This window comes from Marmota monax, unplaced genomic scaffold (assembly GCF_021218885.2).
Source record: "Marmota monax isolate L192 unplaced genomic scaffold, Marmota_monax_Labrador192_F-V1.1 WCK01_AAM20220418_F8-fsc00147, whole genome shotgun sequence".
Lineage (NCBI taxonomy): Eukaryota > Metazoa > Chordata > Mammalia > Rodentia > Sciuridae > Marmota > Marmota monax.
Window position 1 is genome coordinate 661,947 of NW_026693552.1, and position 64,505 is coordinate 726,451.

At 38.4% G+C, this 64,505-nt stretch overlaps 1 protein-coding gene across 2 annotated transcripts; it reads left to right on the forward strand.

Moving 5' to 3' along the window:
* The first annotated feature begins 2,037 nt into the window (after positions 1-2,037).
* On the forward strand, positions 2,038-31,171 carry Ca13 (carbonic anhydrase 13). 2 transcript variants are annotated; one of them, XM_046458642.2, is made up of 7 exons: positions 2,038-2,352; positions 6,258-6,455; positions 11,102-11,220; positions 17,309-17,404; positions 18,682-18,744; positions 19,256-19,411; positions 29,465-31,171. In XM_046458642.2, exons 1-7 carry the CDS (start codon positions 2,316-2,318, stop codon positions 29,582-29,584), a joined length of 789 nt encoding a protein of 262 aa, XP_046314598.1. In that variant the 5' UTR covers positions 2,038-2,315; the 3' UTR covers positions 29,585-31,171. The 2 variants fall into 2 exon arrangements, with proteins under 2 accessions (XP_046314598.1, XP_058439692.1); XM_058583709.1 differs by lacking the exon at positions 2,038-2,352 and adding an exon at positions 4,265-4,375.
* The last annotated feature ends 33,334 nt before the right edge of the window (positions 31,172-64,505 follow it).

The window sequence follows — 64,505 nt, forward strand, 5'->3', positions numbered from 1 at the left end:
TCTGTGGTAAAGCTCCTTTGGGTTCAATCCTTGGTACCCGCTCCCCTCAAAAAAGTGTATAGGAGGATACCCATAGGTTGTATTTAACTACTTTGCAGTTTGAGCACCCTCACATTTTGGGGTCAGAAGAGGGTCCTGAATCAATCCCTACAGATACTGAGGGATATCTGTTTATATTATTCTATGATGAAAGTAAATATAAATCAGAATCATTCTTAAAAGTTTGGCTTCTACTACATTCATGGCATAAATGAATCCAACTGTACTAGATAATATGTTAAAAAAAGCGAGAGCCTTCCCCTGGTTTTAAAAGAAGGTTAAAGTTTATTGTTCTTATGTTGTATTAAAATGTTTTTCTTTTATTGCAGTCTAGCCTTACTTAATACTATACAAACAGAGGCTGCAGTAAGGGATATTTAAAACAGGTCTAAAGAGGGATAGTTTAAGTGGATTTTAATTTAGTGGTGCCTAAACAATACAGCCATTAGCAGGAGATTGGATTCCTACTCCATGTAGAAGCTGTATGGATAGCAAGGGGAAAAATTAAAGAAAAGTAAATAAATAAAATAAAGAGGTGATACTTAAAACAGTCACCTTTTTTTTTTTAATGGAAGGCTTGTGCCCATTAAGAAACTCTTCACATTAGCTGACCACAGATAACACTGCACAGTTCAATTGAAAATTTCAAATTGACCTCAATTCAACTTCAGTCAAATAAAACAGTAATTACAATCCAGGCAAGTCACACAGTTGACCACTATATTTTGCCGGGAGCCAACTCAAAACACCCACTACATCCACAGCTAGTTCTGCCTTCTGTCTAGGGCAGCAGGCCTGCCAGGCATCCAGAGAAAGATGGTCGGAAACCTCCCTTCTTGTGGCCTAGGAAGGGCAGTAGAATTCAGGGACTGAGTGTCAACAAGCGGTTTCCTCCTATAATCACAGGCCTGTAGGGTGCAGGAGTAAGCCCTAGGCATCGGGATGGAGCCAGCTCAGACTGGGGCAGGGGTCTCTATTCCTCTTCCTGAGGGAGCTCCTGCCCCTATTAGCTAGGTGAACCAGGAGGAGTCACTTAGCATTTTTAAGTCTCATTTCTCCTAATTTGGGACTTGTATAATATCTTCTCAAGGGAATGCTGAAAAGGATCTCAATGAAAAAAAAATGTGGTTAAGACCCTGCCCTATGGTAATCCCTTAATAAATAGTAGTAGCTATTGAAGCCAGATTTACAGATAGGTAGTTAGTGTAGTTAGGTAAATCGGGTATAATATTGAGTAAGATAAATAAAATGGAGGCATTATGGAGAAAGGAGTCCAGGAAAGCAGAACAGCACTTACGGAAATGGAAATGTTAATGTCCCCAAGGCCGGGAGCTGAGCCCATCCTAAGGAAAAGTTAATGAAGCAGCTCCCAGCAAACAGGGAAGTGCTAATCAAAAGCTACCCCAGGCCCTTCCTGCCCAGATTACTCCTTCAGCCCACCTATCTCCCACCTTTTTGGCCTTTCCACCTGCATTCTATCACTGCAAGAGAAAGGGAAACAAAAGACATGAGTGTGGGAAAGCTGAAAGAAGACCTTAGCTATAAGAGGTAAGACCTTCCCCTTCCACGGATTCCACCTCTTGGGTCCCCTTCATTCAGGGAGAAGTCTTTTCTGCTGTCCTTTAATAAAGCTTCCACTTTCCACTCTAAACTTGCCTCGGGGTGCTTCTCTGGTGTTATACTTCAGCATTGGGGGAACCAAGGATTCGTCATGGGTGAACAGCAGTAACAGTATTTTAAAGCGGTGGTTATTGCCATGGTTCTTGTGTGCGTATTTGGAATCACCACCAATCTGTTCACATTTCCACTAGGACTCCCACCTCGCAGCCGGGTAGATGCAGGCTGGGTCATTCATTTCCAGTATAGCCTTTAGGCAACTTTCCCCTGGGTGACTTCCCAGAAGGCAGGAAATCCCCTCTGGAAACGCGTGTTGTGTGTGTGGGTGGCGGGTACTTCTCTTTCTCCATGCCTAACCCAGTTTCTCATTCCTGAGCCCAAAGTAAGAGCAGCAGGGACTGTGCCCCAGGATGCAGCCAAGCTGTGCCAACTCCCTATCACGCTCCTGCGCTGGGCGCCTTCCTGCTTGAGCCACCGCCCCCTGGAGGACGAAATCGGAGCGCCTGACCCTGGGGTTCGAGGGTTGCAACTGCTGAGCTCTGCGCCCGCGGTCCCGCCCTCGGCTGGGTCCCGCCCGCGTCCGCGCCCGCGCCCGCAAGCAACCCTCCCTGCTCTTGCTGTCCAGCCACATCTTCCACAGCCTGCCACCCTGAGGGACCATGTCGAGGCTCAGCTGGGGATACGGCGAACACAACGGTGAGTGCTTTTCACTGATGGGAGGGGGCTCTGCGCGGGGCACCACCGAGGGGCCGGCGGATGCCCCCGCGCTGATCTCACACTTGCAAGAAACTTTTAGGTTCCTCTTTAAACTGAGCGGCGCTCCCTGGAGCCCAAAGCAGGAAGCTGAGGGCAGATTTCGTCCTGTGTAGACGGGACGTTGGAGGGTGTTGGTAGTGGGGAGTGTTGGGGAGTCCAACACTGGGGACTTTGTCACGTGTCCCCAGATCCCAACTCTTCATATATATTCATTGCCTCGATATATATATATATATTCATTGATTTGAAAAGCCGAGAACTTCCCTAGTAATAACCACTTATCAATTAAGGCTTGGAGATTAGAAGTCAGAGTGAAATGAGGACAAGTTCGCTTTCGGTCTTTAAGCTGTTCACTTAGTAGAAACAAATCATGGAAAATCTTTGAAAAGCTCCTCAAGAAATTTTAATAACTTGCATGTTGACACTGAAGATTAAGTTGACTTCTTGGCTGTTACTATAAAATATTGCCACAGCAATTTTCAGTTGGTTGACTGCTACTTTTGGATTCTGTAATGAGGCTTCAAATTCTTTCTGGGAAATGAAGTTATACTTCGGGCTCTTCTCCATTCTTTCTGCCTCTCCTTCCACACTCATCCTTGCAGAGACTGAGGATTAGCATTATTGGAGTTATAATACAGTGATAAAATTTATTAATTGATAAGAGCGATAATGATAAGACATAAGACATGAACTTTTCTTTTGGTGCTGGTGCGTGCGGTACTCGCAATTGAACCCAGCGGCGCCCTCTACCATTGAGCTTCATTCTCAGCCCTTTTTACTTGAGACCTGGCCTCTTCTATTGCCCAGGCTGGCCTTGAACCTGTCATCCTCCTTCTGCCTCAACCTCCCAAGTAGCTGGCGTTACGGGCATGGTCCATTGGTCTGGCCACTTTTCTTCTTACATATCCTAAATTATCAGAAGTCAAACATTTTTCTTGTTTGTATGTTAAACTGAACTGATTGTTTCAAGCAATGATTTTTCCAAGTAACTGCAAAAATGACATCAAGAAAACCTTACAGTAGATAAGTGTCAAAATGAGGGCTATGAATAATAAAACTTTGATTAACATGCACATTATTGAACAGTACTGAAGAATAACTTTTCTAGAAAGTTTGCTTTCACAAATAAACAGAAAAGTTTCATTTCAAACCATAGCTTGAGGTTATGAATATTGAAATATGAGCCTCAAAATGGAAGCAGATATAGAATTTTAATAATGAAAGAAAATTTAGGCAGATTTCTGAGGCCATAATTATAATCTTACATCTTGCTAATTTCTAATTTATGTTTTGAAAAAACAAACCTCACAAAACGAATTTCTTTTCATCTGTCTGCTTGAATCATTGTTATCATTGCTTAATAGTAAGTGGCAACAGTGCCCACATTGTGATTTGGAAAAAGGGTATTTCAATCAATGGGTATTGATTATACTTTAAGATTAGAAAATTTTGTCTCTAATGAAGCTCATTTTCAGAAATTTAGAAAATTCATCTCAGTGAAGGCATTAACATGAAATGACTTTGTATTTTAGCTAGGATTTTTTTGGCCATTCCTGTCTTTTAGGTGCAGTGGTTTTCTGAGAACCACACCCTTAAGTAGATTAATTTGGCCGAATACCTCAGGACATGTTTTGAATCCTGACTAGGCAAATTTTGTTGCCCTTTTTTTTTTTTTTTTTTTTAATGTTAAGACATTGGCAAAACCAGTGATTTGAGGAGACTTAAGGAAACTTAAACTGGGAATAGCAGATTTGATAAGAGGGGACGTTAGGAGTCTTAAGTCAGGGAAATGAACCAACAATACTAGTTAATAGATTATGCTGGATATGGTGCCTAATCACTAAGTCACATCCTCAGCACTTTTTTTTTAAATATTTTTTTTCGTCGCAGATGGACACAATATATTTATTTATTTATATTTATGTGGTGCTGAGGATCGAATCTAGTGCCTCACATGTGCAAGGTAGGTACTCTGCCACTGATCCACAACCCCAGCCCTCCTCAGCACTTTTTATTTTTTATTTTGAGTCAGGGTCTTGCTAAGTTGCTTAGGGCATCGCTAAGGTGCTGAGGCTGGCCTCAAACTTGTGATTCTCTTGCCTCAGCCTCCTGAGCTGCTGGGATTATAGGCACGCTCCACCGTGCCCAGCGAATATTGGATATTTGACACCATAGTTTTATTTTATTTTGGCTTGACTCTTCTAAAAATGGCTTTAGTTATAAAGGATTAGAAATAGGAGAGGAAAGGAATTGAGAGAGAAGCTCCTTGCTGATTGTAAAAAGAGTCAACAGCATGTTGTGACACTTGCATTGCATGTTTGCGATCTGATTCTCGTTGGGTTAACTCAACCTTACTGGTAGTGATGATAGAAAGCTCCGTCTGCATTAAAAAAGAGGATGATATTGTGTACAGAAAGAGTACTCAGAAAAGTAAATAGAAGTGTTTAATAAATAAGGAAATAGATGCCTTTTCTGTAATATTATCTAAGGACTCTCAAATGCTCAAGTTGCTTTGAAGTCCCAAGTGTCAGGCAGCTCTTCAGTGTTTAGTTATGTTTAGGTATGTATTTATGCTATGACATTTTTGTACCTGAAGTATATGTGAAAGAAATAATATATACTTTCTCCTTCGCAATAATAAAAAGTAAAAAGCAGCATTAGTTTTACTGGTTCAAACTGTTGATGATTATGATATATTGCATTCCTTTAAATCTCACTCTTAAGTTTTATCATTTAAAGATAATTTTTGTAACGAATATCTAATAACTGTCATGCTATTTTGTTTCAATCAGTACTTGATTTCTAGAGAAAAAGTGGTTAGCAAAGTAGGGAAAAGCTTAGTCAGTAACCCTATGCCCTATTTACCTGGTGAGTAAATTGCATTCATAGTAGAGAGGAGAAAATAAGAGCCTGTGACCTGTACAGTGACTCACATCTGTAGAATGACTTAGAGCTTATGTGAGCTGCAACTTGGATGTTGATTTTGAGGGTCAGAACTTGATTGGAATCTCCCAGAGAAATGAAGAGGATAGATAAGGGAACAGCTGGTTTATCGACTTACTTCAATGTACCTATGAATATTTGATTTGTAAACTTGATGCAATTTTGACTTTTTCAATAGAGGATCAGGATGACAGTTGTCCCTTGTGTTGGAATTAAAATGTAGCATTGGCAAAGAAACCCCTGAGGGACCTTCTGAAGTGTGAAAAAGAGAAATAAACTGTGACCTGACTATTGCAGATAATCAACAATACTGTATTTCCTGACATGGGTACAGCCATTTTATTGGGATTATTGTATATAAAAGATTATGTAGGTTCTTAGTCTGCTTGTTGCATATTACAGCTAGTTAAGCTGAGACCTGGATGATACTAAAATATACCAGCAAGTGGTAGAAAAAAGAAGAAAATGAAGAAAATTCTTGAGGATGACACCCTTTCCTTTTTTGCTTAGATTTCTCAGCAACTTTGACTCTTTCCACTCTGTAAACTTGTTGACCTCTGGAGCAACCAGAGCACATTCTTGAATCTAAGACTGAATCTCTTTGTTTTTGGTGGTGAATTGTACTGTTGTTTTTAGTTTGATTTATGAGTACCTTTGGAAAGTACTTTAAAAAAATTTACATGTTCTTTTATGTACAAAGGGTAATTGATTCTGGAAAGGACTTTAGGCAAACCAGGTGTTTTCCAAACCCATTAAAAAATAATCTTGTTTTAAAAATTAGATGCTAAATTCCTGAGAATGAGGATATTATTAATTGTTTAATCTCAGACATACTGCATTGCACTTAAATGTTTATTGAATCAAAGAACTTAGTCCTTTTCTTTGGGATTTTTATATTTAAGGTCCTATTCACTGGAATGAATTTTTCCCCATTGCTGATGGTGATCAGCAATCTCCAATTGAGATTAAAACCAAAGAAGTAAAATATGACTCTTCACTCCGACCTCTTAGTATCAAGTATGATCCCAGCTCAGCTAAAATCATCAGTAATAGTGGCCACTCCTTCAGCGTTGACTTTGATGACACAGAAGACAAATCAGGTTGGCTTTTTACCTTTTTCTTTTTGGTGGGAAACGAGGAATTTGAACAATTAGACTTTACTTTCTTCTCTTTCATATTTTATTTATGTTAGACCTGGAATTTGCCAGATCGAAGCATATCTTGTGTCTTCATGTGAATTGAGATGTCCTGTTATGTATATGGACCTTATGATAATGTTACTTTAAAATGACATAAAGAATGTTCAGAAAAAATTATGGTGAATGTAATTTTAAGTTGACTGTATCTTACTATGACTTCATTTAGCATTTATCACTATGAAAATATAGAAGTTTAATAGCATTTCATAATAATTTTTCTTTTCTTTTTTTTTTTTGGGGGGGGGGCTACTGGGGATTGAACTCAGGGACACTCAACCATTGAGCCACATCCCCAGCCCTATTTTGTATTTTATTTAGAGACAGGGTCTTGCTACATTGTTTAGCACCTCACTGTTGTTGCCTAGGCTGACTTTGAATTCGTGATCTTTCTGTCTCAGTCTCCCGAGCCACTGGCATTACAGGTATGAGCCATTGGCATTACAGGTGTGAGGCACTGCACCCGTCTCATAAATAATTTTTAATTTGTTTTAATAGAAAAAACATTTCTACAGTATCATAATCTCTCATTAAAATTATAAAAGTAATCTATACTCGTAGTAAACAAATAATAACAAATAGAAATAATACAGAATTTTATGATGAAAACTGTCTGAATTTAACAACTACTGATTCTTCTGTATTTTTTAACTACGTAGCTGTGCATATAGATGTGCATATTTTTTACCTTTTCTTTTTAACAATAAACTTGGACTATTGTTTTATTGCTTGGAACATGTTTCCCTATTTGAAAAAAAAAGGTATGGGCATCTTGCCAAATCATTCATATATATATGATATGAATGAATGAATATGGTACCAGGGATTGAACCCAGGGGTGCTTAACCACTGAGCCACATCACCAACCCTTTTTTATATTTTATTTAGAGATAGGGTCTCGCTGATTTGCTTAGGGCCTTGCTAAGTTTCTGAGGCTGGCTTTGAACTCGAGATTCTCCTGCCTCAGCCTCCTGAGCTGCTGGAATTATAGGCATGTGCCACTGTGCCCAGCTTCCAAATCTATATATATATATATTTAGATCCAAAGAAATCCATCAATGAATTGTACCAGCTGTTCTTGTATCATAATTGATACACCATTTTCCTACCAATGAACATAGAATAGGAAAGAAAAATACAAGTTTAATGTTTTAAAAAAAGGAGGCTGGGATTGTGCCTTAGTAATAGAGCTCTCACTTAGCACGTGAGAGGTCCTGAGTTCGATCCTCAACATCACATAAAAATAAATAAATAAAATAAAGGTATTGTGTCCAACCACAACTAAAAATAAATATTAAAAAAAAAGATAAAAAAGAAAGGAATATTTGCTGGGTATGGTGGTGCATGCCTGAAATCCCAGAAACTCAGAAGGCTGAGGCAGGAGGATCACAAGTTCGAGGCCAGCCTCAGCAACATAGTGGGGCCCTAAGAAACTTAGTGAAAACTTGTCTCGAAATAGAAAATAAAAAGTTCTGGGGATGTGGCTCAATGGTAAAGCACCTCTAGGTTCAATCCCCATCATTCATTCATAAATAAATATTAAAAAAGGAATATATGAAACATCTATTCTTACTAGTATTTTGCTAGGACTTGGAATAAAAGTCTTGTTTGATTCATTCATGGGATAACATCTGTCATAATGTGAATAAATAGTGGACCCATCAAATAGAACTTTAGTCATTTGTTAATTTATTGACTAAATGAAGAGGAAAATAATATTACTCTGAATTCTACTAGTCAACAAACTAGTCATGAAGTCTTCCCCATAGTCCTTGGAGGGCTTGCTTGGCTGGGCAGATGCACACTCATGGTTAACCTACAGGCAACCACCCTTTGAAATTTTAATAGATCTTTAAAAGGAGGACAGGTGGATTTGAAATTCTTTAGGGAGAATTCCTACTGGAAATAGTAGTCTGATGAGGAAATGATAATCTCATGAGGAAAGACAGGACTGTTCTTGTTCCATCTACTGGTCTTTCTGGACTCAGTATCTCACCTCTTTGGGAATCTTACCTGACTGGCCCTGTCACCTCTGCTTGGGTTCCCATGGCATCCTGGGCTGTCCCAGTCACAGAATTTTCCACACCATGTCATAAATGCCAGGTTGGTGTCTGTCTTTCCCCTGAGCCAAAGACTCCTCATGGGTAGTAGCCATGAATGGATTATTTATGACATTTAGCTCTGGTGTCTTAATTTCTGTAGACCCCTTATATGAGTGTATCATCTGGAATAGATTTTTTTTTACAAAATTTTAAATGAAAGAGTAAATGAACTGCACATGCCATTTGGAGAAATGATATTTATAAGCATAAAATAGAAACAAGAATATTCACTTGCTTATCTAGGCTGGAAAGTAGGATGAATAATTTGACACTTGGAAACATGAGCTCATTCTCATTAAAAGAACTTTTTTTTGCCATTATTAATTTTGTACCATAATTTAGCTGTTTTGTTATGTCAAAGTTGGTGTTAAATGATATTTATATTTGATATTTCCACTCTCTTTTTCCTGCCCTGCATTTCTTTGGAAGACCTCTGCTCCAAGAGACTGGTCTTCTCCACCATTCGGCATTTGCTAATCATAATTCCAGGTTGGACATTATATTTGAAACACTCAAATGGGAAGTTTAAATATGTAGTGTGTAAAGCAATCTTTGTTGTTTAATTGGGCAGAGCTGTGTTAATCTGATTTTAAACCCTGGACTCAGAGCAGGCTTTCCCCAGATCAGCCATTATTCTTGGATGTCTCCGGACCAGTGTGTGTTTTTTGTATCACTTTCTTTCTTCGGAGCCAGCTTGCTTGCATCTTATCCCAAAGTCAATTCCACATTGATTATTCAAACTCTCTAATCTGCCTTTTATCTATGAAGGAATGACTTTTTCATTCAGCTCAGGTTTTATTATGCAACAACAAGGAAAAAAAGAACAATAGAGCTGTTGATTTCTTTTCCTTTGGAATGTCATTTCATCCTCAATCGATGCGGACTATGGTATCACTCAGGGAAACAAGCTTTTACATTGACTTTGCAAATCATGTTGAAACTGCTTAAAGACAAATCAAATATTTTATTCATTTATTTATCTACTCTTCATTGTGCCTCTCCTCTGTAATAGTTACTATGCCAGGTGATAGGCACAGCAGGGACCCAGACAATGCCCTCCTAAACACTGCCCAGTGGGAGAAGAAGCAGTGAAATTATTCTGTTTTTAAAAGAGTAATAGGGAAGTGATCCCAGAGTCTAATCTCTCTCTCTCTCTCTCTCTCTCTCTCTCTCTCTCTCTTTTTTGTATCTTTCAGAGTGTTTTTAAAGTAGCCATTTTTATGTATTGTAAAAAACCTGGATCCAAATACTTCTTATATAAGGTGGATCATTATTATTATTTTTTTTTTAAAGAGAGAGAGAGAGAGAATTTTTTTCAATATTTATTTTTAGTTTTTTGGCGGACACAACATCTTTGTTTGTATGTGGTGCTGAGGATCGAACCCAGGCCGCACGCATGCCAGGCGAACATGCTACCGCTTGAGCCACATCCCCAGCCCAAGGTGGATCATTCTTAACAAATTTTGAGAATATACATATATATACATGCTCTCAAATGCCATATATACATATATGTGTATATATGGGTGTGTGTGTGTGTGTGTGTGTGTGTGTGTGTGTGTATATGTGTATAGCATCTCTGAAGAGGAGGGTAATTTAAATCAAACTGTTGTTAAGTTTGTACCTCACCATCTAACACTTAATTTTGTTGGATGTTGATGGAAGTTTAGAGTTTAGTGATGCTGTGGTATATTGCGCATCTAGTGCTTCCTTTCCTCTCAGTATGAAAGGCAGTGATAAGTGCCTTGATTCAGTTCTTTATTTTTGTGGCAACATTAGAGGAAGCCCATTACTATTTCCAGTTTTTATTTTATTTTTTTTTAAGAGAGAGAGAGAGAGAGAGAATTTTTTAATATATATATTTTTTAGTTTTTGGTGGACACAACATCTTTATTTGTATGTGGTGCTGAGGATCGAACCCAGCACCCCTTGCATGCCAGGCGAGCGCGCTACCGCTTGAGCCACATTCCCAGCCCTATTTCCAGTTTTTAGATGTGGAAGCTGAAGCTTGGAAGTTAGAGTTTGTCCAAGATCACACAGTGATAGGGAGTGTGAGCCCTCATCTTCTACTTGCAGACACCTGTGTCCTAGCCATACAAATGCCCTGCTTTACCAAGCTTCAACTAGACCTTTCTGCATGTCTTGCCTTATTCAAAGAGGCTGGGTTGCCTTTCCTTAAGTGATATTTTGTCTTTCAGAATTCTGAATCTTTTTTACTTTCCAACCAATCTGTCTGTTGTGATTTCCCCTGTGTTCCTTAACGATCTGCACTGTATTCTGACTCCTCATAAACCTAAAATTGTATTCCTGTCAGTAAACATAATGACACATTTGTAAAAATATTCCTTAGATGACTTGAACATGTTGAGTAATTCAGGGAGATGTGGGGCATGTCAGTATGCATAAAATCGTTTCCTTGCTAACCACTTGAAATGTGTTGGTTTTTAGTCCTGCGTGGGGGTCCTCTCACCGGAAGCTACAGGTTGCGACAGTTCCACCTTCACTGGGGGTCTGCTGATGATCATGGCTCTGAGCACATGGTAGATGGGGTGAAGTATGCTGCAGAGGTAAGCCACTGGACACATCTGGGTCATTAAGGGTTTTTCTAAGTGATGCGATTTAAGGGTCATGAGGGCCAATTCTTTGACTTCACGTAGATCCTGAGCCAATTAGGTATCTCAGTGTCTGAAACGACTTGTTCACTCATTAGGAGAGTTTATTGACATGAGAGCTTCCAATGTGGCCTGTCTGACCCTTAAACTAACCATGAGAGTTTAAAGTTATATACTTCTGTTTTAGAAATGAATAAACTGGAGACTTGTAAACATTGAGTGGGTTTAAACCCAGGCCTGTCTGATAACAAATTCAAATCTATTTTTTCTCTTGCATCTTCTGAAAGGTCAATGAGAAGAGAGAAAAAGAAACATTTGTGTTAGGTCCAACTGTATACATATTTGATCCAGGCACAAATATACATGACTACGAAAAGCCCCTATTAATCAGGTTAATAAATGACAGAGTTTCACTTTGGAGAAAAAATCATAAAGACATAAACTTTCCTAAACTCTACGTCACCTCCACATTTATAGATGTAAAATGGAATCTGTTAATTATTCAGGTCACTGGTAAAGCATAACACCAAATTAAAGAATTCATTACTGTGATTCTTTTTCACTGAAACGTTACTTCTGTTTTGTTATATTAGTAGTCATTAATGATACTTCACTTTTTCTAATCCTCTGGCTAAAGGACAAAGCACAATATGCCTCAAGTTTTAATATGATTAAATGTTGCTAATACTAACTTTCCCATGAGATGAAGTGAATTACTACATGACTCAACCAAAACCACTCAACTGAAACTAATTTGGTTTTTGCGTCTTCTAGGCAGGGTTACCAGATGAATACAAATTTTCTTCATTTTCTCATGGTTTCTGAACTACAGAGTTTAGATGCCCCTCTATAGCCCTGCTGTATGGAAAAATCCAGCAAACTGAACTTCTTTCTAGTTTTATTTTTCTATTAACATGTACAGCTGTCCTTGGAGGCTATCATCCAAAATGTCTGTTTTGCCAACTAAATCACTTTTATCTGGGGTGAAGTGCCTTAGGGTATGGGACTTGCTCTGGCTACAGATGTGTGTGCAGAGTATTCTATGATGGTGAACAAAAGACGATGAGAAGGTAGAAAGGATGACTCCTGCATCTGTGGTGTCTCCATTTATATCATTTACTGAAGAGTTTTCATGTTTCCTTTCTGAAGTTTTGTGTTCTAAATTTAATGGTTGTTCTAAATCTTAAAATCTCTGTGGAGATGAAGAGGTGGCTGCTTTGGATCACTGGTCTCTTAACTTTCCCTAGCAACTCAGTAAGATCGGTCACCTTTATGGTCATATCTTGTACTTTCACAAACTTCCATGTGGATTCTCAGAGAGATTTACTGCCAGTTGGCAAGTCGTTATCTGAAAAGGGCTTCCTGACCTGAAATTGGTCACATGCTCAGAGTCCTCGCCTATAGATCAGGGGCCATCTTTATAGATAAAACTTTGACTGGAATTTCATGCTGTTCTTTAATCCATACTTAAGGCTGTTTCCTACTTCACAGGTTCATATACTCAGTCCTTCATTCACTACGTAAGAATTCATCAAGAGCCAGCCATGTCCTCTTGCACAGTTTATTTGTGCTTGTCTGAGGGGAGGGCTTGCAAGAGGAAGGGGTGCCACAAATTCATTACCATGCAGCCTAACCCAGACTGTGGGTCAGAGAACCCTTCCCTGTGGAAGAGGCCTTTAACCCTGAAACCTGCAGCATGTGAAGGAGTGAACCAGGCAAAGGGAGAGACAGCAGTGGTCCTCAAGGGAATCATGTGTGAGAACCAGAGGTGGGAAGAGCTTCACACTTTTGAAAACCAGAATGGCCTGTGTGGCCAGAGCTTGGAGAATGAAGGGGAGAGATGTCAGAAGCATAACTGGAGAGACTGGGAAGGGCCTGAGCTTACTGAGTCCTGGTGAGGATTATGAACTTTATTCGAGGTGCATCAGGAAGCCTCTGGATGGCTTTGAATTGGAATGTGATCGTCTTTGCATTTCAGAAATGTCATTTAAAGTGACAGTTGTCTCTTGGGTTGAACAGGAGTGGCTAAAGGAAGCCCTGAGGAGGCTTTTGGGAAGTTTCAGGTAACAGAAGATAGTGTAGGTGGAGAGCTGCCTAGCTGGAACAGCAACTCTAGTGGGATTTGTTGATTTGATTGGGTTTCTGGGTGAGCAAGAGGAGAAGTCCATGTCTTCATTTGAGGTAAGAATTTGCTGAGAGAAAGAAGTTTGGGTAAGACCTCAGGTTTGGTGGATGGCAGAAGTAGGCAATAAACAAGTTAACAAATTTGGAAAAAAAAAAAAAAACTGATAGGTGGTAAATTCTTTGCCAGTGTTATCAGGTGATCTGGTAGAGTAACTGAAGGGTTAGGAAAGGCCTCTTTGGGGTGACACGTGAATCGGGACTGAGTGACAAGAAAATCATGGGAAATCTGGAGAGAGGAAATGAGAACAGCAGTGCAAGGGGTCTAAGGCAGGAACGATGTTGGCATGTTGAAGAAGAGAAAGACACTGACCTATAGGATTGGAATCAGATGAAGATATGGGCTGTGTACCAGAGACATAGGTACAGGCCATGTTCATCTGTTGGTGTTGAGCATGGTGAGCAGTGTGGAGTTTATCCTTAATGTAGCGGGAAGAAGACAGTGGAAGGTTTTGAGCGGGAGAGTGGCATGTTCTGCTCTTTATTTATTTCAGTACCATGGAAAGAACCTAGAAGGCTTTATCACAAGGCTCCATCCCCAACCCTTTTTATTTCTTGAGACAGCCTCTCTAAATTGCCAGGCTGACCTCGAACTTGTGATCCTCCTACCTTTGTCTCCCATGTCGCTGGGATTACAGGTGTGAACACCACACCTAACTTTGCTCCATATTTATAATATATAACTGCCATGTGGTGGAGAGGTTGTTGTGGGCAAGTGTTGGAACATGGAGACAAATTAGAAGATTATGGACATAGTTCAAGTGAGCGGTGATGGTAATTTGGGCTGTGGGGTGGTGGAGATGCAGACAACTGAGACATCCATGAAATGTGTGGGTGGTAAAGTCAATGGGACTTGCCTAGGAAAAGGAAGGACACAAAGGTGTCTAGAAATATTCTAAGATTTTTGACTTGAGTAACCTGGAGGATGGTTGTGCCATTCACGGTGATAGGCGAGTCCAGTGGGAGCAGTTTCCATAGAGGAATGACCTTTCAATTTTGCACATGTTAAGTTTCAGGTGCCTGTTAGTTATTCTAGGCTCATGTTCATGTTGTTCATGGATACAAACCTGGAGTTTGACGAAGAGGTCAGGGCTGGAGATGGTGGCATTTGGGATTTAGGTTTAAAAGAATTCCTTTGTGTTCTAGAAATGATTCTAAGGTGTTAATTGTCTTTTTTTTTCTAGCACTTTTTACTTAATTTCATGACTATCATTAGTTGTCCCTGGGGGTGCGCCCTTGAAGGGGATAGCGGGACCCCCACCTCTTTCTCTTTTTTGCTTCCTGGTGATGAGGTGAGCAGTTTTGCTCTGACATATGCTCCCGCCATGGTGTGCTACCTCACTGCAGACCCAAAAGCAAGGGACCAACACATTAGGGACTGGAACCTCCAAAACTGTGAGCTGAAATAAACCTTTTCTCATTATCAGTTGATTATCTCAGGTCAGATAGAAAACTGACTAACAAAATAATATATAATAAGCATAATATATATGTTGTTAAAAGTAAAACTATGATTTCTACATTCCTGGCAGATTTTTGGAATCATATTTGGCAGGGTATTTTACATATCTCTAATAGGCAGTTCTAAAATACTGAAGTTGGATCATATTGTCCTTTAGAAATTATTTTTCAGTGGGGAAGAATCTTATTCCCATTGTTGCAGTGGCTACCACGCCTTCTTATTATTTAGCTCAAATCACTGCTGCTGTTATTGTTAGTCAGGAATTGTGAGTTTGCTATTTGATTGCTTGAGGGTTCGTTCAAATAAAAATGTTGATACAAGTGACGTCAGTTTCTCTTTGAAGGTATTGCTGCCAGTTAAGCAAGTGTGTGGGTGAGAGGAGGACTTGTTTTATTTATTTAAAAAAATATTTTCTTGCACTAGTTGCCCACCTTTTTACATATAGTTGTTGTTACTTAGTTAGCAGAAGGATGACTACCTACAGGACATCATATATCTCAATCTATACACTCATTTTCTATTCAGATGTAGTTGTGACCCTTGGGTGTCATTTCCTACTAAGTGAGCAGATGTATTGGCATGGAGCCATTTTAAACAACTCCAGCATCCTTATCAGCCCCTCCCGGAGAGTGGAATGTCTTTCTCTCATATGAGCCACGTGGATCTTGTTTCCTCCTCCAGTTGTTTCAAGTTTCTGTCCTCCCCCAACTTTCTCAGAGAAACTTGGAACATACCACCACAGGCGTCCACCTTTATATTTTCCAAATAGAAATCCCACAATTGTATCTGATTATGTGTGGATGGTGAATTGTTTTATGATTTTATAGCTGACTAGTTATGATAATAATTATCTAATCCTGCAACTCCTTCATATTAGTTGTCTGTACGATATAGAGATATAATTGAAGGAAGGGATAAAAATATGCATTGGAACATATTAAGATTTCGATCTAACACCAGCTGACAGGGTGTTTTGGGCATTAAGGCTTGCATAAGCATTTCTTTCCTGATGTGCCAAAGGATTCACCTGGAGTTCTTATCTAGAGGCGGTCCTTCATATCAGGTCCTTGGACAACAAGGCTTGGCCTTCACCATTTATGACCATTGCTAAATCTTTTGGGTGTGTCACATTGCCCTTTGGTTTCTCTCATAGTTTGCCTCTCTCTCAACCAGGACTGATGACTCTTCCAAAATTGATTTTCTACTTTATTGTTATTCTGGAGTGTCTCCCACTTGCTTGTGTATTTGGGGTAATTCCTGGCTTCCTTGGTAGAACATTTAGGTCTCCTTTGGATTTTGCATAAGTTCACTTCCATGAACTCCTCTTCCTGCTCTTCTTCCAGATCCCTTGAACTCCTCTTCCTGCTCTTCTTCCCCTTCCTCCCACCACCTAGTAACACCAGCTGCCTTTCATTTTCATCCTCAAACACTTTTGGTTCCTAGACCCAAAGCCTCTTTTTCACCATTAAAACTTGCTCTCATCAAAGGATCTGAACATATTTATATAAAGTAATAAATGCATAAAAATAAGAAAGTGAGGCAATGAATATGTCAATTAGTTTGATTTAGTTATTGCATATTGTATACCTACATTGAAACATAACATCATTTCCTGTATACATATGTAATTATCATTTGTCCATTAAAAACAATCTAATAATAAAAATATGTGAATTCTTCTTAAAATAGTTTCTCATAAGGACAAAGCTATCAAAAATGTAAAGTTACAGTAATAAACATCTGACTGGTAATTTTCAAGAGCAACTGCATTGTCCTTGGTAACAGGAATGTCCCTGAAAACCTGCTGTGTAGGAAGTTGACTTCTCCACCCAGTTATGGAGTCTAGGTTTCCTTGATGGACCCTGCTGTCAGCTGGGATCTGATCTAAGGCAGCTTCATTGCAATCCCATCAGTGGAAGACACAGAGATGCCTCAAGTCACTAGGGGCACTGGTTGGAATTTGCTAGAGCTAGAGAGATTGGACAGGATGCTCAGGGCATTGTAAATAGTAACTACATTGCAAATAGCTACTCAGGAGGCTGAGACAGGATGGTCACAAGTTTGGGCAACTTAGTGGGACCCTGTCTCTAAGTAAAAAGGGATGGGGATGTAGCTCAGTGGTACAGCACTTGCCTAGTAGGTGTGGGACCCTGGGTTCAATCCCTAGTATTAGAAAACAAAAAGAGTATACTACAAACTAGTTAAATGATCATATCCTTCATTGCTGTCCTTGAGTTTTTGAATAAGTCAAAAGGAGGATTGTGTCCAAGTTTTTTGTGAAGGATATATTATATTTATGAGTGTACAGCACCAGAACACGTGTATCAATGTTTATTTGCATTTACATTTTTCAGGATGTTTAAAAAAACATTTGACCTGTGTTGTGTCTCTCCCTTTCAGCTCCATGTTGTCCACTGGAATTCAGACAAATACCCCAGCTTTGTTGAGGCAGCTCATGAGCCAGATGGACTAGCTGTCCTGGGAGTATTTTTACAGGTGAGAATCCACTGATTTCATTTTAAAAAAGAAGCTATGTTAGATAAAGAGCTTCAGTCATGGAGTGTACATTCGGCTGTTTTTTCACAGTAGACCTGTTCTAGGTCTAGTATTTTCCTTTGGAAGTGAATGCTAAGAAATTAAATATTCATGTAGGAGCATCGTCTTGTGATTCTTCTGATTGTCCATTTATAATTTTCATGTGAGTAGCAACAGCAGTATTAAGAAGAAGAATAGCAGCAGAAATAACAACTGAGACCCTTCAAAGAAGACCTTTGTTCTAGGATCTTCCTGCTTCCTGATTTCAGTATTTAGAGATATAGGACAGAAAAAAAGTTCAAGCCCATAATTTTTGAAGCACTTTTTTTGACACAATGACATGTTGTCTTCAACCAACTGAACAACTTTTAAAGATGTTTTGTTGTATTTCCCTTTGTCTAACCTTCCCATAGGGACAGGTGAGGACTGTTATCCTCATACCTGGGGTGGCGTGGGCCTCTCAACTCCACTGCTACCACTGTCTTATAGATTGAGCTGTTTTGCCACATTCTCTGAGTGATGTTGTAACTCATGAAACTGGGATTGGGGGCTGGACATGAGGCAGAGGTGGGAAGTGCCACGGATAGTGGTAGGTTCTTCTTTTTGGCCACCAAGAATGAGTAGTGGCAGCAGGATCCAGGTGGGGAAAAGAACGCAGTTTAATCTTGAAGGGTTTAAAACCTTTGGGTAGAGTCAGAACACCCATAATAATGAAAATGTTTGTATTTATGTATTTATGATGCCTCTGCTTCTGAGGACCTCAAGTCATTTTTAGGACCTTGATTTGGGACCTCAAGTCGTTTTTAGGCTAGATGTGAGAGATGTTTTTTGTCTAATACTTTGATACCATAGTCAGTTTGGATTGAAGGTCTGAATATCACCATCTGGATTAATAGTGCAGGTGTTTTAAGAGTTTTTCCTAAGCACGGTTTCTCTTAAGTTAACCTATGTGAAAAACATTCATTAGGGGAAGTGGGGGGTGGGGGAAGAGGAGTGTTGATACCAGTTTTGAGGCCAAAGTGAAAAGTTCAGTATAGGAACCCTGTAATACAATATTATCATTCAGATTCTTCTGGCATGATAAGGCTATCAGAAGAGAACCTTTATTCTAGAACAATCACTGTATCTTCTGTGCTGGTGTAGATTTTCAGAAATTAATTTAAAAACAGTTGATTGAAATGGAAAGATCAGACTTTATTTGCTACTGTAACCATTTCTTTTAAAATTCGTATTTTCAGATTGGTGAACACAATTCCCAACTGCAAAAGATTACTGACATTTTGGATTCCATTAAAGAAAAGGTGAAACGAATTACTCGGTAGTTATGACTGACGTCTTTTTCCTTCTGTCTTTAATTCTCTCATCTTTCTTCAAAGACTTAAACATTGGACAGAGTATATGCTGCCTGTTTTGAAGCAAGTTTGCAACATTCTTAACTAAGCAAGCAGAAGTAACTTAGTATCACTTATCTTTTGAAAATATCCAAGGGTCTTACATTATCTAAGATAATCACTAATAAATCTTTTTATACAAATTTACTTTCTGGTATTATAGTTTTACAAAATACGTCTTGATTTGTGAAATATTTTAAAGACCACTTATATAAAAACAAATCTTGTGCTTCTGAAATAAATCTATATGATATGTTATTTAAGATGAAGCAGTTTTTTTTTTTTAAGATACTAAAGGTAGATTCTGAATAACTCCATAGTATTTAATTGGATGTGTGTGTGTGTGTGTGTGTGTGTGTGTGTGTGTGTGTGTGTATAAAGCTCTTCCATGGTAATTTGTGGGAATTCTCTGTTTGTCCAGGGCAAACAAACTCGATTCACAAATTTTGACCCATTATCTCTGCTTCCACCCTCCTGGGACTACTGGACATATCCTGGTTCTCTGACTGTTCCACCTCTTCTTGAGAGTGTCACATGGATTGTTTTAAAACAACCCATAAATATCAGCTCTCAACAGGTATGTAGCTTCTCTCAGGTTGATGTTGATTCACTCAGGAAATTTGACCACTGAGCCACATCTTCAGCCCTACTCTGTATTTTATTTAAAGACAGGATTTCACTGAGTTGCTTAGTGCCTTGCTTTTGCTGAGGCTGGCTTTGAATTCGAGATCCTCCTGCCTTAGCCTCCTGAGCAGCTGGGATTACAGGCGTGCACCACTGTGCCTGGCTTGTGACCCTTTCTTATTTGATCTTCTATGATTTGATGATCTCTTTCCAATCTCTTAGAAATGTAAGGCACATAAAGAAGCCCATAAGAGTGAAGCATTGTTGTGAATGCTAGCTTTGCTTTTGTTTGCTTTGAGACATGAATAGACTGGGATACAAACAGGAAAATCAGGAGAGACGCCACATAGAAGGCGACATTCTCATTTCTGATCTCAGTCCTTACACTGCTTCTTCCACAGATTTCAGAGTAAACACTGAGAAGTGGCATCACATGCTTAGAAATGTGTGCCTGCTAAGTTTAAGAAGTGGTCTTATGGTACACTTGAGAATCCAAGAGGGACAGCTATAGCTCATACTACTTATGGTGCTTACCCAGCAAGTGTGAGGCCCTGGGTTCAATCCTCAGAACTAGGAAAAAAAAAAAAAAAAAAAAGAAAAGAAAAGAAAAAGTTGGTTTTGATTTTTGTTAACAAAACTTTGGTAGGGCTGCCTGAGTGGCTTCTAAGCATTTGCTAAGAAATTGTGGGTTGGTCACCTATGGCCTTCCTGTGAAGACATCTACTCATTTTTCTTTAATTAATTAATTATTTGCAATGCTGGGGATCAAACCCAGGACCTTGGGCATGCTAGGTAAGCACTTGACTGCTGAGTTATGGCTCAGTCCCTTCATCTTTCTGTTAAATGCTTACTGGACACCCACATAAGGCCAAGCATTCTTTCAGGCTCTGGATGTCATTAGTGCCCAGAAACCACTTAAACTTTAACGGTGTGACTGACGTGTATTCTGGGATGTGGTCTCTTTAGTAGGTTTTTTTGTTATGTTGTCCTTTTTGAATTAGGTTCTACAGTGTCTTAGTAGGAATATAATTTATTTTATTTTTGCAGCTAATTAAATACTTCTTCCTGTTCCCGACTTGCTCTCCTACCTAGCTGTTTATTCCCACAGCCACCCCCATCAGACTAGGACTGGTTCACCTTCACCAGGTTCTTTTTAGGCAGCATTTCCCCTTGGGAACACATCTAACTTCCTGTTGGGTATTCTTCCTCATTGACCTCATCTTTAGGATTACAGACAAATAATACCTCGGTGTATACATGTTAAAACATTTTATTGCAGTCTGGATAGAATCCAGACCTTGATTGATATGAAAATTCCTGTGAAATTTTTTCATCATTGTATCATGAGAAAAGTGACCTGCTGCTGATTTAGTGTCCTCATTAAAGGGGTTTGTTTCTCTCCCTTGACATGCTAAACTGCTTACTTTCACATTCCTTTATTAAATTTAAACAATTTAATAATAAGAGTTAATTATAATATCAAGTTATCGAAAACAAAGAGGCTCATATTTTCCTTTATATTTCAAGGCTGTCTCTATTTCTTAAAAACACTTGGAAAATACTTTTTTTTTGTTTCTTGCTTTTATTTTTTTCAACACACTAGTGATTTTGAAGAGAATATATCATAATATATAATTCCTTAGAAAGAATGAAGTTAAACTTAGTAAAAACAACTCCCTGCAAGTTTAGAAATTATAACCACATGGCCATGGATTCATGACTGTCTCATTTGAGGCTTATTGAATTAATATTATTGATGTGGTTTTTATGCAAGAGAGTATATTAAAAATAGCTTCATTTTGGAGCTCTAGTGTAATGGGTAGTACACTTTGAAAAATTAACTTACATTGACTATAGCAGGAGCACTTTCATGAGTTTTGATTTTTAACCAGAATGAGAAATTGTTTGGCTATAATTCCAGTTATTATATTGATAATATTATGATGGTTTTAAGAGCTAAAGAATGACGCTAAAGATATTTAAAACATCCAGTCCAGTTCTAAATACGAGAAAAAGCATTAAACAAAGCTCAACTGAGGAAAATTGTATAAATATTTAATTAGGACTCTTCAAGGTCATCAAAAGCAAGATAAGTCTGAGAAACTCACAATCAAGGGATGCCTACGGAGAGCGGGTGACTGAATGTAATGTTTCCTACATAGGATTCTGAAACAGAAAGGCATTAGATCAAAACAAAGAACACCTGAATAAGGGAAGGACATTAGATAACATATATTTAATATTGCTCATTAATTATGGAGAAAGTACCACACTAATATAAAATGTGAATAATAGGGGAAATTCAGTGTGAGGTATGTTGGAAATATTAGTAATAGCTTGCAGTAATTTTTATAAATGTAAGATTGTCCTGAAACAGTTTATTCTAAAAATGGAAAATATGCAGTTTTTTTTTTTAATTTTAAAAACAAATTTTTAAAAAAATTTTTTTTGGGTAAAATTATTTATTTTTTTTTAGCTCTTTTATATAAGTTAAGTTGAAAAATCTTATATCACTGAGCTATCAATTTCCAAAAGATAATTTTTAATCTCAATTTTGGCAGCTTTTTCTCTTTAAAGTCACTGGGAAATATTGCCTTTATTCATTTTCCAATTCTGTCATGCAGTGTCACTAGCTGTGAAGAATAAATCCTCTTAAGTTGACGCCAGATTTTTTTTTCTAGGATTTTCTAATGCTATTTCTTAGCAAGTCACTGTTTGACCTAAAGGGAAAATAAGATATTTTTTATTTTCTTTTTCTTGATTCCAATCCATTTTTCTTCCTCAGAGTCACCCAGTGAGCACTAAACTCTTGATTTAACTGCCTTGCCACTGGGCAGATATACTGTTTTCTAATACTTTTAATAACAGATCTGTCATTTTCTTTGGGAGGCTGACTTTTATTGCCAAATCTCTTTGAGTTCACTTAAATCATCTGAATTGATATACTCAGCTGCTCAAATTCAGTGTGCAGAATACTCCTTTAAAATAATCCTTTTTTAAATTATGACATTATCCGTACATTAAGGAACTCACAAATTTTGAGTATGTGGTTGCTGATTTTGGTGATCATTTGCAACCATGCAACAACCACCACGATCAAGAAAGAATAGCTGTCTTATTTTCATAGTCCCAAGCAACCACTGGCATGCTATCACTAGAATTTTGCATTTTCTTGAAATTTGTTTAAATGAATCATGTAGTAAGTAGATTTTGTGTTTGATTTCTTTTGCTTAGCATAATATTTAGGTTCACCCATTTCATTTATTTATTTATTTATTTGGTACTGGGGATCAAATTCAGGGGCACTTGACGATGAGATACATCCTCAGCCCAATTTTGTATTTTATTTAGAGACAGAATCTCAGTGAGTTGCTTAGCATGTTGCTTTTTGTTGAGGCTGGCTTTGAACTCATGATCCTCCTGCCTCAGCATCCTGAGCAGTTAGGATGATAGGCATGCGACACTGTGTCCAGCCATTTCTTTTATTTTTTTTGCCTATTTATATCCCATGGTATGGTTATACCACATTAAAAAATCTATTTAGCAATTGAGACATTTAGGTTGTTTCTAGTTTATGGCTATTATGTGAGTAATATTTTGATATTAAGAGCAGTTCACATACACACTTGTGTGGACACTTTTTCTATGTCTTCGGTCAATACCTAGGACTGGAGTCATTAGGTCACGCATGTTTGATTGTATAAGGTACTGCCGTCTTGCTTCCTAAGTGGTGTGCCACCTTGCATTCCCATCAGCAATTTATAAGATTTCTAGTTGCTCCATATCTCTGCTAGCTTTTGGTATTGTCAATTTTTCTAAGTTAGCTATTCTCCTAGGTATACGTGATTGTAAATTTTCACTTACCTGATGTCTAGTGATTTTTTTTTCATGACCATGCATGTGTTTTCTTTTGTGAAGTATCTGTTCAGATTCTTTGAATATTTTTAAATTGGGTTGTTCGTTTTTCTCACTATAGAGTTGTAAGCGTTTTTTATATAGTTTGGATGAAAATTCTTTCTCAAATGCATGTTTTTAATTGGTGCATTATAATGATACATAATAGTGGGATTCATTATGCTGTGTTTATACACACACATAGCATAATGTGATCAATTTTATTCCCCAGTACCTTCCTTTTCCTCCCCTCTTCTCTGTACCTGATCCACTTGCTCTACTCCACTGATATCTCTTGTATTATTATTATTTCATTTAGTTCATTATAATTATATATATGCAAGATTCTCTGTGGTATATTCATACTTAAATGCATGTTTTGCCTAAGTTTTCTCCCAGTGTATAGCTGCCTGCCTTTTGTTTCTGTTAATAATGTCTTTTGAAGAGCAAAAGTTCTTAATCTTGATTATGTATATTTTATTTATCTTTTAAAATTTGCACTTTTTTTTTTACTATTTAAGAATCTTTATTTAACAGTAAGCTACAGTTTTTTTTTTTTCTACGACTTTAAGTAGTAGTTTTAGCTCTTACATTTTCCTTTGATTCCCCCCGTCCCTTTTTGGTTGTTTTTGAGTTCGTTTTTGTGTATGATATCCTCATTTGTTCTTTCTTTCCGATACTCTAATTACAAATATTAGACCTTTTAATATCATCTAGCAGGTTCCTGAGACATTGTTTTTCAAAAAAAATTCTAAAAATCTCTGCTTTTTATCATAAATATTTTCTATTGATGTATATTCAAGTTCATTTGCTTTTTATTTCTCTGTCATGTCAATTTGGCTGTTAAGTCCCTCCAGCTGTTATCTTGTAGTTCTAAAAGTTCTATTTGGTCAGGCATGACGGCATGTGCCTGTAGTCTCAGCACAGTGGGAGATCAGTGGAGCGCAGGAGCTCGATACTAGGCAACATAGTGAGACTATCTTAAAAATAAAATAAATTTCTACTTGGTTCTCTTTTATTGTTTTTATTGCTTTACTAAGACTTCTTATTACCCTGGTGAGATTTCTCATGAATTATAAAGATGCTTTAACTTGATCTAACCCTCAGGTATTTATAATAGCCACTTTAAAATCCTTATGAGTTCCAACATTGGGTTAATCTTGGGTTGGATTTTGTTGATTTTTATTTCATTGAGATTTTTTTCCATTTTCTTAATTCTTCATATGCTGAGTAATTTTTTATGTATTCTAGATGATATGAACATTAAATTGTAAAGGTTCTGGATTCGGTTATTTTTCTCTGATAAGTATTGCTTCTTTTGTTTCAGCAGACAGTTTTGTTGGCTGAACTAGAAGTACGGATTTTTTTCTTGCATTGTAGCTCTGGTCTCAGTTCAGCTGGTCTGCTTGGAATCTGTTCAGTGTATGCATGTTTCCTGGGTCAGTCAGATATGTGGGTAGAGAGTTCAAGGATCCTCTCTCTGGATCTCTCCTTGCAAGAGAGGTGTTCCCCACTGTGGCTGTGTGTACGTGGCAGACTGCACTCAGCTCCAGGCTAAAAGCTGGAGAGACCAGAATTTACCTGCAGAGCTCTCCTCTTCCACCTTCAAGCCACTCAAATCCCTGTTCACTGTGAGGTACCTGCAGTTAATGCTTTTTGCATTATGTCTTAGTTTATAGTTGTTTTCTATTAGGGATACTGTGTGCAAGATCTCAGTCTGAATAGCTAGAAGGAAAACCAAAATGTGCTTTTTAAATAGTAAAATTTGTGTTTTACAATTAATGATAATCAATGATCTAGGAATATTTTCCTTTACTTCTGCATTGCTATACTACATAGAAGATGAGAAAATAATTCAGTCACTTTGACATTAATTTTGAGCTCATGTATAAAACAGTATAACATCAGCTTGAAATTAAAGTTCAAAATTGTGGAGGACTGTACAAGTGAATGGTAAAATTGTTCACTAGTTGCCAGATCTTTGCAAGGAATGATACAAGAGATAAAAAGATGTATAAAAAGTGGCCCTTGCCCTAGGGAATTTGAAATTCAATAGAGGGCATAATATAGATACACAAAAACCATGACACAGGGGGCTATGCTTGGTGCCAAAGACCAACACAAAAAGGAATGGAAGTTCAGAAGATTAGAGACTATTTTCAAGTGGAGAAATCAGGAAAGATTTCATGGAAAAGTGATATTGAGATGGTTAAAAGATTAAAAGATGAGAACTGGTTGCAGGTAATCAAGGAAAGGAGGGAATTTCAAGAAGGAAATCAAAAATAAGGTCAAGAAGGGGAAGAGCAGAAAATATGTTGGCAGTTTTGTACCTGTGATGCTCAAAGTTTAGTGTATCCAAGATCCACTTAGGGCAGCTTAGCAAAATGTGAAACTTGGGCCTTATTAGAAATTCTAATTTGGAGGTGGTGGGGGGGTAAGATACAGGAATCTGAATTCTTAGTAATCACCCCCAAGTCAGTTCATTCAGATGTCTGGGATCATCCTTCAAAAACTGGCTTAGAGTGGTATCTGCATGTGAAAGTGCCAGGTAGATCTAGAAAAATTGATTGAAAGTGGGTGGTCCAGGGCTGGGGATGTGGCTCAAGTGGTAGCACGCTCGCCTGGCATGCCTGCGGCCCGGGTTCGATCCTCAGCACCCCATACAAACAAAGATGTTGTACCCACTGAAAACTAAGGGATAGTAGGGGATAGGAAAGGTAGCAGAATACAACAGTCACTAATATGGCATTATGTAAAAACGTGGATGTGTAACCGATGTGATTCTGCAATCTGTATTTGGGGTAAAAATGGGAGTTCATAACCCACTTGAATCAAATGTATGAAAGATGATATGTCAAGAGCTTTTTAATGTTTTGAACAACCAATAAAAAATAAATATTAAAAAAATTCTCTCTCTCTCTCTCACTTTCTCTCTCACACTCTCTATTTAAAAAAAAAAAAGAAAGTGGGTGGTCCAAGGCTCAGAAACCATGCTGATAGCACCTATTAAAATGCTAGAAATGTCACATACTTGAGGGATGTATTTTGATATGTTTATACTGAAATGATGTGATGTTTGGAGTTTACTTCAAAGGAGTCCAGTTTGGGCAGGGTAGGGTATGGAGAGAGAATGGGTGGGAACATGGATGGAAAAATTGGGTGTGTGTTGATAGTTGAAGCTGGGTGATAGATTTTTGGCAGTTTATTTGCTATTTTTTCTGCCTTTGTATATGTTTGTTTCTACAGTACAGAGTAAATAAGAAGATATTGGGGGAAATGGGAAAAATAGTTAAAAATGAAATATACTTCTATGGTCATTTCATGGCTTATTTGCCAGACGATTTATTGTAATGCTCTCAAGCTCCTTGTCTATAAAACAGGATAATAGTAGATTATTGATAGGGTTGTTTTGGAGATTTAATGAGTTTAATGTAATGCAAAGCTGTGCTCAGATCACCATGTTCCATAGGAGAGCTTATTTTCATTGTTACTCTACTTTGGCAGGCAACGGTGTTCTGTTACACGTGGCTGAGCATGCGTGTAAAATAGAATTATTTACAGAACCTTTGAAAAAGAGTATTTCATCTTACTGGGATTGCTACATAAGAAAACTGGAATTTTAGTTTTATAGCCAAGTAAACCAACAAAACAGGTCACACCTACCTCAGCCTCAAGGCGGAATGAGTGACACTCCTTGCCAGGAACGTGTAGATGCTGAGTCAGCTTTAGTGACAGAAGAGCAGGTTTTCTGCCTGAATGAGCCTGTGGCTACCTGAGAGGATGAGACTGGTAAAGGCCAGCCAGGGGAAGACACAGGACCCAAAAGAAGCAAAATGTGAGCAGGGGTTGGCAGGTACAGGTCCTATCCAGCTGATCAAGTGATTGGGAGAGTCCTACAAGGAAGAGATTTGATAAGACCTCAGGACAGGTTTGGGGACTTCTGCCAAAGTGAGCAGGTTGGAAAGATCTAGAGTAAGATTCAGTTCTGAACTAATGAGGCTAAAGTGATGCAGAGGTAGGGAGCCAGAGGAGTTGAATGGCCTGTGTGTTTAAATAGAGCCAAGGTATTCTGAGGGATCAGTGGTATCACCTGGCAGGCAGGTTTTGCTGTGTGAGGTTCCTCCACCAGCACCCTGACATGGGACTCTGCATGTTTCCACAGCCACCTGGAATGGCCCCTCCACATGGACCTGATTTTCATGATCTACAGAAGGCTGGGTGTCTTCCCAGGAATGAGATCTCATTGGCCTCTGCTACTTGACCTCACCAGACTTTCTCTTGAGTTCCATGTAGTTTTAGCTGTAATGACCTGGTCTAATGAAATTATGAGTAATAGTAAGCTGTAGCTATGCATTTCATCCTTCCCGTATCTGGGCTCTTTGAGACACAGGATATCACTTGTGAAAATCCAGAGTTGTTTGCATACGATGGATGATCCTGTGCTCCATAGAGAGTGGTTATAAAATATTATTGTTTATTACGAATAGCCCTTTCCTTCTGCTTCCCATCAGGTTAATACTATATGTGAAATATTCTAGGCCTCAGGTAAATGAAGATGATGGAAACCCAGTTGATGTGTTTTAGTCCAAATTTTCTTGATTCTGAGATTAGATAACTAAAGAAGTTTAGAGAATGGAGGCTTTCATTCCTAATAGTTTACTAAGTCGTCCTCATCAAAACTGTTTTAGTCAGCTTTTTTGCTCTTGTGACCAAAAGACCTGACAGGAACAATTTTAGAGGAGAAAAAGTTTATTTTGGGGCTCACGGTTTCAGAGGTCTCAGTCCATAGATAGCAGGCCCCATTCCTTGAGGTTTACGGTGAGGCAGAACATCATGGTGGAGGAGTGTGGTGGAGGAAAGCAACTCAAGACGTGATGATCAGGAAACAGAGAGAGAGAACTCTCCTCACCACGACAAAATATATACCCCAAAGGCACACCCTCAATGACTCACTCCTCCAGCTACACCCTACTTGCCTACAGTTACCACTCAGTTAATCCTGATCAGGGGATTAATTCACTGATTAGGTTAAGGCGCTCTGACCCAATTAGTTCCCCTCTAAACCTTCTTACATTGTCTCAATCATGAGTTTTGAGGGACACTTCAAATCTAAGCCATAACAAAAACATAACAACAACAACAACAATAACAAAACAAATACCAAAAACTTATGTTTGGCAATATAATTTTGATTAACATTTTTGAGAAGCTAGAATTATTCAAGTAATTTATCCAATCTTTATTTTACTACTGTAGGCCTGTGTTAAATTTAAAAAAGACTTTTTTTTTCTTTTTTTTTAGTTGTAGATAGACACAACACTTTTGTTTTATTTATTTATTTTTATGTGGTGCTGACACTCAAATCTAGTGCCTCACATGTGCTAGGCAAGTGCTCCACCACTGAGCTACAGCCCCAGCCCCAAATTTGAATATATAATATTAAACCACCAAAAAAATGTTAGGATTCTACAAAACATACTTACTACAGAGCAACAAACTTATAATAGAATTTTGCAGTGGTTACAAATACTCATGTAAGTTTATTGATTTGCAAAAATGCCTAGGGTATATATTAAATGGAAAAATAAGGTTTCAAAATGACATTATAATTGAGCCTATTTTGTAAGTGTGTGTGTGTGTGTGTGTGTGTGTGTAGGTAGGAAAAATACTCTAATTTCTAGATGCATATTCTTTAAACCACATTTTAAATGACATTTCCTCTTATTACTTTGATCATTTTTAAAAAATATTTTTTAGTTGTAGATGGATACAATGCCTTTATTTATTTATCTTTATGTGGTGCTGAGGATTGAACCCAGTGCCTCACACATGATAGGTGAGTGCTCTACCATTAGCCACAATCCCAGCCCTATTATTTTTATCTTGAAATAAAGAATTCATGTGTATTTAATTTCAGAACACAGGTTTTTGCAGTGAAGAGAATTTGATGGAAACATTCTTTATAACATTCATGTCACAACTTGGAAAATTCTCATTGTAATATTTTTGGTTTCTGGTAGAGGAAAGGTTATGTTCTTGAGTTGGCTATACATTTTGTTGGCATTGGTGTGACTTTCCATGCTGAAATTAATGCTTAATTTTTCTTCAACAGTTGGCTAAATTCCGCAGCCTCCTGTGTACAGCAGAGGGTGAAGCAGTGGCATTTTTGTTGAGTAATCACCGTCCACCCCAACCTCTGAAGGGCCGCAAAGTGAGAGCCTCTTTCTGTTAGCAGTGGTCTCCAGTGGACATCCCTAAACGTGACTGCAGAGAGACAGCAAAGAAAACAAAACACAAAAATCCCCACTAACACTTCTTTCTAGAATTTTAATCTGTGAGTACCATTTTATGATCAGTGTTAACACCATGAGGAAAGCCAGATCTCTTTAGTTAAACCGACTTAGCTCATCTGCTCCGGATTTGCATGCAGGGATCAAGCAATAAACTTGGTCTGATGTTGTTAAAACCCCTGAAGTACAAAACAAAAACATGGCTGGCCTCACAAAACGTCAGAATGTACTGAAGATCCTACCTTGCCAGAGACTGAGTCACTTCAGCATGTCTCTCTGTGAAGTTTAATGACAAACTTCAATCACTTCCAGAATGTTCGGATTGTGATGTCTTTTTCTAAACAAGTGATTCTTAATGTTTTGATAGTGTGTTTATCAAAAGTCGGTATTTCCTTTTAAAGTGAATATTTGTTATGGTTGTGTTGCTGATTCTAGTGTGATACTTTTAATAAAGTGCAAGATATGAGAGATCTGGGGGTGGGATATAGCTACTTAATTTGTCTACTTTTGTACTCAGTGTCTACTTTTCAGAGCAAAAATAACTATGATTTTGGTGAGGGATTCCCTAGGATATAAAATAGCTATTTACACTTTAATCAATTATGCATATATCATCACTTGATAATGTTAATAATGAATCAGCTAAAATTGACAAGATGAAGTGTCTGCTAGTTCTGGCCTTACTGTGGTTTGAAATGAACAGATTAAACAATAGCAGTACAGGCAGAGCTGCTCAAGAGCATGATGAACAGGTTACCTGCTTTGCCCTGTTTTGATGATAGAGCAGGGACCAATCCTTAGTGTGTCATTTTTAGTGTCAATTAGTGAAAAAATTACTTGCATCTCATATAAATACCCCATTGGTCCATAAAACCTTAAGCCCATTTCCATGGCAAAGCCCATTTCCCCGTTTAGACACACCCCTTAGCCTATTAAGTAATTTTGTAAGATGGCACTTGATGTTAATTTTTACTTCCTATTTCTTGTTTATTTTGGTTGCTTTTGTTGGGGAGAATGAGGGCAGAGTTCCTTTTGCCCTTTCTGTTATGGAGTGACACCAAGCATTAACTTAATAGCCACATTTAAGACTTGAACAGTAGTAGTTCAAGTAGTTATCTTCTGAGAGAAGTTTATCTGGATGTCTTTGACTTGATGATTTGTTTTTGGACTCTCTCTTTCTGTGAATGTGGATTTTATTAATTCAAATTATTGTTACATTCTCCTTAATAGAACAAATGGGTATCAGTAAATTGTGTTCTGGTGATGTCTTCTGGTACATGAGATGAGCTCCTGAAGATTAAGGCTGGTGTCTTGGTTGCCATTTCTTTCACTGTCTCTAGCTTGAGGCTTTGTGAATTAATATGCAGTAAATATTTAATGAATGAATGTTTAAAATTTTTTTACTATCTTCATGATTATCTCTCTGCTTGAGATCAAATGCAGTATAAATTAATCTAACAAGTAAAATATGTTTAATATCTTTAAAATTGTTTCTGAAAGGAATAATTTATTAAACCTGATTTGTATAACCAGAAGTTCTAATGGTTTTAAAAGTACCAGTGTTGGATGGGAAGGCATTTCTTTAGTTTGGAGAGACATGTTGTGAAGCATCCTAGTGAGGGAAAGAAGCTTGTTTTCTTAGAGAATGTAAGTTGCTGTATCCAGATGGTGTTTAGGATGGGGATTGTGATTACTGTGTGTGAGAGTTACCACTTTGTAATTTACCACTTTGTAATTTTCTGCTGCAGTATTACATCAGTTCTATGCCACAGGTTGCCCCTTAGTAGGCTAAAAAAGTCTGCACTGTACTGATCTCCTTGAAGGTTTTCTGCTTATTTATGTATCTCTTAGGGTCAAAAGGTTTAAGTGTGTTTTAAAATTACTATTTTATTTCCCTTACAAAAGTTGGAGTTTTAAATGTTAGTATAGATATCTGATGTTTGTTAAGCATTTTGTGTTATAATTTAAATTGGATTTAACCGCAATAAAGAAAATGAAAAAAAACCTTTCAACTGTATGAGGGCTGTATATATGCAATACATGGAATCAAATTAAAGTTTTGCTTAGAAACATTGCAAACACAGTGCCAAAAACACATTTCCCCCCTCAACTGTTTTAATGTAAGTTGTGTCCTGATTTCTCACCATCTGTGTGCTATAGTGTGTATTCATTTCCTTTGAGCTGGAAGAAAGACATGGTCCTACATATCCACAGTTAAGCTAAAATAGACATGATATTCACGTTGTTCCATTATTGTCCACCCAATCCACTAGAGAATGATTTGTTCATTAGTTGTTGTGTTTCCTTTAGTCAGGAGCTGTTTTTTAGCCTTTTCTTGGTTTTCTTGATCTTGACAGTTTTGAAGATTATGGGCCAACTGTTTTATAGAATTTCCTTTAATTTGGGTTTCCTAGTATTTTCTTAGATTAGATTCAGCCTGTGTATTGTGGGCAGGAATATCACAAGAGGTGCTGTGTTCCCATTGCATTCTGCCAGGTAGTCAATTTTGATTTGTCCTATTATAGAATACATTCACTTTTGTCACTTGGTTATGACTCTGTCTGCTAGCCTTCTTCATTTTAAAGTGATTATCATTTGTAGTTAACAAATACTTGTATCTAGGAGGGATTTTTTTCAATACTGTAGATATCCAATTCCTCATTAAACCTCCTATGTATTCATTTATTTCCATCATGGACTTAAAGATACCTATTTTATTACTACCATTATTGTTATATATTCTGATTTTCTTCTTCTTTCTTTCTTTCTTTCTTTTTTTTGATGCGGCCAGCTGGAGCATCTTCAAGCTGACTTCTCTGGCCATCTGACTCTCTATTTTGTTACTTTCTGACAGTTATATGATGCTCCTGGCTCATCTTATACTTTTCCTTCTCAGGCTTTAGAATCAGCAATTTTTCAAGGAGATCTGGCTTCTTTTAGTAGAAAATAGTATTGGAAAAACCATGATCTGCTCAGTAGGTGAGCTGAATGATATTGAAGTGTTGCTACTTCAAGACCCTCTCAGGGGACAGATGTCAAGAATGAGTGTATATCTACACACACACACACACACACACACACACACACACACCTCTGTGTACTTATAAATGTCTATATGTTTTAAAAACTGATTTCATACTTGTATTTACAATTTCAATCCAACACTTTAGGATTCATTCTATATTTGTAATTCTTTTTTCTAGCAGTGAAAATCCAGACTTTTGTTGTTCTTAACATACTTATTTGGCCCATTCTTCTGTGTGTTGCCAATATTCCATAACCACTTCTGGTCTCTCACCCCTACCCTCCACAGAAGCTCCCTTCTCTCTCTGATGTCCCCTGCTGAGCTGCCTTGTCCCCCGATGTTGCACAATGTTCACTTGCTTGACTCTACCTAATGGTTGATGGACCAAGTTATTTAAGAACGGAAGGGAAGGGAAAATAAAGGATACCTTCAAAATAAAGGTATAAACTCAATGTTGGTGAACAGGAATACTCTTTTCCTTTTGCTTCGGCAGTGCTGGAGATTGAACCCAGAGCCTCGTGTGTGCTGAACTACATCCTTACTCTTCATTGAGTTGAATTGACTGGACATTTCTCCAGTGTGGCTAAAACCCCACCTTTGCCTTCCTGGAGAGGAATTACAACAGTCAGGAACACCCACCCTCACCCCAGCCCCGCTCATGGACTGAGAGAAGTCTTCCTGCTGGAGGATTCTCAGCATTTCCTTGCTCCTCTACCCCATCAGAATAAATCACTTGGTGGAAGGAAGTGGGTCCATTGAACTTCCCATTTCCAATGAGTTTGTTTTCAGTACCAGGTCCTCTGGGTGAAAAGGGAGGTCAGGTTAGCTTAGCTGGGCTCAAGGTTACCTTAGCTGTGCTTATGGGTGAGAGCTGTAGAAACCCTTGTGTGGGTTTGTGTCTCAATGAGATCAGATTGACCATAACTTGGTCCTAAGTTCCTCATGGAAGGCATAACTTAGAAAAACATGTCACACAAAAGGTTGCTGTTTTAACAAGGACTTCTGGAAACACGCATCCATGGTTGGGCTGCTACTGGGAGCAGCTGGAGGTATAGGGAGCCTCTCTGAGGGTCCCAGACACAAACATATAATTAAATGCTCGTTGTCATTTAAAAATGTATGTGGCACTATCAGCTTCCTATGGGAAAACAGAAACCACTCATTTTTTCAAAGAGAGGGTGTAAATGCTTAAAATTAATTACAGAAGTGATGGAGGATGCTGAAAAAACAGAGGACAGGGAGACAATCAAGTTTAGGAAAACCTTCCTCCTTCCTTAGAGGACGGCAGGGTTCCTAGAGCCTAGAAACCAGGGCCACACAGTTGAAGCTGAAAGGAAAGGGCCTGGTTAGCAGGATCTTGTTATTTTTTGGAAAGACCAGCTACTACCTGAAACCCTGACTGAGACAGAGAGACAGGGAGGAATACTTTAGGTTCTCTGTCCATTTCATCCTCCAGACTCCCACTGGTGATACCCAGTGTTGGAGCCTAGCCAGAAGCCAGACCACGTGGAGACACATGAGGTCATCCCCTTTGCTATACAGAAAAAAAATCAGTGGACAAGTACAGTAGTGGATATGAGGGCAAATGGACTTAGGACCTGGAAAGGCACTGGCTGGAACCTCCATTAGGGAGGTCAGGTGAATGGATATGAGGCTAGACCAGAAGTTTCCAGAGATGGAAGGCCATTGCTAAACTTCTCTTCCACTCAGGAAATTTAATTTGACCCTCATTTATTGAACATCTTATGTGCTAAGTATAGAGGTATAAAGGTTAAGAAGTGATTTGTGCTGGGCACGGTGGTGCATGCCTGTAATGCCAGCGGCTAGGGAGGCTGAGATAGGAGGACTGCAAGTTCAAAGCCAGCCTCAGCAATGGTGAGACACGAAGCAACTCAGTGAGACCATGTCTATAATTAAATGCAAAATAGGGCTTGGATGGGGCTCAGTGGTAAAGTGCCCCTGAGTTCAATCCCCAGTACCTACCCCTAAAAAAAAAAAAAAGATAAAAGAGGAAGTGATTTTGCTGTTAGCTCAGATCTTCCAAGGCAACTATAGGGTATCATCAGAACATTAATTCTTTTTTTTTTTTTTTTGGTACCAAGGTTTGAACTCAGGGGCACTCAAACACTGAGCCACATCCCCAGCCCTATTTTGTATTTTATTTAGAGACAGGGTCTCACTGAGTTGCTTAGCATCTCGCTTTTGCTAAGGCTGGCTTTGAACTTGCGATCCTCCTGCCTCAGCCTCCCGAGCCACTGGGATTACAGGTGTGTGCCACCGAACCTGGCTTGAGAACATTAACTCTAGATGAATTAATTCTGGAGAAATTGACATCAAGGTTTTCAAATGTGATGTATTTGGAATTTGAGTTCTTTTGTTCTCTATGTGGTTTTGTACCTGGGTAGGGAACTATGTCATTAAGGATTCTTTTGTTTGAAAATGATAGAAACTCCATTTTAAAATAGCTAAGGAAAATAATGGGGTTTGCTGTTTCACAGAATTGAAAAAAATCACAGGTAAAGCCAGATTTCATTGTGATAAAGCCAGGAGCTTAGATCAGGTCTCAGTCTTTTATGTCTTGGCTGCCTCCACTTCTGTGGGCTTCATTAGCCAGTCAGACTTTCCTTTTATGTTTTCATGATGAGTCTTTGCACCTCTGCACCTATGCCACCTCTGTAAGCTACACCTGTGCTGCCAGCCGAGCTTCTGTGTCCAAAGATCTCAATACAAGAACGACCTGAATTCTCATTTGTCTAGTCTGAGTCACTTGCCCTTCCTTAACCAAGCCATCATGGCCAGCAGGAAAACACTGTCTCAGGAGGGCAGGTGGCGTCAGCCCCTTTCAAAACTGACTGGACTAAGGCCAGAGGAGGGGTGGCTATAGTGAAGTAGCGCAGTGGAACGAAGCTGCTTGATGACACAATTCAGTTGTTGTTCCACGTGGGGCTCAGGTGCTGACACTGAATTCCCATGCTTGTGGTGTGTCTCTTGGTGACCTCTCCCAAGTTCCAAGGAGTAAGCAATGTCTCCTTTAGATCTCATCCTTATCTTTCTTAGCTGTCATCGAACTTGTCCAGCAACCAGGATGGATGGAGCATGCCTTCCCTTCACAGCATCTGGTTCTTACAGGCAACTCAAGAAGAACTTGTTGAAAGCATAATGGATGAGAACATGGGTGACTAAGGGCTCTGATTACATGTCAAGTTGGCACAGCTTGCAATCCATTCTTCCTCAATGAAATAGCAAGTGCCCATAGATCATTCACCAACCCCAGCAATTTGTTCCCTAAAGAAATGCTAGTCTCCTTATGTCAGAGAAAACATTCGGCATTTGTTTTTTTTTGGGATTGGCTATATGTGTAATAAGAATTGTGATACATTCCGCTGTCATGTATTTAAAAAATAAAATCAATTAAAAAAAAAGAAATGCTAGTCTAACAATTTTGGAATTGCTCCAAGATAAATGGGAGTGGAATTTTGTAGATTTATACTGTGACAGAATGGATACACCCTCTCCTCAGGATAGTCTCCAAACAAATGTCACCTTTCTTTGTTTTGGCCAAGGTCCACCACCAGTCTCTCCTCTGAGGGAAACCTTTTCTACTGCCATCACCTGGGCAACCAGGAAATTTCCTCAGCCTGTGTCCTGGAGTGACTGATCTCCGAGTGTCCAGCTGACCCCTGGGAGATCCCAGAGACACTTGCAGGTGGTTGGTGAAGTTGGTTCTACTTCCTAATAGTACCAAGATGTTATTTGCCTTTTTTACTGGTTTTCTATTTGTACTTCTGCTATAAAAGTGATGATAGTTTAAACGACTGTTTCTTTGTAGGCTGTGGCAGTAAATGACAGTACCAGTCATTATTTTTGTCACCACCAAGTGATCACAATTTCGACATGCCAGAGTCTCTTAAGAATGTCCGTGTTCTGAAGTAAAAATTATTAATTTTATTAAATCTCAACCACTGAGTATACATTCTTTAATGTTTGGTGTAACAAAATGGGACACTTCCATGAAGAACATCCAAACCGAGTTGCCAACTGAATGCACCACTATTTTCACGGAGCACCATTTCTGACAGAATAGCCGGCAAACAATGGAGATTTAGATGTGGGTAACTGGGAAATGTTTTCTTGAATATGAACAGAGTGAGAATTTTAATTCAAGAAAAACAACTGAAAGTATTTGTTGGTAGTGATGGAATTAGAACAACTTTCAAGAGAACATGATGATTTGGGAAAATGGGGGTGTCTACCTCCATAAGCTTGCCAGCTTTTTAGTGCTTAAACACATTTCTGAAGAGGCCAGAGATAATTTTAACAAGTCTGATTCTTTTTGATATTTTATAATGAATTGTGTCTATGTTTTGAAGATATGGATACATCAGAGAAACAATATTCTCTGACAAGTGCATCGTGTTACCTATTCATGCACAGATCAAATATCTGTTCCAAATTCACAATAGACTAATATATTTTGGTAAAACAAAGCATGAAAATTTTATTCATGCAGTTAATTGAGACTAACTTTTAGGAAACTGCCACTTGTTAAGTTTTGAAAAAGTACTAAAAAAGTACTAAAAGCACTGAAAAAGTACTAAAAGAGAACATCCACAATTATCTACAAACTTGCTCCATTTTCTAGCTAACTATCTGTGTGAGGCTGGGTTTCTTTCAAATGGTTCAAACAAACAGCCTATCACAACAGACTGAATGGAGAAGGAGCTATTAAGAATCAACTGTGTTTTATTTAGCCGGACATTAGGGGATTTACAAAAATATTTAAATATCACTTTTTTATTGTTTTTGGAAATATTGTTATTGTCACAAAATTTGTTACTTATTGTTATGTAAATTACTTATTTTATACATCTATGATCTTTGAGTTAACAAACACATTGATACTTTTGTTTTAATTCTAACTATAAAATATCAATAGATAAGCCCTCATAAACAAAAACTCTCTGGGATCATTAGTAAATTTTAAGACTGTAAAGGGTCCCCAGACAAAAAGGATCAAGAACCATCTCATGCCAAGATTCAATGTTCCACCCCTGTTCTTCTCAGATTTCCACTCCTCTGAAAGTTGTGCTCGGTTCTAGTGAACAGCCTGGCTTATGCTGTAATAAAATCACCCAACATACATAGATACTGCCTCAGCCACCTTGTATGCACTTAGTCTCACCCTATTGGATGTAGAATTCATCACTCCATTCAGATACTTCAGGTTCCCTCTTTCCCTGTGGCCCTCTCTCACTTTTTCTGCTCTCTCTACTTTGTTATTTAATTCCCAGTATCAAGGCCAAGGCCAAACAATATGCATCACTTCCTGTTTATGTGCTGGAAGGGACAATGCAGTTTCCTCTATGTCTGGGTTAATTACTTGAATTCAAATCCAAACCACTAATCATATTATCATTTGGAGCCCTGGCCTAACGGTTCCTTGGGCTCTGTCATAAGAAATTCCCTCTCTACATTTGTTCCTAATAAGTTTCCCACCCCTACTGCTCTAAGCATTGTATTTTTTCAATACTTCTCCTAGGAATAGAAATTGTTCTCTATATCTTCCAGCATTATCCTCAAAGTATAGACATTTTTTTTTTTTGCAAGAGGACTAAAATACTTAGTTTGATAGCTAATATTTTCTTAACCTTTGGTCATATTTGGATAAACTCTATGTATGTGGTTTTATCTTTATTCTGTCACAAATCAACCTTTTCTCTAATTGGCACATCTGACCTTCAGACACGTTAACACATTCACTCAAGTAAGGTTCAAATCTGAAGTCCTCTCTGTCCTTTAAAGAGAGTTCTCCTATTTCTGCTCTAATCTCTCTCTATATACATACATACACACAACACACACACACACACACACACATACATACACACATTTATTTATTTATATATAAAATAAAGCCTAACTCTTGGAGCTACTTAGTGAAAATGTAGAGTTTTAAACTCATTTTCCTTATTTTTAAGTTTTTGGTACAAAATCTCAGTATGATCCTGCAAGCACTAAAAAATATTGTTTCAATCTACCAATTGCATGTATAAAGAAAACAGAGTGTTATAATTCAGGAAATGAGTTAATGCAGGCAAAAGGCCTCATTATAACCTGCTTCATTATTTCATCCTCTTTGATGTTCCTGGGGATATTTTTTTCTAGGGAAGCAGCTCCTGATTGATACAGGTCAATGCTGTCTTTTCTCAGTCACCTGGAAGATAGATGAAAGACACTGGATGTGAAAAATGGGAGTCAGACTAATCACATTCTGAGCCTAAGTAGAGATTTTATAGGTATGAAGACTTTGGAAACAATTTTCAGGGTTGTTATGTAATCAAAATCTTTGGGATCCATGAACCTCCTGCAGCTCTAGTCCCAAGGGGTCTACCAATTATCACACACCAAACAGTGCTCCTTTCTCTTGGCTTGGGGACCTGCTGGGTAGGGTTTCTTCATCTGTCACTCAGACATCCTGGGATCCAGCGGTGAAACAATTCCTACCCACCCCCCCTCCTGCCAATCCATTTGCTCCTTTATTTGCTGTGCTGTAGATATACTTCCCATGTTTGTCCTTTGGAAATCAGAATCCGAACAAACACAAGCTTCAAGTGCTCCTTCCCCAAACAATGAAAGGTTCTGTTGTGCTTCGCAGCCACCCAGAAGCACGCTTTTGGCTGAGTTTGCCCACTCATCACAAGAGCTTGAAATTGGAGCCCAGTTATTCTTTTACTTCTCCGACCACATTAAGGAACAGAGGAAGCAGAAAGCTCTACTTGTTTTCCTTGTTATGAGGATACACTTCATTCCTATTCAAACAAAAACTCCTTGTTGAATATAATTCAAGTGTATCCTTGTTAAAAATTTGTGGGATTAAAATGCTAGGAGGATACATCCCTTTTTAATCTTTTTAAAAATAAAGATCTCAAAGGTATCTGTTTCAATAAACTAATATTGAATACGCTAATGTTCAAAATAGATCAATTCTTGAATTAGTCCCTACAGCTAATTAATGTTTGTTGTAAATGTGCCAGTTTCTCATGAAGTCTTTCAAATGACTTGGTAAAACTTTATGACATCCTCTTATTCTGTAATATTTTCATTCAGGTGAGTTTTCATATGAAATATCCTGCAGCTAAGTCATCAATTAAAACCCCAAATTGTCTACACTGCTCATTCTTTGCTCTTCTCTATTGGCCTTTAGTGCTTGTCACAGAATCAGAGATCTAGCAGATGTGTGCTTCTATCCCTTCGCTTGTCTTCTGAGACCAATTTCCTGGTTTTCTCCCTCACTAGCTCTTTCTTTCCAGTCTATTCTTATCTCTCTTCTTCACTCATTCCCTAGGTGATTTTTTTCCTAATCCCATGACTTTAAATAACATTTAAACACATGCCTAATACACAAATTTATATCTCCATCCCCAACTCTTTCCCTGAGCTCAGAAGTCATACATTCACCTGCCTATAAGACAGCTCCGGGGATGTCAGATAACATATTCAAACAGATTTCTCAGTTCTATTTCTCATCCCCTTGTTCTTTCCTGCAAATGGCTCCTTTCCCAGGATGCTCCATCTCAGTAGAGGTTAGCATCGGCTGCTCAAAACACACGTCCATCTCTCCTTTCTCTCACACCCAAACTGAAGCTGTTAGCAAGCTCTGTGATTGTTACTCTTAAGGTATTATCTCTCCACCGGTCTCCTTGCTCCACTCTTGCTGCACAGTCTTCTCCACACGGCAGCCAAGGTGATTCTTACAAAGTAGGTCAGAGCCCATCATTTCATTCAGCTCCCCACAACAATGACTTCCTGTCCTTGGTATAAAATCTGAAATCCTTAGGTTTATATATGGAGTTCTACCTGATTTTTGAACCAGCTGTTCCTGCCTCTCTTACTGACTCAGTGAGTTTTTGTGCTAGCAAAACAATCAGATAAGGGCACGTTGGCACAGAAACAGGGCTTTTCTTTCCTGTGCTGAAGCACACGGGAGGCAACACCAGGGGGACAGAAATTCCAGGCTGACTCCAAGGAAAAAGGTGCACAGCGTTTATGGTACCTGTCAGGTAGACAGGGACCCACCGTCTTGAAGTCATCGCAAGGAGAGGTGGAGTTTTAGTTACGCCTGAACACCTTTGCATCATGCCTCTTCCTGTGAGTTGCATCTCCATTACCATCCTAGATCTCCACCTTGAGATGTGATTGTTATGATACTAGTAGAGCAAAGGTAACTAACTATAGGCTACTTCAGTGACACATGTGCTTGCCCCTTACCACCTGGAATTTGCCCCTTATCATCTAGGAAAGTTCTCAGGTGGATTTTGGAGCACAGCAGATCACAACTCTGCCTCTGTGGTTTGATTTTAATGTTCTTGTTTTTCTTGGCTTTTTGTTACTCTGCTGACCACATAGTCCTTGGAAATCTGAGTTGACTTCCCTACCTCCTATTCCAGGTATCTTATCTTATTCCACACCCTTGAAGACTGATTCAAATTTACAAAAAAAATTTTTTTTTAGTTATAGATGGACACAATATCTTTATTTTGTTTATTTATTTTTAATGTGGTGCTGAGGATTGAACCCAGGTCCTCACATGTTGGAGGCAAGTGCTCTGCTACTGAGCCCCAACCTCAGCCTCATGGTTCACTTTTTAACTCTCGATTTTCTGGGGTGTAGGTTGACCTGTAAACTTGAGTGCTAGCTTGGCTATCTCATCCCTGTTCTCTCCATCACTGACACACTTCTGGTTATTCCTTGAATATGCCTTTTCAAGTCTGTGCATCTGATATTCTCTGCTTGGAATGATCGTCCCTGGATATTCACAAGGATAGCTTTCTCATTCACTCAAATATCATGCTCTTAAAGTGGCTTTCCTGACTCTGCTCTCTGAAGTAATGGCCCTGCCTCTGTTACTTTCTTTATCCGTATCCTGCTTTATAATTTCTTATGGCCTTCACATAAGCATAATTAACATAGCATAATATTATTTATTTTTAAATGCCTTCTGTCTCTTTCACTAGCATTTAACTTCCTTAGCGACAAGAATTTTATTTTGTTAACCTGTTCTTAGCGTCTGGACAGTGCTTAGCACATGGTAGATTTCAACAAATACTGAATAAATGACTTTTTCAGGCTCAGGTTTATAATATAATCTTGAATTTTCTGGACTAATGTTGTACTTCTGTAGAAGACTAGGTAAAGAACTAAAATTATATATCAACTTTGGTATTATATTGAATGCACAGCATTCCTTAGAAACTCTTAAAGATATTGCAATTTTTAAGGTGTTAGCAATACACACATGTAAAACTATTTTTATACAGTACTGCAGTACTTTGAAATGTTGTATAAATTTTCTTGTAATGTTTAAAAGTATCAATATTACTCATGTGAAGACCCTTACTCACAATATAGTGGATGCTATACATGTCTCCTAACACTCAGGTCACTTCACTCTAGGGACGGGATCTTCCAGAATAACACTGTTAAGGTGAGAGACACTGTTAGAGGAATGGAATACAGGTGATGATGGGGAGAATTATGAGAAAGATAATATTTCAGTAAATATAGACTTTTTGGTAAATTAAACGAGCATTTTACCAGAAATTAAAGAAACTTTAAAAGGAAAAAATTATGTAAACGTAAATTTCTTAAATAGGAAAAAGGGAGAGTGGACAAGGTGAGTTGTTCGTCATATTAACCACCAGGTGGTGCTGTTGGATCACAAAAACTGCCCAAAGTGAGAGGCATAGATCAGCCAAGGGGAAAATGGAAACCATTGCCATCACTTAACTCCCACCTGTGCAGTATTTCAGCCCCTTCCAAAGGATTCCTCTCCGCATTATTTCTAAATGTTCCCAGAGGGTCTCTCATTTGTGCTCACGAGTTACTCACTCTTGGTTTCTCTTAATTTCTTCTCTCTCCTTCCCTCCTTCTTCCATCCCCAGGTGCATCTCCTGGCCACAGTTCCCTCTGAGAGCAGCAGTGCCACCTGCTCTGGGTACCTCTTACTCCTCTGGGTACCATACTGATTCCAGTGGGCCCTGCTTCTGCCACTGCCAGGAAAGAGGAGGCTGAGGAAGTATTCACTAACAGTAAACATGTGAGATGCTCAGCCCTCTGCATCTACCTTTGCTAAGTATAGATAAGGAGAAATGGCCTCAGGTGGAAGCAAGTTTAGACTTAAATTTCTAGGTCAATGTTAGGCTACTTTCACCTATACTTCTAAAAAGTTGTAACTCTTTTGTAAGTTTTCTACAAATGGGATAGTCTCTTCTGTGAGTACTGGATTAGATTAGGGGTCTTCAAGCAGTCTTAATCTGTCATCGAATTACAAAGACCCTTATATTTGAGGTTTTCTTATTAATAGCTTATTTTGCTGTGTTACTTACCACCTGTTGAGCTCTTTGGCATGCCTCATTCTTGTTGAGATTCATGGTGAGAAGTCCAGCTACTGTTCTTTCTTTGATTCTTATTCAGCTCCCACTTTTAGGCTGGGTCAAGATCACATCCCTGTTGTCAGGATCAGAAATTTTATTATAAGCAGTCTATCTGCCCCCTCATCATCCTGCCAAGGTGCCCCATTCAACTATGAATCCATGCACACAATTCCACAACCCAAAGCCTATTTCTAGAACGACAGAAAGTAGAACACATTGTTCATAAAACATTATGGGGACATGATAAGAATTTTCTAACCTCGGTGTTTGAGGGAACTCAGGTTATGGTTTTCTCAATAAGAAAAGTTTTGAGAGGACTTTGTGGGGGGGGGGTTGGGCCTTTACTTACCCCAAACTGAATCACCTCAGGACAAATAGAAACACTTTCACCAGCGTATTTTAAAATTTGAGGTTAAGAGCAGTGATCTGGAAAAAAGCACTGATTTGTTCAGAAGGTCAGAGAGTGGAGTGTAATTACTTATGAGTATTGTCAAGTTTGTCTATTCATTTTTTTTATTAGAGCTCTATAGTTATACATAGTAGTGGGGTTCATCCCAGTAAACTTATACATGCATAGAATTCAATTTCAGTTCATGATCCCCCCTTTCCTTTCTCTTTTCACCCTCATCCTCCCTACCCTCTCCCATTCTCCTTCCTCTACCAGACTTCCTTTCACCTGCCTATTTATATTTGATTGGTTCTTTCTACCTCTGCATAAAGGTGAAATTCTCTGCGGCATATTTACACATTCATGTAACATGATTTTTTAAGAATTCATTCTGCATTTTGGCAAGCTTTTTAACATTTCCAGGCTTCAGTTTTCTAATTCATAAAAGGAGAATAATAATGATGCCAATTGAAGAAATTTGTTGTGCATCTTACATAAGGTAAGGCACTTAAAGGAATTATCACAATGCCTGGCATACTTAACAAATATTAGTTATTATGTTCAAAGGTGTACAGTCTACTGACAGGAAAGTGTAAGAATAGTCTAGTAGTTCAAGATGTCTCTGTAGGTGCAGACACTAGATGTCACTGCTCACATTGAGTACTTTTCTTTTTTTTTTAATTTTTATTGTTGGTTGTTCAAAACATTACATAGTTCTTGATATATCATATTTCACACTTTGATTCAAGTGGGTTATGAACTCCCATTTTTACCCCGTATACAGATTGCAGAATCACATCAGTTACACATCCATTGATTTACATATTGCCATACTAGTGTCTGTTGTATTCTGCTGCCTTTCCTATCCTCTACTATCCCCCCTCCCCTCCCCTCCCCTCCCCTCCCCTCCCCTCTTCTCTCTCTACCCCCTCTACTGTAATTCATTTCTCCCCCTTGTATTTTTTTCCCTTTCCCCTCACTTCCTCTTGTATGTAATTTTGTATAACCCTGAGGGTCTCCTTCCATTTCCATGCAATTTCCCTTCTCTCTCCCTTTCCCTCCCACCTCTCATCCCTGTTTAATGTTAATCTTCTTCTCATGCTCTTTGTCCCTACTCTGTTCTTAGTTACTCTCCTTATATCAAAGAAGACATTTGGCATTTGTTTTTTAGGGATTGGCTAGCTTCACTTAGCATAATCTGCTCTAATGCCATCCATTTCCCTGCAAATTCTATGATTTTGTCATTTTTTAATGCAGAGTAATACTCGATTGTGTATAAATGCCACATTTTTTTTATCCATTCGTCTATTGAAGGGTATCTAGGTTAGTTCCACAGTCTTGCTATTGTGAATTGTGCTGCTATGAACATCAATGTAACAGTGTCCCTGTAGTATGCTCTTTTTAGGTCTTTAGGGAATAGACCGAGAAGGGGAATAGCTGGGTCAAATGGTGGTTCCATTCCCAGCTTTCCAAGAAATCTCCATACTGCTTTCCAAATTGGCTGCACCAATTTACAGTCCCACCAGCAATGTACAAGTGTACCCTTTTCCCCACATCCTCGCCAGCACTTGTTGTTGTTTGACTTCCTAATGGCTGCCAATCTTACTGGAGTGAGATGGTATCTTAGGGTGGTTTTGATTTGCATTTCTCTGACAGCTAGAGATGTTGAGCATTTTTTCATGTACTTGTTGATTGACTGTATGTCCTCCTCTGAGAAGTGTCTGTTCAGGTCCTTGGCCCATTTGTTGATTGGGTTGTTTGTTCTCTTATTGTCTAATTTTTTGAGTTCTTTGTATACTCTGGATATTAGGGCTCTATCTGAAGTGTGAGGAGTAAAGATTTGTTCCTAGGATGTAGGCTCCCTATTTACCTCTCTTATTGTTTCTTTTGCTGAGAAAAAACTTTTTAGTTTGAGTAAGTCCCATTTGTTGATTCTAGTTATTAACTTTTGTGCTATAGGTGTCCTATTGAGGAATTTGGAGCCCGACCCCACCAAATGTAGATCGTAGCCAACTTTTTCTTCTATCAGACGGCGCGTCTCTGATTTGATATCAAGCTCCTTGATCCATTTTGAATTCACTTTTGTGCATGGCGAGAGAAAGGGATTCAGTTTCATTTTGTTGCATATGGATTTCCAGTTTTCCCAGCACCATTTGTTGAAGATGCTATCCTTCCTCCATTGCATGCTTTTAGCCCCTTTATCAAATATAAGATAGTTGTAGTTTTGTGGATTGGTTTCTGTGTCCTCTATTCTGTACCATTGGTCCACCCGCCTGTTTTGGTACCAGTACCATGCTGTTTTTGTTACTATTGCTCTGTAGTATAGTTTGAAGTCTGGTATTGCTATACCGCCTGATTCACACTTCTTGCTTAGCATTGTTTTTGCTATTCTGGGTCTTTTATTTTTCCATATGAATTTCATGATTGCTTTCTCTATTTCTACAAGAAATGCCGTTGGGATTTTGATTGGCATTGCATTAAACCTATAGAGAACTTTTGGTAATATCGCCATTTTGATGATGTTAGTTCTGCCTATCCATGAACAGGGTATATTTTTCCATCTTCTAAGATCTTCTTCTATTTCTCTCTTTAGGGTTCTGTAGTTTTCATTGTATAAGTCTTTCACCTCTTTTGTTAGGTTGATTCCCAAGTATTTTATTTTTTTTGAAGATATTTTGAATGGAGTGGTTGTCCTCATTTCCATTTCAGAGGATTTGTCGCTGATATACAGGAATGCCTTTGATTTATTCGTGTTGATTTTAAATCCTGCCACTTTGCTGAATTCATTTATTAGCTCTAATAGTTTCCTTGTAGACCCTTTTGGGTCTGCTAGATATAGAATCATATCATCTGCAAATAGTGATAATTTAATTTCTTCTTTTCCTATTTTTATGCCTTTAATTTCTTTCGTCTGTCTAATTGCTCTGGCCAGTGTTTCGAGAACTATGTTGAAGAGAAGTGGAGAGAGAGGGCATCCCTGTCTTGTTCCAGATTTTAGAGGGAATGCCTTCAGTTTTTCTCCATTCAGAATGATGCTAGCCTGAGGCTTAGCATAGATTGCTTTTACAATATTGAGGTATGTTCCTGTTATCCCTAGTTTTTCTAGAGTTTTGAACATAAAGGGATGCTGTACTTTGTCGAATGCTTTTTCCGCATCTATCGAGATGATCATATGGTTCTTATTTTTAAGTCTATTGATGTGGTGAATAACATTTATTGATTTCCGTATATTGAACCAGCCTTGCATCCCAGGGATGAATCCTACTTGATCATGGTGTACAATTTTTTTGATATGTTTTTGTATCCGATTCGCCAGAATTTTATTGAGGATTTTTGCATCTAGGTTCATTAGAGATATTGGTCTGTAGTTTTCTTTCTTTGAAGTGTCTTTGTCTGGTTTAGGTATCAGGGTGATGTTGGCCTCATAGAATGAATTTGGAAGTTCTCCCTCCTTTTCTATTTCCTGAAGTAGCTTGAAAAGTATTGGTATTAGTTCTTCTTTAAAGGTTTTGTAAAATTCTGCTGTATACCCATCGGGACCTGGGCTTTTCTTAGTTGGTAGTCTTTTGATGGTTTCTTCTATCTCCTCAATTGATATTGGTCTGTTTAGGTTTTCTATATCCTCCTGACTCAATCTGGGCAGATCATATGACTTAAGAAATTTATCTATGCCTTCACTATCTTCTAATTTATTGGAGTATAAGGATTCAAAATAGTTTTTGATTATCTTCTGTATTTCTGAAGTGTCTGTTGTGATATTGCCTTTTTCATCCCGTATGCTAGTAATTTGAGTTCTCTCTCTTCTTCTCTTCGCTAGCATGGCTAAGGGTCTGTCGATTTTGTTTATTTTTTCAAAGAACCAAATTTTAGTTTTGTCAATTTTTTCAATTGTTTCTTTTGTTTCGATTTCATTAATTTCAGCTCTGATTTTCATTATTTCTTGCCTTCTACTTCTTTTGCTGTTGTTTTGCTCTTCTTTTTCAAGGATTTTGAGATGAAGTATGAGATCATTTATTTGTTGGTTTTTTCTTTTTTTAAGGAATGAACTCCAAGCAATGAATTTTCCTCTTAGAACTGCTTTCAATGTGTCCCATAGATTCCGATATGTTGTGTCTGTGTTTTCATTTATCTCTAAGAATTTTTTAATTTCCTCCTTGATGTCTTCTATAACCCATTGATCATTCAGTAACCTATTGTTCATTCTCCAATTGATGTATGCTTTTTCCTTCCTTCTTTTATCGTTGATTTTCAGTTTCATTCCATTATGATCAGATAAGATGCATGGTATTATCTCTACTCCTTTATATTGTCTAAGAGTTGCCCTGTGACATAATATATGATCTATTTTTGAGAAGGATCCATGTGCTGCTGAGAAAAAAGTGTAACTGCTTGATGTTGGGTGGTATACTCTATATATGTCAATTAGGTCTAGGTTATTAATAGTGTTATTGAGTTCTATAGTTTCCTTATTCAACTTTTGTTTGGAAGATCTGTCCAGTGGCGAGAGAGGTGTGTTGAAGTCTCCCATGATTATGGTGTGGTGGTCTATTAGACTCTTGAACTTGAGAAGAGTTTGTTTGAGGAACATAGCTGCACCATTGTTTGGGGCATAAATATTTATGATTGTTATGTCTTGTTGGTGTATGGTTCCCTTAAGCAGTATGTAGTGTCCCTCTTTATCTCTTTTGATTAACTTTGGCTTGAAATCTATTTTATTTGATATGAGTATGGACACGCCTGCTTGTTTCCGAAGTCCATATGAGTGATATGATTTTTCCCAACCTTTCACCTTCAGCCTATGTATGTCTTTTCCTATCAAATGCGTCTCCTGTAGGCAGCATATTGTTGGGTCTTGTTTTGTGATCCATTCTACTAGCCTGTGTCTCTTAATTGGTGAGTTTAAGCCATTAACATTTAGGGTTATTATTGAGATATGGGTTGTTCTTCCAGCCATATTTGTTTATTTCTGTTACTAAACATTGTTTGTTTTCCTCTTTGATTATTCCCCCCCCCCCTTTACTGTCCTACCTCCCACTGTTGGTTTTCATTGTTATTTTCCATTTCCTCTTCCTGTAATGCTTTGGCGAGGATGTTTTGAAGAGATGGTTTTCTAGCTGCGAATTCTTTAAACTTTTGTTTATCGTGGAAGGTTTTAATTTCATTCTCCATCCTGAAGCTTAATTTCGCTGGATACACAATTCTTGGTTGGAACCCATTTTCTTTCAGTGTTTGAAATATGTTATTCCAGGATCTTCTAGCTTTCAGAGTCTGTGTTGAAAGACCAGCTGTTATCCTGATTGGCTTACCCCTAAATGTAATCTGCTTCCTTTCTCTTGTAGCTTTTAAAATTCTCTCCTTATTCTGTATGTTGGGCATCTTCATTATAATGTGTCTAGGTGTGGATCTCTTATGATTTTGCACATTCGGCGTCCTGTAGGCTTCTAGGATTTGGGATTCTGTCTCATTCTTCAAGTCTGGGAAGTTTTCTTGTATTATTTCATTGAATAGACTGCTCATTCCTTTGGTTTGGAGCTCTGTACCTTCCTGTATCCCAATGACTCTTAAGTTTGGTCTCTTAATGTTATCCCATATTTCTTGGATGTTCTGCTCATGGTTTCTTAACAGTCTTGCTGAGCTGTCTATGTTCTTTTCCAGTTGAAATACTTTGTCTTCATTGTCTGATGTTCTATCTTCTAAGTGTTCTACTCTGCTGGTATTATTCTCCATTGAGTTTTTAAGTTGGTTTATTGCTTCCTGCATTTCTAGGATTTCTGATTGCTTGTTTTTTATAACCTCTATCTCCCTGTATAGTTGATCCTTTGCTTCCTGGATTTGTTTGCGTAATTCGTTGTCGAAGTGATCTTTCATTGTCTGATTTTGCTGTTTAATGTCTTCCTTGATACTCCAGATCACCTGAAGCATGTATATCCTGAATTCTTTATCTGACATTCCATCTGCTGCAGCTGTTACCTCTTCTAAAGTTGCGTTGACCTGCATTGCTTGTGGTCCTTTCTTTCCTTGTCTTTTCATACTGCTTGCGTATCTTTCCTGCAGGTGCGGGCGGCGGCTCTGCTCTCTCCTTATTCCAATTGGGGTGTCGTGGCTACCACACCAGCAGGTCACTGGGCCTGTTCTGGGAGCTGGTGGCGGCTCTGTTCTGCCCCTACTCCAATTGGGGTGACGAGTGTACCACGCCGGCAGGCCACCGGGCCTGATCCGCTGGTCGGTTGCAGGTTTGCCTACCCTGCAGGCGCGGGCGGCAGCTCTACTCTGCCCCTACTCCAAATGGGGTGTCGTGACTACCCCGCCTGCAGGACGCTGGGCCTGTTCCTGGCAAGGGAGGCGACTCTGCTCTGTCACTACTCCAATTAGGGTGGTGTTTGTACCACGCCGGCAGGCTCCTGGGCCTGATCCGCAGGTCTGTTGTAGGTCTGCCTACCTTGAAGGATTCCCTCCTACCACGCCTGCGGACCCCTGGGCCTGATCTGCAGGTTGATCACTGGTCTGCTCACCCTGCGGGCACGGGTGGCGGTTCCGCTCCGCCCCCACTCCAATTGGGGTCACGTGACCACCACACCGGCAGGGCCTGATCCGGGCGTGGGAGAAGGATCTGCTCTGCCCCTACTCGAGTTGGGATGATGTGTGTACCACACTGGCAGGCCACTGGGCCTGACCCGCCAGGCTGTCACAGGTCTGTTTACCTTGCAAGCGCAAAGGGCGGCTCTGCCCTGCCCCTCCTACCACGCCCATGTACTACTGGGTCGTGGGTCTGCCCACCTTGCGGGTGTGGGTGGCGGCTCCGCTCCGCCCCCTCTCCAATTGGGGTCACGCGGTCACCACGCTGGGGAGCCGCTGGGCCTGCTCCGGGGGCTGGTGGTGGCCCGGCTCCTCCCCTCTGGCTCGAGGACAAATTGAGGAGACTCGGGTGACTGAGCCTCACCCCCCTTACCAGGAGACCAACTGCTTATGTCACCGCTGGTATTGATGAAGATCTCTCCTCCACCGCTTTCTGCTGACATCAGATCTCTGCCATGTTGGTATCCTATGCGAATGGCAGCATTTCGTTCCCCTTGCCGGGCAACCCAAGCAACGGGTGAGTCCTGACCGGCCCTCAGCAGGACCCGGACCGAGACGCAGTTTCCGCGGGCTCCTAGCCCCGGGCCAGGGAAGTTCCGGGAGCCGGAACTCGGCCGCTCCGTGCTCGGTGTAAGCTCCTATAAGTGTAAGCTCCAAGAAGCAGTCCCCGCGGGCTCAGTTCCGGGAGCCGGAATTCGGCTGCTTAGTGCTTGGTGTTTGCTCTGATAGTAGCAGGGTCCAAGAAGCAGCCTCCGCGGGCTCCGCAGCCCTGAGCCAGGGCGGTTCCGGGACGGTTCCGGGAGCCGGAACTCAGCCGCTCCGTGCTTGGTGTAAGCTCCTATAAGAAGGAATTAACCTCTGGTAACTTCTTTTTTTTTTTTTTTTTTTTTTTTTTTAGTTTTCGGTGGACACAACATCTCTGTATGTGGTGCTGAGGATCGAAGACCTCTGGTAACTTCTGATCTACCTTCTGTCTCTATGAATTTGTCTATTTTAGATATTTCATTTAAGTAGATATGTTTTAGTCAGCTTTTTCACTGCTGTGATTAAAGGACCCAATCAGAACAACTATAGAGGAAGAAAGTTTATTTGAGGGCTCACGGATCCAGAGGTTTCAGTCCATAGAAGGCTGGCTCCATTCCTCAGGGCTGGAGGTGAGGCTGAACCTCATGGTGGGAGAGTGTGGCGGAGGAAAGCAGCTCACAGGATGATCAGGAAGCAGAGAGAGGTCTCCACTTGCCAGATACAAATATGTACCCCAAATCCATGCTGCAATTTCCACCCTTTCCAGCCACACCCTACTATTTCAATTACCACTCATTTAATCCCTATTAGGGATTAATTCATTGATTGAATTAAGACTCTTAAAACCCAATCACTTCTCTGAACCTTCTTACAGTGTCTCAAACGTGAGCATTTGGGAGACAACTCACATCCAAATGATAACAGTAGAGTCAAATAATATATATACAAATGCATTGCTTACTTGAAATAATGTTTCCAAGTTTCAACTGTGTTATAGCATGTATCAGAATTTCACTCCTTTTTTTTGGAATAAGGAGAAAAGAAAATCTTCAGGCCCTACTTGGGAAATCTCAAAAAGATCATGCAAAACCTCATGCAGGGAGCTGATTCTCACTTCATGTTTCTAGTTGCTGAGAATTAACATTACTGAGATTTCATTTGATGGACACAATAATCCTGATTAGCATTTCTCCCATTTTGCATAAGAAAAACTGCAGGTAAGAAGTTAAGAGCAAATACAGGTAAGATATTAAATGACCCATTCAATAAGGGAGGAAGGAAGGACTTGAAGGTCACCTTAATATCATCCAGCATGTTCAGAACAGATATTTGTACTACAAGCCTGAGTCAGTGCCTTTCCTGTTTTTATTGGACTATCTTTAGATATTGATCATAATATTTCCTCCCAAAGTGTTTTTTTATTATCAATGGAGTAAAAATTAATATATACGTTCTATTCTCCAAATTCTATGTGAACATTTCAGAAAAAGAGGAACAAAACTAGGATTATCTTGCCCTCCTATGAGCTGATTTTGGGTTAGTTCCTTTTCCAGTGTTTTCAGAGCAGAAGCACAAACTCAGATGAAAACCATTTGCATTAGCTACCGTTTCATTCACGTAACACGAGCAAGCCCAGCTGCCAATGGAAGTGAGCAGGTCTGTGAATAAATACAGTACTGTGCAGGGAAGGCACTTGTCTCTACTACCAAGAACTAAAAGTAGGAAAAAGAAAAATAAGCCATGGAAATAGAATTCTAAATGTATTAAATATTTTTTTTTTCAAATTTGCTTGTATGTTCTTTGTAAGCATAGTGATTCTTTCCATAGAGAGGAAGAATTTTTGTAAATGAGCTTAAGAAAACAGCTTTACTAAGAAACAGTACTTCCCATACCATACAATTCACCCATTCAAAGGATATGATTCAGTTTCTTTGGTACATCACAGTATTGATTTTTTAAAAATTGTGAAAAATATATAATATATGTGTATAAAACATGAAATTAATCATCTTAACCAATTTAGTGACATCAATGATATTCACAGTGTTGAGCAAACCACCACCACCACCCATTTCCAAAACCTTCTCATCATTCAAAACAGAAACTGTGTAGCCATTAAGCAATAATTGTTTATTCTTTTCCCTCAGCTCCTGGTAACCTCTGATCTACTTTCTGTCTTGATGAATTTATCTGTTTTAGATGTTTCATGTAAGTGGACTCATAGAATAGTTGTTCTTTTGTGTTTGACTTGTTTATTTGGCATGATGTTTTTAAGGTTCATCCATGTTATAGCATATATCAGAACTCCATTGATTTTTATGGCTGAATAATATTCCACTGCATGCATGCATGTATGTATGTGCATATGTGCGCGTGTGTGTATATATATATATACACACACACATATAGATGCATATATATGTAGATATATGAGATATATAACATGAGATATATACACATGAGATATATATGTATATATACATATATATGCATATATATATGCATATATATAACATGAGATATATATATATATATCTCATGTTTTGTTTATCCCTTTATATGTTGGTGAACACTTAGGTTGTTTCTGCTTTTTGGCTATTACGAATAATGTTGCTTTCAATTCTTTGGGTATATATCTGAGGTGGAATTGCTAAGCTGTGTGGTTGTTCTATGTTTAGCTTTTTGACGGGCCACCACTAGCAATGTATGAGGGCTCTGATTTCTTCACATCCTTGCCAACACCATCTTAGTAAGTGCTGATGCCTATTGGTTCATCACTGTGGTTTCATGTAAGTGAACTTTTAAAGTTATAGCAGTTGTTGAAAGTTTTGACTACGGCAAGTGGAAACCATCTACATCATCTTTCTATAATGCTAAAGTTGGATCCCTTCTCTCCTTCAATTTTTCTGTTTTATGCATATTAAACCACTTTTAGGTGTTTACTGTGACTCTCCAAGTTACCCCTAGATCACTAGTGCTGTAGCTCTTGTCCTTTCCTAGAAAGAGCCAGAGCATCAAGAAGGAGGCTAAAGAACAGGAAGGAAGCAGGAGTAGGGAAAGTAGACAGGGATTTTGTGCAATAGGGAAATGTACATGGCATATAAAAGAGGACAAGCAATGAGTGTACATAGGGAGTTATATGGCTTATACAGGGGTACAAAGTTTATGTAGGGTAAAGAAAACACGGGCGTATTCAGGGAAAGGTGGTGGAAGGAATGTCAGGAGCAAAGCAGGGTCACTTTCTGAAAGTGAGCCACAACCCGAGGGCCATGGTTCAAAGTCATCGTATCTATGGCTTGTGGCTTCATTGTCAAAAGCCAGAGGATGGATCTGGACACCATAAGTCCTCTTTAGGGGAGGAAGAACATGCTCCATCTTTATTCCTAAGGGTTGGGACTTGGCTCCTGAAATCCTGCTCACAGATGGGAAACCCACTTTTCCCCATGGTCTACTGCTACAGAGGATCAGACATAGTGCATAGTACATTGACCCAGTGGATGTGCTAGTCTGTGAAATTTTGGAGAATTAGTTTCTCAGTAAAGAATGAAAAAAAAAACCTACTTTTTTTTCCCCTAAGGAGATGTTCTTTATTGAAATATTAGATCCCATACTTGGCTGATTGTCCCTGACCAACAGTGAATGTGATCATGGAAGATTCTGCCTCACTGTCCCTAGGTTTGATTTTCAACGGAAATAACAAAGTTATACATCAAAATCTTAAAAATATGCCTATTTTCCACCTTTTTATAATTTTTATCAAGAAAACAAAGTCAAGTCAGTGTGCAAATATCTGTGCATCTTGTACAAGATGATCACTACAAAGTTGCTTGTTAAAAAGAAAAATAACTTTCAGTGCAAATGTACAAAAGTAAGGGATTTATTAAAATAAATTGTGGCTCATCCATTTACTAGAATACTATTTGCCATTAAAAATTAACCTGTAATGCCGGGCACAGTCACACACAAATGTAATCCCAGTGGCTCAGGAAGCTGAAACAAAAGGATCGCGAGTTCAAAGCCAGCCTCAGCAAAATCCAAATGCTAAGCAATTCAGCGAGGACCTGTCTCTAGATAAAATACAAAATAAGGGCTGAGGATGTGGCTCAGTGGCTGAGTGCCCCTGAGTTCAATCCCTGGTACCCCCCAAAATTAACCTGTAATGTATTAATTGATATGAAGACATAATCATAAATTCTTGTCAAATTAAACAAGCAAATTACAAAAGAACAAGGTATGCATTGTAATATCTATCCTACATTTTTAATCTGTCTGTATCATATATCTCTAGCTTCCTCTATCTTTATGTATGTACCTATATCTTTAAATTTTTCTATCTCTATTTATGCATACCTATATATGTGGAAGATTGCATATTAGAATCTTAATAGTGGTTTGGGTTGTAGGAAATGGGTGATGTTTTTTGCTATTGATACATTTAAAAATTTTTTAATATCATTGTATATTTTAACTGATACATAAAATTGTACCTTTTTATGGAGTGTGATGTTTTGATGCATGTATAGTAGGATTTGGGTGACTTTTATTCATCCTTTAAATTATTTGTATTTTATAATTGTCATCCAGTGAACCTGTATTACAAGCCCACATGCTCTACCCACAGATCCTGAAAAATACTGTATGCTGGCAACTTCACAATTTTGAAGGGGGAGGCTTCTCTTGCATGTATGCAGCCTCAGACCTTCCTTTCTTACATCCACCGAAGAATCTGAGACATTCTGGGTCTTTTTAAAGGAACTGTATCCTAAATTCTTCCCAAAGAAGACCAGTATGATACAATTCTACGAGTCAGCAAATGGCTGGTGGGGGGATCAGAAGTGAAGATGGTTCAGCAATGACAAGGCTTACCGGTTTGGTCACAGAAAAAGTGTTGCCAGGTCCACTGTCGGGATGTCTTTTGTGTTCTGCATCTTTTTTTTAGCCCGGGGATTATCAGGCAATGTTACCGTGCCAGAGCATTCAACGTGGTATGCCCACCCAAATTCAGAGGTCAGTGTGCTGACTATCAGCTTTAAAAAAAAAACTTTGTTAGAGCAGAATTTAGCTCTTGCCAAGAGAATCTGTTTTTATGGACGACTTTACTCATTCAGAGAGTAAGCAGATAATGCTATGGTGACCTGAACACTCTACAAAGGCATTTGCCTGGAGTTCATTACTGCAAGCTGTAATCTTTCAGTTGCTTTGTTGATAAAGCATCCAGACTATCTTTCTGCATGGACACTTCACATGCTTGGCTCTAGTGGTCTATAGGTGTCACGTGCATGGCTCCCAGGACCCGCAGATCTAATATCATTATGCTATTAACAATGAACAGTGCTGTGGTTTGAGATCAATATTTCTAAGTCAATTTGTACATTCATTTTTAAAGATAAATAAAACATTAACATTGCATTTTCAAAATGTTATGCCACAAAGTGACATACAGATATATTCAGTTAGTTTTTGAAATTTCTTCTGGGTTGAGCAGGTGTTCTGTCTCTAAGCCTCTTTTTCCAGAGGTTTCCACTAACAAGGTCCAAAGGGAATTAGAGCAGACCTAAAAACAACAGATTTCAGAGAGAAAAAGATATCTAAAAATTGAAACCATGCATATGCAAGCAATACATTCTTTACTCAGTTGGGTTAAGCGTGGACAAAAAAATAATACTTCACCCCAGTAAATTGAAAACGATCCACACACTTCTTTCAGGCAGAGTGATGGGGGAATGCTTAATGAGATCTTTTATTTATTCATTGATTTTTATGGTGTTGGGAATAGAATCCAAGGCCTTGCACATGCTTAGGCAAGTGTTCTACCTGCAGCCCCAATGAGGTTTTTTAAATGGGTAAAGTTTTCTACACTCTAGTTCTCATTTAAATCTGAAACAACTTACTCTTTTTCAAATATCTCCTTTAAAGGACAATATTTTTACTCAATAGTTTCAACAAACACTGAATGTGGATTCTGTATCTGGTTCTTTTATACTTGACACCTCAGATTATTCTTTTAAAAAGACATTGTTGTCTCAAAATAGTCTAAAAAAATGATCACCAGTTTACATGCAGGAAAATGAGGTTCAGTGGGCTTCCCTCATCATGGGGCTCACTGGTTTCCCACCCTTTCATCTTTCCTAACTGTAAACTAATCTTTGCTTTTCTGATAATTTTACTTTTATAGTTGGATTTGTTCCATACATGAAGTTTAGGAAATGCAAGATTTTGAAAGCTAAAAAACCCCAGTGCCTTGTTTATATAAGCCTTGCTGCTCTTGTATAATTCTGGCAGAATTTTTTTTTTCTGTGTGTTTCTACCACTTGGCTTTTTTTTTTCTCCCCCAAGGACAACAACATGGTGCTCAGAACCAAAACAAAGTAAGCTTACGTTAATGATAAATGAATGATCTGCATGAATGAGCAAATACTTATTGAGGACCTTCTGCAGGTAAAGCAGTTGCACTATGATAACGAAATGGCAAATGAGGTCCCTGGCTTCATGGGAATCCCAGACATCACGGTGATGGGAAGCTGGGTACTATGTGAACATCCATTGCATTCTCCTCTTCCTGTAGTAGCTCTCCTTAGAATTTAGTTTTTACTGGTGACTCTGAAGTGCAAGATCTATACTTATGTGCAGCAAATACATTCTTAAAGGATATATAGTGACTACATAGAGAGTATAAAATGTGTGCAGACAATACAAAGGTAACAACTCAATGCAGGAAAAATTTATTAACATTTTAGAAATTGTGATCCTGTGGTCTTTTTTATTTATCTTCAGTTCTAGCAGTCCACCACAATTTTCCTAAAATCATTATATGGATTTAGTACCAATCTAGGACACCACCATCTTGACTAGATCTACTTGTAGGTACCTTTCTTACCTCACCAGGTAAGTGACTACTTCTTTTATGTACCGATTCCCCCATTGCAATCTGCTTTATTTCTTATTGTGCTTTCCTGACTATTCCACGTAGTTCAGCCTGCCTGGATAAACAGAGAATTATGCAACAATCCAAGGTTTATAAACTTAAGTCCCTCTCATTTCTAGCAATGTTAGCAGGCACATTTTAAGAAACTTAGCAAATTTAATTTCCTATTATAAAATCCTTGGCGGTAGAGAACATCACATGAGAAGTTTACAAACTTGATAACATAAAAGCACAGTGGCAACACCTTCAACGTCTGCAAAGTCAGTAATATTCACCTATGGTGGTAGGATAGTAGTTCTGGGAAGGAAAAGGCATCAATGTCACTGGCTTTGCTCTAAAAATGACCCAAGAAAAGTAATTTGATTTAATTTTTTTTTCATCAGGCAGATAGCCATAATTCTCATGTACTTTTTTGTATCATAGAACACATATAATAATGCTTATAAAATACTTCAATATCCAAGGTCATTTAGGAGCATGTCATATTTCTAAGGGCTAATGACTATGCATTCACACTCACTGCTCCTATTCACATTAAGCAATAAAATATATTACCTTGTTTGACATACTGCTTACTAAACTTACTGCATTAAGCCTCAGGATATTTTTTCTCTTGAAAAATTTTAGAATACTATAACAATTTAAGAAAAATTAAATAAAACATAGCATTAAGAAACTGGACAGTATTTTCATAATTTCCATATACATATATTTTTTTAAAAGTGATTTTTTGGTTTTTGTTTTTGAAAGCAAAGTCTTTTAGTAGTTAAGCCAGATTTAGCCCCAGTTATATGTCCTTAGAGTTCTCCGAGCCTCAATTTTTCCATCTGGAAAATAAAGATAATAATTGTACACCATTCATAGAACTGCTGTGATGAGGAAATAAGATATGGTTTCTAGTAAAACCTAAGCAAATATGGCCTGATTTCATTTAGGTATTTATTTAGCAAATATTTACCATTTAAGGTGAAGCCACATTTCTAACTCTTGGTAAATACTAATTCATTTATTCTTTTACTTAATAATACTTTGATCCTAACAATCTTGTGGGGTAGATGATGTTATTATTCTTTTTTCATAGATGTGGAAACCTAAGGGGCTGAGAGGTTAAGGTTAAGGTAAGTGTTCCAGATTAAGAGACACAATCAGAGCCAAGAATGTAACATGGATAATTAGGCTTCAGAATTCATGCTCTTCAGCAACGCTGCTCTCTTGTAGATACATATTGTATATACATATTACTTCAGCCAATTTATTGAACTCCTACTATATGTTAGGAAATGTCTTAGGTATTCCAGTTACAAAGATGAAGTCTCTGCTCTTGAGAAGACCATAGTTTAGTGGTGAAGAGAGATTAATGAACAAATAAGTATAATGTAATGTACATCTACAGAAGATGGGAGCAGTGGTCTATGGATGCAGAGTAGGGAGAAAGCTGAGGGTAGGCCTCTGTACAACTAAGGGGCTACAGAATAGGTGAAAATGTAAGCCACATTCCATATGACCAGATATTTACACATCATTTATCAAGTTCCATAAAGCTATTTTTGTAATGACAAAATTGACAGCGTATGTAAAGCCATGAATTTGACATTATTAACTGGCCCAATATCAAAAAAGACTGATTTTGAATATTAGTGGGCATGTTTGTGCATTCTTCTGAAGGAATGTCAATATTTGGTTGAACAGTAAATTAAACATATTTCATAAAATAAAGTTAATTTATTCCACAAATATATTTTTACAGCCTTGGTTTTAACAAAATCACTAATTACAATTTTATAAGCAAGATTTTCATGTAATCTGTAAACTACTAACAATAATGGTCTGAATGTCTAAAAATCTACCTGTGTTCAGAGCATTTAAAATTTGAACACATTTTTATCAAGTTATATGTTGAACCACAAGTACAGAATTTAAAAATTTAAATTATTTTCAAAATTTATTTTTTATATAAAATAATATACTAAAAATAACATATGAAGTATAAAATAAGCCAGGCACAGTGGCGCATGCCTGTAATCCCAGCGGCTAGGGAGGCTGAGACAGGAGGATCGCAAGTTCAAAGCCAGCTTCAGCAAGGTGCTAAGCAACACAGTGAGACCCTGTCTCCAAATAAAATACAAAATAGGGCTGGAGATGTGGCTCAGTGGTGGAGTAATCCTGAGTTAAATCCCTGGTACAGAAAATACAATAAAATAAAACTGAAAACTTAAAAAAATAGTTAAAACTGAAATTTCTAATTCAATTTTTTTTTTGAAAATGTAACTGAATCACATTAAACTTTTTTAAAAAACAAAACAATTCCTAATCCTAGCAATTAAAGGCCATCTAGCTGCTAAATGCATTGACAAGTCACCCATATTACCTCTAGATTAATTTACATACAAATTTAAGAGTAATGTGAATTTTTAAAAATTGCCAAATGATTCTCAGGTCCATGCATAGCTGCTGTAAATACTCACTGATTCATGGATAGCTATGGAACCATAAATTTGAGCATAGAGGCAAATAAGAAAGTGCATACTTGGCTCTCTGTATACTGGGAATAGCAGTTTGTTTTGCAAGAATCCATTTGCAAATTTCAGGTGGCATGAGTGCTATCTGTGAGTTTTCTCTTGTTTAAGCATAATTACTGCATAAGTCCTCCATAGACTCTGCAGCCACATAGATCTACAATATCCACAGCTATATAACCTATAATGCTTCGCTCCATTCAGACATAATTGGCGTTAATTTCAAGGAAAGAGCTAGAGATGTGGAGAGGTAGTTTTTGGTAGGGGATCTGTGTTAGTCAATATTTTTCACTGTGATCAAATGTAAGCAACCAAAACAACTTAAAAGAATAAAAGTGTATTTGGGGCTTGCAGGTTCAGAGGTCTCAGTCCATAGATGTTCGACTCCATTTTTCTGGGCCCTGGAGCTGAGGCAGGCATCATAAGGGAAGGGTGCTGTAGAGGGAAGCTGCTCCCTTCATGGCAGGGTCAGGAAGCAGAGGGTGGGGGACACAGAGAAGATGCACCCTTCCAGGGCACATCCCCTGCAACCCACCTCCTATGACTATACCCCACAGACCTATAGTTACCACCCAGTCAGTCCATTCAAGCTAGGATGGATTGATGAGGTTACAGCTCTCAAAACCCAATAATTTTACCTCTGAATATTCCTGCATTAATTCAGGAGATTTGGGGAGACCCCTCATATTCAAACCATAACAAACCTGAATTATGTTAGTCATGATTGCAGATGTTTAGGTTCTCTGTACAAGTTCAAAAACTGGATCTTGACAGAGGCATCCTCATGTTCCTCAATACATTCATTTTTGTTTATGATATATGAGCCAGTCCAAAGAGCAATGTCTAGCCAAGGGATCCTCCTCTCTTAGATCTAAGGGTTTATGTTAACTACTACCCGAGACAAATGACTTTTGCAGATGAGGCAGATATTTGCTTGAATCTGGAAGGAGAACAACATAGCAGTGCAGTTTGTTCAGGGAACCACAGACCAGTCTCTATGACTGGAGCAGGAGTTGCCTGAGAGAAGTGGTGGAAAGTTGAGCTGGAGAGTTAGGTTGGGACATATCCACAGAGATCTTAAGAGCCAAATTTAAAGAATTTGAAGTTTATTCTAATGCAGGAGGAAATAAAAAAAAGCTTTTTAAAAAATCATAGACGGTATTTGATTAAATTGAATTTTGGATGTAGAATGTAGTTAGGAGAAGAACAATAATAAAGGCAGATTCATGTGGGTAGTAATTATACCAGGGAGAAGCAATAATATCTTTAACAAGGATGTGGCAGTGGATGTGGAAATGATGACAGAAGTTGAGCAGATGTGGTATAAGGTGAGGGACTGGATGGACAGGTGGGCGTGGCACTTTATAGTTGTTTAAAAAAGTATCTGTTCAAGTGAAATGTGCTTCTTTTTCCAATGCCTCCAGCATTTTAACTGCACTATCATGTGCCTTTGTTCACTTGAATTATTTTGGATATAGTTTTCAATACTTTGAATTGCAAAGCAGGTACATTCTTACTAAGGAAAGATTGATTCTTAGGAGAGCCTGTTCCAAGAAATTCTCCATGAAGCTGGCCTAATATTGTTACATAATTGTCTTCATTTCCACTTGGAGCAAGCATGCTTCTTGGCTCCTATATCCTTGGGTTCAATTTCATCCCTTAGGTCCAAGTTCACTCCTTAGGTCCATCAGATCATAGATAACTGTGTTGTAATGTGCACAAATTTTATGTGCATGTTACACTGCCCCTCAGTTACCCTTGGTAAGACTCTTTGTCGACTTTGCCCAGTGGGAAAATTTGAATCCTTTTTGAATTTCCTAAATAAACTGTAACTGTATAAAATGTTCCCTTTGTTCTTCAAAGTGCTGAATCATCTATATCTAAATCAAGTTTAACCTGAAACAACTTCTGTGTTGTTTTGCTTGGTTTGACTTCATGTAACCTTTCAAAACTGATTTGGAGCAGATTTATAACAAATGTAGCTTGAACTTGACTTGGAAATTTGGCAGTCACAGGTGATGGGGATTATGTTGCTTTTGTGTCTCTCTTTAAAAGCCCTTCTTATTTATGCTTATTATGTTTGTCTTCTCACCATAACTGGGCAACCGAACTGCTTGATGCAAATTCAGTTCTGCTGGTCTCTAAAATGTATGCTGACCTTGAAGTGAGAGATATGAGAAGGCCCACCTTAGCAACTAGCGACTCTGTACCTAGTCAGCCTGTGTGCTCTAATTCCCGTAACTGCTTCTGTCCAGATTCTGTGTCCTGGCACAGATAACCTGAGTTCTCCAAGATATGGACAATAATGTACTTTTATCTTTTTATCCCCCCCTCCCCCCACACACACGCTCCTGGGAATGAACCCAGTGCCTCACATATGCTAGGCAAAGTGCTCTAGCACCGAGTTATATCCCAATCCTTGATTTTATTTTGAGGTAAAATCTTGCTAACTTGCCCAGACTGGTTTTAAACTTGCAGTCTCCCTACCTTAGTCTCCAGATTAGCTGGGATTAGAGGTGTGTATTACTGCACCTGACTCACCCATTTTTAAATCCAGGAAGTGAATCCTGGTTCTTCTTTTTTTTATTGGTTTTATTTTTTAAACACATGACAGCAGAATGCATCACAATTCTTATTACACATATAGAACAATTTTTCATACCTCTGTTTGTATATAAAGTATGTTCCCACAAATTCATGTCTTCATACATGTACTTTGGATAATGATTTCTATCACATTCCACCATCCTTGCTAACCCCCTGCCCCCTCCCTTTCTCTCCTACCCCTCTTCCCTATCTAGAATTCATCTATTCCTCCTATGCTCCCCCTCCCTACCCCACTAGGAGTCAGCCTCCTTATATCAGAGAAAACATTCAACATTTGTTTTTGGGGGATTGGCTAACTTCACTTAGCATTATCTTCTTTAATGCCATCCATTTACCTGCAAATGCCATGATTTTATTCTCCTTTATTGATGAGTAAAATTCCATTGTGTATATATGCCACTTTTTTTATCCATTCATCCACTGAAGGGCATCTAGGTTGGCTCCACAGTTTAGCTATTGTGAATTGTGCTGCTATAAACATTGATGTGGCTCTGTCCCTGTAGTATGCTGTTTTTAAGTCCTTTGGGTATAGTCCGAGGAGAGGGATAGCTGGGTTAAATGGTGGTTCCATTCCCAGTTTTCCAAGGAATCTCCATACTGCTTTCCATATTGGTTGCACCAATTTGCAGTCCCACCAGCAATGTATGAGTGTGCCTTTCCCCCCACATCCTCACCAACACTTATTGCTGTTTGTCTTCATAATAGCTGCCATTCTGACTGGAGTGAGATGGTATCTTAGAGTAGTTTTGATTTACATTTCTCTAATTGCTAGAGATGATGAGCATTTTTTTCATATATTTGTTGATTGAATCCTGGTTCTTCTACCCGAGCCTTGGGATGAGGACTCTTGATTGTGTATCTGCACTTGGGGTGATACAGCTGGTCCTGGATGTCCTCAGGACATACCATTGTCTTGTGCTTGCTTTTTAAGTATTGGCTTACTATGTTCTTTGTCTGCTGCGTCACCTTTTATATATTTTATTTCATGTGCCAAGAAGACCTTTCTTCCATTCACTGAATTAGATGTATTCCCTAGCATATTCTCCATTACAGGAGAAAAGACTGACAATAGACTCCAAACTCTCTCATTGTGTTTGAGGAGAACATATTTGTTGAGCAGTTTGATTGTGTAGTGAAAGGCAAATTTGTAGCACTTACCTTGGTTGAAACCTTGATTGATAAACAGCATCAGGGAGTTGAAGTCATTTTTTCTCTGCCTTCCCAGCATTTTGCTGTATGTTTATTACAGTAAGTATTTCATTCTAATTTGACTTATAGTTATTTACATCAATATCTTCCCCAATGGAATTATAACCTCCTTTATAATAGTCTATTCTTATTCATCTCTTCATCTCCAGCAGCACTAATATAATACTTTTTTCAAATGGTAAATACACAGTAAATAATTAAAAGAAATAAAGAAATATAAAATTAGAGTTTGTAAGATTGTTCTTAATAGGATCAGTGTTTTATTCATATTTTCTACATACCAGTATGATGCTTTCCACATAGTAAAATACTAAATGTCTGAATGATAAAGAATAGAATTAGAATAGCATATTATTAATATAGAGTTAACTAAATACATTTAGTGTTTGTTTTTTTTCCCCTGCACATAAATGATCCATTGCATTGGTTGTTAATGTTTAGTTTTTTATACACAACATCCTTATTCTTTCATAGTGAGAATACACTGAGTCAAATCAAACACTTGGAGTTCCTCCTATAGGCTCTAACTTTGAGTAACTTGGGAGATAGAAGTATGAGTGATAAAATGAATCATTGCTTTCCTGATATTTTTCTCACCTGTTCTTGTTGCGTTCTGTGAAGAGTCTAAAAGGAGAGATAAGTCAAGTGCAAGGGAATTA

What these genes read in the sequence shown, in the direction of transcription:
- Ca13 (XM_058583709.1), top strand. Translation starts at nt 4,303, where the DNA reads ATGGACACAATATATTTATTTATTTATATTTATGTGGTGCTGAGGATC. An exon ending in TGACACAGAAGACAAATCAG is followed by an intron (nt 6,456 to 11,101) that starts GTTGGCTTTTTA and finishes GTTGGTTTTTAG; the next exon opens with TCCTGCGTGGGGGTCCTCTC. An exon ending in TAAATATCAGCTCTCAACAG is followed by an intron (nt 19,412 to 29,464) that starts GTATGTAGCTTC and finishes TTTCTTCAACAG; the next exon opens with TTGGCTAAATTCCGCAGCCT.